The sequence below is a fragment of the Hyaena hyaena genome, unplaced genomic scaffold (genome assembly GCF_003009895.1).
Source record: "Hyaena hyaena isolate Hyena2069 unplaced genomic scaffold, ASM300989v1 scaffold_1365, whole genome shotgun sequence".
In the NCBI taxonomy this organism is placed as follows: domain Eukaryota; kingdom Metazoa; phylum Chordata; class Mammalia; order Carnivora; family Hyaenidae; genus Hyaena; species Hyaena hyaena.
In genome coordinates this window covers 239,288-311,376 of record NW_024081994.1, presented here as the reverse complement: position 1 = coordinate 311,376, position 72,089 = coordinate 239,288, and the positions used below count along the sequence as shown (strand labels likewise).

Here is a 72,089-nt window from a genome sequence, read left to right as displayed (position 1 = left end):
AAAATACATGGGTGTGTGAAGTTGGGGACTTATTTGGATAAGCACAATCAAGCCAAGATTACCCAAGGCAGTTACTAAGTAAATCAGTAAGAGTACACAAAAGAGAATGGCCTGAAGCTCTGGATTGTCTGTGAGGCCCAAGAGGATAAACTCAGTGACTTCTGACTGATTGCCTTTTGCCATGAAAGAGATGAATAATAAACAGCAAACAATGAATCTACAATAAACTCTTCTCAAGCACAGACTCTGAATAATCTTTACCTTTAAGGTTTAATCAGTTCCATAGTGAGAAGAGTGACCTGGCTCATCAGGGTGTTATGTTAAATTCAGCCAAAGAAGAATACTGATAAGCACTCTGAATTATGTGTGGATTTCACTTATGCTTTCAGTGTGAAAGGATTTGGTCTAGGCAAAAATTCTGTGATACAAAAATCCAAGAGGGAGCTGTATAAGTAGAAAGAGAACATTTCAATTAAAATGTTATAATCAATATAATGGCAAAATCTGTGTGGTGCTTTTCTTTATATATAAAGAATACAAAGGAACATTAAGAATGTAAGTGGCTTAGGGCACCTGGGTGACTCAGTCGATTAAGTGTCTGACTTCAGCTCAGGTCATGGTCTCTCAGTTCATGAGTTCAAACCCTGCGTCACCTGGAGCCTGCTTCAGATTCTGTGTCTCCCTCTCTCTCTACCCATCTCCCACTCACGTCCTGTCTCTCACAAAAATAAACATTAAAAAAAAGAATGTAAGTCGCTTTGGCAGCATTTATCAAAATGATTTCTTAAGTTGTAAGTTCATCTCATAAAATTATTATAATTTCATCGTTTCATAATAATATTAAAGATTACCAAAGTCAAATGCAGAAAATATAAAAGTCAGAAACAAAATATTAATACTATTTATTTATATGTATCCTGTTTGGTATAATTTAAAATTTTTCTTCTCTTTACTTATCTCCATTTTCTTTCTTTCTTTCTTTCTTTCTTTCTTTCTTTCTTTCTTTCTTTCTTTCTTTCTTTCTTTCTTTCTCTCTCTCTCTCTCTCTCTCTCTCTCTCCCTCCCTCCCTCCCTCCCTCCCTTCCTTCCTTCCTTCCTTCCTTCCTCCCTTCCTTCCTTCCTTCCTTCCTTCCTTCCTTCCTTCCAATGTACACATAATATTGATATTAAGGAAAAACAAGACTGTGATTTTTCTGGCTTTGTCTTTTTGCAAAATGCACCCCAGAGAATAATTTTCCAAATTGCAAAATAGTTTTCAATGATTAGAAGACATTATCTTACCTTTCCTTCAAGTATCCAAAGTGACTAGAACTGAAACAGCTTTTAAAACAGCTAAATGTTACAGAACACTTCCATAAACCCAGACCGGACTCTGAATGCATGAAAGCTAGCAGAATCGGAATCATCCCCTTACCTTTCTCAAGCATAGCATGGGGTAAGTTAACTTGATTTTCCTTTATCACCACACTGTCTCTGGTTACTTCACATGCACATGATGGTCCAGACAGGCAAAATATAGTAACATATAAAAAGCACTTCCTCCCCTTAAATTCTGATTAACAATTCTTTTGAAACTTTATCTTGGTTACTATTTTATTTTTTTCTCTCCTCTATCGCACTTTTCAACCAAATACCTTAGAACAAAAGCATGTACCCTAATTTCTCAATCATATTTATGACTTAACCAAATATAACCTACCCTCCTTTTCCATTAAACCAAGAAATCTCCTCACCGAGTTTACTATCAACCTCCCTATTCCAAAATCTAATAAAGCTCGTTTTTCCTTGGGAACTTTGTAACATTGACCCCTATTAAATACACCTTTGGTTTCTTGAACAAAACAGACTCTGTGTTTATTATTCGTCCATTCTGATTTTCTACCTTGGAGGCTTTGCTTCTATTTAGACAACATGGTCTTCATGCTCTCACCAAAGCCTCCACTCTTTCCCCTTTACACTTCTTGTTTAGTGATTTTATCCAATCCTATATCCTCAATAGACACCTATACATTGTGTAAGCACAAATATGTATTTCTATCCGTCATTTATTTTCTATGTTCTGTATACATCTAAATGCCACCCAGAAATTCCCACTTATATATTCTAGATGATCATCAAGAGTATCACGTACAGAAAATAACGTGGCATCTCTGCAAATCAGTCCTAATGCTCAGACCTGAAGTATATATTTTACATCTTTAACTAAAGTGCCATTATTCACTAAAATCAGACCAATTACCTTTTATTTTGCTTTCCTATTCCCCATGCCAACATTCAATTTGTCCCTGATAACTATTTCATACTTTACACACGTTTCATATATTTTCACTTATATTGTTTCCTTGATCCAACCACGATGACTTCTTACTTTATTTTGTTTTGTTGCAACTGACCCTTAATTTTTATTTTGCCTCCAATATTTCCTGCGTCTCTCTGTTCCTCACATTTTAGCTTATGTAAACTTTTATAGACATGAAATTCATTTTTATGTTCTCCTGGTGTAATTCTTCGATGTCTTCCTATTCTTCTCAAGACAAAATCCTAACTTCTTCAACATGGCTGACATAACTCTTGAACATCTAGTTTCTGCATCTCAGATCAGACTGATCTCTTGTGGTTCTCTTTGTACCATGTTTATGTTACAGGTATTCCAAACCACCATTGCTATTTGAATGTAAGCCATAATTTTATATACTTAAAAAAAATCTATTTATTTTTGAGAGTGAGAGAGAGGCAGAGAGACACACACAGAATCTAAAGCAGGCTCCAGGTTCTGAGCTGTCAACACAAAATCCAACATGGGGCTAGAACCCACAAGCCAGCATGAGATCATGACCTGAGCTGAAGTCAGACGCTTACTCAACTGAGCCAACCAGGCGCCCCAATTTTATATACGTTTATAATCTCTTCCCAGAACACTCCCCTTTTGCCATCATTCCCTTTGCCTGACTTTCCTCCCACTAAACTTCCAGTATCTTGTTGTGCTGCTTTTTCTTGGAGGCTTTCCTGACTTTTCAGGGCAGATTAAGTGTCCCCCATATATACATTTTTCATCCATTGATTTGTTCTTTGTAGCACTTGCCATACTATATGGTAACCAACTATTAACATGTCTATAACACATTCTAAACTTAAAACTGTTATGTTTAAGCACTAATATTTTTATTCTGCACCCAACTGAATCACCTACCTTTTATAGAATCTAATACAAAGAAGATGGTCAATAACTCTCTATTCAATGATTAAGTGAATAAAAGTTATGGATATATAAGTCCAAAGGCTTTCTCACTAAGGTATAACATATTTTTCTTATGATCTGACATTTTTCAATATTCAGTACACTGTCATTCAGTTCAACCACAAACCCTTAAGTGGTCCAGTCTGGTGCACCTTAAAGAAATCTTTGTGAAGCCAGTAAAATTTAAAATTACCTGGGTATTATGAGACAACGTTGTATTGTCTATGCATGGTCCCCCAGGAAACTTCTTTTGGGTCTCAAATTTATTTTTAACAAACACTGAAAAACAATATAATTATATATATGAAGAGCATGCAATTATTTTATAATTTAGGTTTTAGGGACAAGGTTATTTCCCTTGACATGGTCGATCACCTTCTAGGCTATTAGTTAATGAAAGAATCTAGGGTAGAAGAATATTTTAATTATCTCTTTTGGGAAAACAGTTTGATTAATTGCTATCTCTGCTTTAATTTTTGTCACATTGGTTTCATATTAAAGTTGTAGTTTCTTAAAAATAAACATTCAATTCATGGTCTTTGTCTTTAGTATCAGCCTTTGAAAACCATTAGACAAAAATGAATTTCCCAGTTAGTAACATGGAAACCTTTCTTCTGAGATGAATGTCTCAAATTGTTGTTATGACATTTCGGTACAACTGCAAAGATTAATTTAAAAGAATGTTCACTTTCCTCTTTAGTCTCTAGGAGACCAAATGCATCCAAATCATAGGTCAGTTGATACTTTGTTGTAGTCACTCCACAGAAATGGATGAGCCTCTCCAACTAAATTTGCCTTAGTTGAAAACCAGTTGTGTCCACAGGGCCGCCATGTCTGTTCAGAAAACATGAACAGAAAACAGATGAGAGTACTGTATTCAGTAAGTAGAGCTCAAGATAATAGTTCTGGATAATGCTCTTGATGAACCTTGGTGTACATATTACATATTTGATTCTTGGACTATTGGCAAGTGGCCTAACTGGTCTGCTACTTAGAAAACTGCCTGCCGGCAAATTAAAGACATCTTATTTTGTGGCCATAAATAGTGGAAACAAATAGTGATTGCTGATAAATTTGCCTTAGACTTTATCCAAGGGATTAAGATGGAGTCCAAGCAATTAGTAATATATCCTGCTGTACATGAATTAATACTGTGGGACAAGGGGACACATCATTGCAGAATCATCAGGAAAAAGGTACCTGCTTCTCTCAAAATACCACTATTTGCCGGAGAATGAAACTGCACGAGTTATCCCTGACGGCAAGGCCTAGGGAAAGACCTGTGGGAAAGGACTGCAAGGCAGTAAGAACCCCCTGAAGAATTCCTTCTCTCTGTTTAGTCTGTGTTTTTACTATCATTTCTGCTGTTAGTCTATTTTGGCATTAATATGAAACCAGAATTGCCCAAAGTTCCCCTCTTCCTCCAAAATGGAATGTACCTAAATATCATGCCCATCCTCTCAATAGGATGTCGTCTTATGCTTATTGTAGTAACTGGCAAAATTGGGGACAGTCTGATATGCATGTGGTCTATAAGAGACATGGAACTCATTTTCCTTGTATGGGTCTAATTGCCAATAGAATACATATTATGCCCTAAGCAGAGACAAAATAAGACTTATTAGTTTTGAAGGACTTTCCTGAAAAAGTGTTAGAGAAATATTTGCCTGCTGCCCCTGGCCTCAAGCCTGTGAGGCAATTTGTGGATTGTTCTGGTCAAAGAATGAGACCTGTAAATGTAGAGACCAAATTCTAGTTGATCCATGTAAAACATTTCCACACGTCCTCTATGATAAATGTTGACGTTGTTTTTTCTTAGTAAGGGGTTGTGAAAGTTTATCACCTATAACTGCAGGTGCAAGTATATCTTGTTCTTGCATGCCCGCTGAACTTAAACAATTAAAGGGCACTTTGATCTCATGTATTCTGGCTATATGCTCCACTTATTTTTAAATATCCTGCCATACATAATAAAGAATATGTAGAACTTTGTTATGACTATCTAGTTAAATATTATTAGTTTAAGTAGAATTCTTGTACCGTAAAATCACTGTTGCCAAAAACATTTAGAAATGTTAAATCCCATAACTGCTTTCTAAAAATGTAAATTGTTTACACATGATTGTTTAGATTTGCTACAAAAACGCTAAACTGAAAAATAAATTTAAGCAGTCCACCTGAAGAGGCTGGCTCCATGCCTTCTTCGCCGACTCCAACCCTCACCCTACGGGTCAACCCTGGCTTGCAAAGGCTGGACCCCTGCAACTATTTATGGGAGTTGAACTGTTTAGCTGCCTGGGCCTGGGGTTCTGATAAGTATGGTTGCGACTAGTACCACAGGTTGACCTTATCCTGTTTCTTGGAGTCCTGTTGATCATTATCCTAATTAAACTGTATTGGAAAACTTGAACATTTTTGGTTTCAACCTCTGTCTGATTGTCTACAAAATGGCATATTCTTGGGTAAATTCTCCAGAAGCCAAGCCCATGTAGAAATGAGGGGTAGATGTAGACAGACAAGTCTTAATGTGTTCCTTATGTTTCTATCTTGTACTTATTTTTATTTTTTTAATGTTTATTTATTTTTGAGAGAGAGAGAGATAAAGACAGAGTGCAAGTAGGGAGGGCAGAGAGAGAGGGAGACAGAATCCAAAGCATGTCCAGGCCCTAAGCTGTCAGCACAGAGCCTGATACAGGACTCGAACTCACAAACAATGAGTCTCCCCTTTCTCTGCCCTTCTCTTACTCATGCTCTTTCTCTCTCTCTCAAAAATAAAACAAACATTAAAATAGTATTCTCAGGGCGCCTGGGTGGCTCAGTCAGTTAAGTGTCCGACTTCAGCTCAGGTCATGATCTCACAGTTTGTGGGTTCGAGCCCCATGTCAGGCTCTGTGCTGACAGCTAGCTCAGAGCCTGGAGCCTGTTGCAGATTCTGCGTCTCACTCTCTCTCTGACCTTCCCCTACTCATACTGTCTCTCTCCCTCTTAGAAATAAGTAAAACATTTAAAAAATTAAAATAAAAAAGAATATTCTGAGCAACATTACTTCTGAAGTTTATTTCATGAAAAAGGAAGTATGAAATAAATTCACAAACATGAAATTTGCTTGTCTTCCTCAAAGTACTGTACATGACAAAATTTTGCAATGGCTTGTTGCAGACTGATTAAAAGTGACAGCTGTGTATAACTTTAATGTGTAATTTTTCTCTTGGCCAGAATAAAGTCTACAAATCTATGTAACAAAGTTTTCTCTTCACACTATTAAAATTAATGAACTTTCATCAAAATGTTTGTATTATTTATACAAAGTTAGAATTTTATAAGATTTACAAAGAATTTGAAACTGAAACGTCACAATGAAAAATGTGCCAAAAGATATCAATCAACTAAAAGACTAAAATAAAATAATAAATACTGAAGGTCTTATTTTTATTTTCGATTTTTATTTTGGCATAATTTCAGAGTTACAGAAAAGATGCTTATGTTTTACAAAAATTTCCTGTACACCCTTCACCCAGATTTCCCCAAACATTAACATTTTGCCACATTTTTTAATCCTGAGCTGTTTAATAATCAGTTGAAGACATAATGTCTCCTTATTCTTGTATACTTATCTGTGTATATTTACTAAAAGCAGGGGTATTCTTAAATGACCACAGCCCTATTATAAAAATTAGCAAATTAACATTGACACAGAATTACTATTTAATCCACAGACCCTATTCTGCTCTGAAGGACTTGTGTCATTTGGAAAAATTCAAGTTTGCTCTTTTAGTCTTTTTGTTAGATGTTCTACCAGCATTGACACCATTGTCCCTGTGAGGTCATCAGAAGCAACAGTTTTTTCAGATGCATCTTACTGGGAATGTGTGTGTGTGTGTGTTTCATAGACAATGTTAGTAACTTTAATTGTTTTAGTGATCTGAACTAGATGTGGTTTTTACCAATGCCATGAGTTGGAGTGTTCAAGTTAAAACTTTTCTATGGAAAATAAAATTATTTTAAATAATCTATGGAACAAAATTTAACTTACTATTTGCAATTGAATTTATTTTATTTTCATATACTTCAATAATTTCAGCAGTCATAATTTTCATAATAATAAAAAATAAAATCAGAAAATTACTGTTCACTGTATATTTATACAAAATCATGTTACTAATAGTATGCTAATGTAGAAAACTTAATAACTGTTTTTTTAACGTTGTTTCTTTTGTTTTTGTTTTTATTTTGCATCTCAATTCTGAGGCCTTTCAGTTAGACTACCAGTCTTTTATTTTATAGTAGAAAACACCTTTTCTATAATTCTCTTCAAAGCATTTTTGACTTCCGGGTTTCTCATGCTGTATATTAAAGGATTTAGCCTGGGGGGGTACCACAATATAGAAAACAGAAGCTATTTTGTCAGTATTCAGAGAATGCCTTGTTTTTGGCTGCATATACATGAAGATGATGATACCATAAAATACGGTGATGGAAGTCAGGTGGGAGGCACAAGTAGAAAATGCCTTTTGTCTGCCTTCAGCCGAATTAATCCTCAGAATGGCAAATACAATGAATATGTAGGAGATGAGGATGATAAAAAGAGAGAAAAGGGTTTTGAAACAAGCTAGTGTGAACAATATCAGTTCTTTGATATCTTTATAATGGGTTTTATGGCAGGCCAGACCAACCAGGGGAATATCATCACAGAAGTGATTTATTATATTGGAATTACAGAAAGATAAGTGGAATGTAAGCATTGTCTGTAGGAGTCCCACAGAAAAGCCATACAAATATGTACTAACCACCATTTAAATACAGACCCTTCTGTTCATGAATAATGGTATAGAGTAAAGGGTTGGAAATGGCTGCATACCTATCATTAGTCATGACTGAGAGCATATACACTTCGCAAACCACAAATATGATAAAGCAACACAACTGAGTAGCACAAGCAGGTAAGGCTATTCTCTTAACTTCTTGGAGAAAGTTCACCAGGGTGTTAGGGGTGACAGAGGAGGTGTAGCACAAATCACCAAGAGCTGGGTTGCTGAGGAAAAAATACATGGACGTGTGAAGAGAAATGATATAAATGATATCATTTATGATATATATAAATTGATATAATTATGATAAATGATATAAATTAGTATAATTAACCCAAGATTACCTATGACGTTAATTAAGTAGATCACTAGAAAGATCCCTAAAAGAAGGGCTTGAAGCTCTGGACTTTGTATGAGTCCCAAGAGGATGAATTGAGTTGCTTCCGAATTATTCCCTTCCACCATGGAATACGTGTAGAAGCATTTCATATTCTAATCTCTGCAACGTTCATGCTGGATAATCATCCACTTCTTGCATTAAGAACTTAACTCATACTTATTTTACGGTGACCGTATTGGAAAGATAATCCTCACTGGTCCTATGGGTCATTCTCAGGTTTCAATACTGCCTGGTTGTGACTTGAACAGATTTGCTCCAGGCAGAAACTCCAACATGCTCAGTGACCTAGGGAATTGTTGAAGAAGAATGTCTTGAAGTAAAATGTGGAATCGCTTATACAATGAAAACCCAGGATTATAGGTATAACAAAAAAATATTTCAATGATAAAAGAGATGGGGGCACATTTCAGAGTAATATATTAAGATTAAATACTAAACATTTCAACTCAACTGAGAATTAAAACAATCATAATTCTGACTAAACATTATTCTTAGTGTGCTAGCCAATGCAATAAAGGAAGGGGTAAAACTATTACTTATAATATATATAATGTTGTATCTGTGGAAAGATATATTTGTTACAATTGTGGAAAAGTCTTCTGTTATAAATATAGTGAAAATGATGCTATAATAAAAATGTAACTTCAAATAAATGTGAAAATATAGTTTTTAAGGTTCCATTTTAAATAATAAACAAATTTAAAGCCTAGGGTTTAATATTTAACTTAGCACAAAGCTGGCCTTATATGTTCCTGTTTATCTTTGAGCTCAATAAATTCATAGTTCCACATTATTTCTTAGTTGAATAAAATTTAGGAAAGAAGAAAATTCTTACAAGTTAATTCAGATATGTCATGCATAGTGGGTAACCCATAAACCTACTAAATAAACCTGTGAGAACAGTCTGGACATTTCTTATGTATTACTTGTTTGTTTACTTGTTTGTTTGTTTTTAGATGGAGTGTGAGCAGGGGAGGGACAGAGAGAGAGAGAATCCCAAGCAGGCTCTGTACCACCAGTGTAGAGCCCAATTGTGGGGCTGAAACTCACTAACCATGAGACCATGACCTGAGCCAAAATCAAGAGTCAGATGCTTATTTGTATTTTTCCCTAAGAAATTAGCAACTAAGGAGAAAATATTTATACTATGCATCTTTGCTTTTCATGTGGGATTTTGTTAATATAGCCAGAGAATTCTGAACTGGGAATTTCAGAGAGGTGAAGAGTCTGAACTTTCATCCATATTCTGCCCATAACTAGTTATGTAGCAAATTAGTGGCTTTTTCTTTTATTTGAGAATTGGCAAAATCAGTAATTCCCTGTGGACCAAAACTTAATTATTCTGAATACATTTTCCATTAAAAAATGAGAGAATGGATATAAATTCTTATAGTTATTTTTACATCTGAAAACTCATTTTAAGTGACAATATTTTGAAAATTTCATTATACAGTTAACACATATACAGAAGTTACATATTAAAAATAGGTATTCTGATAGTTTTTTAAGTGGAAAAACCAGACCATGAAGATAAGCCTGTTTATATTTATTCAAGTTACTTCCTTAATTTAATGAACACAAAAGCCTGGTTTCTATTGACAATGACTTTCTTCAGAGCATCTTTCACCTCCTTGTTCCTAAGGCTGTAGATTAAGGGGTTCAACATGGGAATGATCACTGTATAGAAGACTGAGGCCATCTTATCTGTGTCCAGGGAATGGTTTGAGCTTGGCTGTAAGTACATAAAGATAAGTGTTCCATAGAATATGGTGACTGCCAGCATGTGAGAGCCACATGTGGAGAAAGCCTTGCGCCTGCCCTCAGCTGAGTTCATCCTCAAGATGGCAGAAATAATGTACGTGTAGGAGACAAAAACAACCAGAAGGGAAGAAATAAACATGATTCCAGCACAGGCAAAGATCCATAGCTGTTTGGAGTGAGTGTCTGAGCAGGTTAGCCTGAGGAGAGGCATATCATCACAATAGAAATGATTGATGATATTAGAATGGCAGTAGGAGAGGTGAAAGGTGAGGATGGTATGAAATAGTGCAACCAGGAAGCTATAGCTGTAGGGGACAACCACAAGCTGAATGCAGATTCCTGGGGACATTACAACCATGTAGAGGAGAGGGTTACAAATGGCCACGTATCGATCATAGGCCATGGAAGCCAGTAGCAAGCACTCAGTTTTCATGAATGTTAGTAAACAGCCTAACTGAGCAGCACATGCATTGAAAGAGATAACATTTTGTTTGTACAAGAAATTCCCAAGCATTTTGGGTGTAATGACAGAAGAGTAACAAAAGTCAACAAAAGCCAGGTTGCTAAGAAAGAAGTACATCGGTGTGTTGAGTCTTAAGTCTGTTCGAATGACTAGGATCAAACCCAGATTACCTATTACTGTGAAAAGGTAGATAAATAAGAAAACCACAAAAAGGGGCATCTTCAACTCTTGACGATCTGTGAGGCCCATGAGAATAAACTCCGTTACTTGGGTGCAGTTTATCTGGGCCATATACCTTTGGTGACTCTGAATGAAGAGAAGAGAATTAGATCCAGTTTAATAAAATTAATTGTAATGTTTAGCTCCCTCCTGCCTCCAGCCCCCTAAGCTGTCAGAACTCAGTTCTCTTAGGTTTTTGGGGTTTTTTATTCTCTTAGGTTTTTATGAAGACTTCATTACATGATGATGACTGACTTAGTCATTGGCCATTGGCTGATTCAAACTCCAGTCCCTCTCCCCAAGTCCCAAGAGGTCAGAGAAGAGAATAAAAGCTCCAATCCTTTAATCACAGCTTAGTCCACCCTGTGACTAGCCCCCACTCTAGGGTGGGGTCCATAAATTACATTACATCATTAACATAACAAGACACCCATTTCACCTTGATGGCTTTGAAGTATTTTCAGGAACTGTGAATGAAGACCAAATATATCTGAGAAATAAATATTTCTTATAAGTCATTATATCACAGTGTTAACAAAAATATGAAGCTAGAATTTCAATCATGGCAATACAATGTACTAGTAATGGTGTCCCTTTTCAAAGCACTCAAACTTTCTTGGCATGTTCACTGAAATTTAAAGCACATGTAATCTTCTTAAGGGATAAATGCAAAATTACCATTGGAACTCATTCAACTTGTTATATCTCATCATTAAAAAAAGAAAATGCACTCAAGTTTTCAGCCCACTTCACATTTTTATAATGAACAATTGCTCTTTGAATGAGAGGTGACTATTGAAAGATAGCATTTTATTGAGATTGAAGCCAAGAAGGATAGTAGAAAGAAGCCTGATAAAACTGGGGGATCTGTATTTGAATTTGGCTTTGTTAATCTCTAGTCACATAAGCTTTAGGATGGCAAAAATTCAGTTTGTTCCTCAGTTTACTAATGTATAAATGATACTGTTTTATATCTAAAAGGATTGTTAATATTAAAAGAAATTATTTACCCCCAGCCCAGGGGAGATGCAAATGCATTTTAAAATAGAAAATATTATGTTAAAAATTGTTCCCCTGATACATTAAAAGGTAGATGTACCGAGGAGGCAGTGTAATCACTTTGAAAATTCACTGTTACCAGGGTTAACGGTGCTTAAGGGTCAGCCTAAGATACCTCCAGGTCCTGAAACCCAGAGGTTACTTAACAAGAAAAACAGAAAATCCCTAACTATTGAATGCAGATAGCCATAAAATTTTATGTATATGTGTCTTTTAAATTAAAGACAGAGAAGAGTGTCCTAAAATTTTAGATCTTCAAATACAGTCTCAGCAAAGAATAATTAACAAAAGAGAAATACATAGCCTAGTTATATTTTGTTATGTCAGGAAACAGATGACAGAATACATCAGGAGAAGGTAGATGCTCTTCATAAAGCATAAATACAGAAATCAGAAATACATTTTTTAAGTGTGTGTGTGTGTGTGTGTTTCTACTGCTTTCTATGGGACAAAGACAATCTCTTTGACAATATTAGATCATAGCTGCCAATTACCATGATTGCATGAGTAGGTCATTAAGCTTTTAAAAGCCTAACTAGTGATCCCACAAATATATAAATTCCATTCTGAAGTAATTGAGCAACTATGTGATTGGAAATGTTTTCACATCCCAAGATGCTGAGTAAGGCTTCACTGTTTGACAGCTGTGAGAAATTCAGTGCACCAATTCATCTTATCTTGAAGGGAGCATATGTTTATCTATGCAAGTATCTTTGAAGGGATATTATATATGGTCTTTTACTGTCTAACCCATGTTTTTTGTTTTTGTTTTTGAGAGAGAGAAAGGAAGAGAGAGATTGAGTGAGCGAGGTGAGGAGAGAGGCAGAGGAAGAGAGAGAGAAAATCCCAAGCTAAGAGTGGAGCCTGACTTTGGGCTCCATTTCATGATATTGAGATCACGACAGAAGCTGAAATCGAGTCAGACCCTCAACGGACTGAGGCATCCAGGTGCCCCTCACCTATGATATTTTATATTCAAATTCCACTCACATCTCTTCCCTCTGTCCCAGCAAACACACATAGTCCAATTTGAATGCTTTGCGGCTCTCAGTTACAACATGCCTTACGGGCTTCCGTAGTTCCATATGTGCTTTTTTATATGTGCTCCTCTCCACCTGGTGATGGAGAGCTGGAGGGGAAACTCCTATTTATCCTTCAAACTCTTATCAAAATCCCACCTCTCCTGTAAAGACTTCCTTGATTCCTAATTTCCATGCTGCATTACCCACCAGTTTTCTTTTTTGTGCTCCAGAAACATTTTAAACATAACTCATTTACATATTATCTCACATTTGTGGTAGTCATCTGTTTCTATATTTCTTTTCTTAATAGATTGAGATTCCCTTCACTTTCTAATGTAGTCCCTTCTATATGCTTGGTAGTGGGGTATGAAATACGACTTTATCTAATAATATTTTAATATATATTTCCTTTGCTTATAATTTGTGTTATTTTGTTGTATCAGATATATTAAAGAAATATTGATGACTTGATTTTAACGTGCTCATCTCTCATTATGGGTAAATGACTAGCTTTCACAAAAAAGGGAAGGATGGTTTCAATAGATTATAACCTAGTCAATTAAGAGCCTGACTTTTCCAAATGGTTGAATAGACATTATTTTGGAGATCTCATTTTTAAATTTCAAATTAATATGAAATATGTTTTATATAATGGCACATATATATAACTGAAATAAAATTAGAGGAAGCACTCTTTACCTTTATTTCAAAACATGCCACCTGAAGTCTTTTTATTCTAAAATCAATGCCAGTCTAGTCTACTTCATTTTAAAAATACTCATTTTGATCTTAATTTTAAAGACAGTCTTCAAAACTACCTGGTGAGAGAATATTCCTATTTCTTCTCCAGGTGAGTTTGGATGGCAACAAACAGCAGGGTTTTGTCAGTGACTCTATCCCAAGGGATCTTACATAGACATGTGATGCAAGTATATCATCAGAAGAATTACAGTCCATACCCCATAGGGATCCCAAGGATCAGGTCAATTAACAAGATTCTCTAGTTTAATGGTATTATGGATCTAGAGCTTTTTTTTTAAATTTTAAATGTTTATTTCTTTTTGATACAGAGAGAGAGACAGAGCATGAGTTGGGGAGGAGCAGAGAGAGAGGGAGACACCGAATCTGAACCAGGCTCCAGGCTCTGAGAGGTAACACAGAGCCCCTTGCTGGGGTTCGAACTAATGCATCATGAGATCATGACCTGAGCTGATGCTTAATCAACTGAGCCACCCAAGTGCCCCAATAGCTCTTTCTTTAGTATGACATTATTTCCCTAATATTCCCTAATTTTTGAAATACTATTATTTCCTTATTACTGTATTGTGTTCATGTTGTTGTTGCCCAGTAATAAGATTTGAATTTACCTTTGAAAGGAAAATAAGAATTATTTTGTGACCCTTCTTACAACATATCTTTCAAAGAACTAATTAGGCAACTCTCTCAAGAACCTATTCCTGAACATTTTAACACATAATAGTTTTTCTTTGGGTTACTGTTTGTAATGTTCATGAAGCATATTGTCTTCTTTTTCAGGCTGCCTTTATGAACTATTACTTCATTTCCTTGATGACTTGGTCTAAGGATCACTCACATTCTTTAGTTAGTCCATGTAAGGCCATGTGAGAGTGTGCAGGAAGAACAAATTTTCATTCATTAGGGGAAAACACATCTGCTATGGACTGAATTGTATCCCTCCTTTCCATTCCTACTTTGAAGATCTAACAAAAAATCTTTGGTACTTGGAGATGGGGCCTTTGAAAGGTAATTAGTGTTAGATAAGATCATGAAGGTGGGGCTTTCATGATGGAATTCATGCCCTTGTAAGAAGCTTTACCAGAGTACTTCCTCCTCCCCACTCCCACATGCTATAAAAGAAGAGATTATGCAAACAAGCACTGACATAGTGGCCCCCTACAAGCCAAAAGGAGAGCTTCCACCAGGAATCAAATTGCCCAGAAGATTGATCTTAGACTTTCCAGCCTCTAGAACTATGAAAAATAAATTTCTGATGGGTAAGCCACCCAGTTTATGAATTTTGTTATGGGAGCTTGAGATTGCAAAAGCAATGTCTTTGTGGTGGAAACAAAATAATCCTCTACATTGCAAAAGGTTTCTTTGGCAGGGGGTAGGGGAATTATGAAATTATTTCTTTCTTACCAATATGGCGAACTTTCTGTTGTCTTCTTAGTAATTTAGGGAGACCAGTATTTAATTGAGGATGTGCCAGAAAACCCAGATGTATCTTTTAGAAAGATTGAATAGATAGGAGGTGAAACATACAACTGAAACTATACATGATAACCTTAAAAGATGTAAGTGAGAAGGTAGTAAGGCATTTGGTACAAATGTCTAGGGTCCAAAGCAAGGAGTTTATATCACTAGCAACTATAACTTTGGGCTTCAATATAATAATGATGGTGTTGGAAGGATATCTAACATTGGTTGTGAATGATGCATTAATACATCTGGTTCACTGAAGACAAAAAAGAAGCATTTTCATACAAATACAGCCTGGCATTATCACATTGTGTTAGTGTTAATTAGAACATATGTATAGATATGAATGATGTATGAAATATTAAATAATTATTCTATGAATATATAGTACTTAATTTTGTTTTAAGATGGCAAACATACTTAATACAAATGACAAAATGCACTATTCTTGTTTATGTCTCTTTATAAATTTCATGACTTGGTCTAGGATATTAGAGCAAAACCTAAGACATCTTCTATTTAAATTCATACATATAATTAAATTAGATTGAATTCAAATTAATGAAGTGTAGTTATTTACCATAATTTGTTAAAACTGTGTTTTTATGTTGCTATTTCGATACTAGTTTTATATGTGTTATCAAAGGCTCTTCCCAGTGAATGTTTCATCTTCCTTTTTTTTGTTTTCTGTAGTTTTTTTTTGCATTTTTTCTTATATATTCAAATTCATTGTGGATAGTAAACACTAAGTGATAAACAGAACAAAACAAAAACATTCTTTCCATTTTTAAATCTTTAAGTAGAAGAGTTCAGCTTAGTTGACCAAATTTGGGGGGAGGAAATACTGAGTAGGGGACACATCGGGAAACTTCCAGAGTGAAGACTGTGTTCTGCATGTTACTGAGGGTTGGTTACTTGACTCTATGCATTTGCATTATTTGTCACAGATACATAAAACCATGCACCCCAAAGTAAATTTTATATCTAAACAAATAAAAAATTAATGAGGTTTTTGGCAAATACCTGGAAGAAATGCGTACTCTGACAAATGTATCCAGCTCTGTTGTAAATTTATGATATAACCACACTGAAATGTGGGATGAACTGACCAAGGCAACTTTGGACACCAGTGTTTTGATTAGGAACTATGAAGTCATAGACAAAAGGGACTACATATAAACTCTGTATTCGAGTTTACAAATTTGTTTCTTATGGGTGTTCTAGTTAACAATTCTGAAATCAGCCTACAGGGATATTGGAGCTGAACAAACAACTAACTGGTTTTTAAGTGGAAGGATCTAGGTTTCTCACTGTTGAAGTGGACTTTACAGTGAAACATGAACTTAAGTCTGGAATGAATCTTGGAGTACCGGATTAGAGTAGAAGATGTCAGAATGAACTCATGTTTAGCTTCATATATATGCACACAGAGCTCTCTCCAGTCCTCCATTGGCAAATTTTCTTCAACATTGTGTAGAGTGTTAGGGAGTTTCCTTTTTCTTTTTCTCTCTCCATCCTCATGTGAAAGCTCAGGAGAACTTGAAAGGTTTCATGGCATCTCTCATGAGAAAGTACCATTGGGACTCATTTATCCCATCTTCTTTTTCAATTTGTAATAAGAGTGTTCTGAGACAACTTGGGTTGAGCCCTTTAAAAATAAATATGTTAAGGGGAGCCTGGGTGGCTCAGTCGGTTCAGTGTCCAACTTTGGCTCAGGTCATGATCTCACTGTTCATGAGTTCAAGCCCCGCGTTGGGCTCTGTGCTAAAGGCTCAGAGCCTGGAGCCTGCTTCAGTTTCTGTCTCTCTCTCTCTGTCCCTCCCCTGCTTGCACTTTCTCTCTCTCAAAAATAAATAAACATTAAAATTTTTTAAAAATAAATGTTAATATAATTATTATGAAACTTCCTCTTGTGGAACAAATCATAACAAATTATGATAATGATGACAATGGGAACCTTGGATCTCCAAATATGTTATTAAAATTAAATTCATTTCAATAGCACGTAGGATCAAATTTTAAATCAGACCCACATAGCATGTTCCCAATTTCATATTTCCCCTAGCAGTATTATTGAAAAAAATTATACTTGTGAACATTTGAAAAGGACAACGATTTTCCAAATCATGTTAGTCATTCAGATCTCAAAATTTCCTTTTCAATCTTTGATTCTACAGTTACAATGCAATAGAAGCCTTAGTGAACTGCAGGTTCGCACAAGTGCAACTATAGTTAATTACCCTGTTTACGTTGGAGGTACAAGTGGACACGTTTGTTATAAGGAATGTGGGAGCTACAGGCAAGGGTCTGGTGCACTATTGGTGAAGAGACTTTCATCAGCAAAGTCAAAGTCCTACGAAGCCTGTGAGAAAGTGAAAAATCAGAGAATTATAGGCTGCAAGGGACGATAGACTAATGTGACAGTCAAGGGGCCCCTGGGTGGCTCAGATCAGTTGAGCATCCAACTTTGGCTCAGGTCATGATCTCATGCCTTGTGGGTTCGAGCCCTGCATCGGGCTCTGTGCTGACACCTAGCTCAGAGCCTGGAGCCTGTTTCGGATTCTGTGTCTCCTTCTCTCTCTGATCCTCCCCTGCTCATGCTGTCTCTCTCTCTCAGAAATAAATAAAACATTAAAAGAAATAAAAAATAAATAAATGAGACAGTCAAATGTTGCTGAGTGACCGAAAGGAAGATATCTACAAAATGTGTTAAGAACAACAGGGCCAATCTTAGTGCCTGCTGTCTCATTCAACCACAGTTGCTGGAATTATTATTATTAAGAATTCATTTGTGATAAGAGGTACTGGGCATACTCAAGTAAAACTCAGCATGCTGAGAAAAGTTAATGAATGCCATACAATTTTAATGTTTCAAGATATATTTATCTTCAGTGGCATTACTTTCTGTTAAATTATACAAATAATGTAATATACAGAAGTTACAATACTATCTTAAATTGAGTTTTCCCAAAAGGAGACACTGTGCCAGTGATTTGTATAAATGTAATTTATTAGGAGTTGCTCCCAAGAACAGTTATTGAGTTGAGTAGGAAATGCGGCAAAGGAAACAGGCCAAGCATGGGTGTATCACCAAAGTCCCATGATAGGAACTTTGATTAGATTCCATGAGAGAGTTTTGGAGACAGAGTAGGTCAAACTTTGGGACTGCTCTAATGAATAGGCAAAAAAGCTTGAGTATTTATCTCCATTGCACATAGCAGTCTTTGGCTAAGGGCTATCTTCTGTGGGATGTAAATCTCCAATAACTTCTTGGTCACCTGGCATGTAGGTAAAACATCTTCACAAAGCCTGATATCATTTTCCAACAAAGAGATGTAGGTGCTGGTTCTTGAGAAGGAAAATACTCCATACAAATAAGGTAAAGGGATCACAGAAAGCAGTGGTTATTAAACTGTGGTCCTGGACAAACCTGGTTCAGTTGGTTAAGTATCCAACTTTTGATTTTGGCTCACGTCATGAGCTCACAGTCATGAGATTGAACACCATGTTGGGCTCTGCATTTAGTGTGGAGTCTGCTTAAAATTTTCCCTCCCTCTCCCTCTGCTCACCTCCCCCTTCTTCTCTTATAATAAATAAATATTTAATAAAAGAAGATTTCATTTTTGAAAAAAGTGTAGTCCTGGACAAAGAGCATCAAGACAACTCGGGAACTTGTTGGAAACGCAAATTCTTTGGCTCCATGCTAGAATTACTGAGTCAGAAGCTCTGGGGCTTGACCCAGTGATCTGTGTTTTAACAAGACTTCCAAAATGCGTACTAAAGTTTGAGAACAAACCAAAGATGGTTCAAAGACAGAGCCTTGATGCAATCCATTGCAAATACTATTTCACTAAAGAAATAATTTTAAAACAAAAATTATAGTGATATTAAATCCTAAATAACAACTGTCTTCAACTAGGTACGTCTTTTAAAATGGAAGGTCCTTTTATGTGCTGATCACTTTGACGGATTAGGTATATATGTTTGAGAGCAGAAGATTGAGGGAACTTGGCTACCTTGTATAAATTTGAAAGAATTTTGAGCTGTCTGGCTCAATATGGATTGCTTATATTAAAGTTAAAAACAATAGGCTTTAAGACAAGAAAAACTGCCAGAAAGAAAGAGGAGCATTTAATAATGATAAAAGGGGAAAAAAATCAGTAAATTTATGACTTCATGTATAGCTGACAGATGCACCCCAAAATGTATGAAAAAAAGAGCAGAGAAGAAAGGTAAAAACATAATTTAACTGAGAATTTAATAGCTTTCAATAATTCTGCAAATAACGAGAAAGTTATTGAAGCTATAGAAGACTTGAACAGTAGTATCAACCAACTTGATCCAAATAAAATCTCTACAACAACTGTTTAGGAAAAAGTTTTAAGGGCAGGCTTTCTCAGCCTTGATACTATTACTATTTTGGATTGGATCTTTTTTTTTCTTTTTTTCTTTTTTTTTTTCTGTGAGGGACTTTCTTGTGCATTGTAGGTAATGCAGCATCCTCTGACTTAACCTTCAAGGTACCAATGGTCTTCTTTTATGCCACGTTGTCATGGTCAAAATCAGTGATATTTCCAGACATTGCTAATGAAGATCACTCCCAGTTGAAACCAGTGGTTTATAGTTTCCTCTTGGCATTTAATTTGGAATATATTATTGATGGACTCATTAATATATTATTATTAAAGCACTTTTATGATCCTAAACTAAATGTTCAAGGTGTCTTCCCATTTGTCAGTTCTTGGCCAGTACCTAGTTTTGTGGCTATCAGATGAGAAACAAACAAACAAACAATAAATCCCCACCTTTTCATATTCATATTCACACACACATATTTGTTTTTTCATTTGAGAAATAACATGATGTAGATTCTGCTGGTATGTATAATAATTCTACATATAAACTTTAAATTGAAATCAAATTTGTTTATGAAGAATTCAGAGGATGCATTTAATTTACAGTGAATGTTTATTGACCACCAACTAAGATCAAGTCACCCTAGTTGCTTTATTAATCAAGGAAAAAATCAGGTCATGAAGGAAAGTCCACTTTTGTTTATTCAACTCTTTTTTTTTAAACTTCATAAACATAAGTTCTGGTTTCCACTGACAATGACCTTTTTCAAGGCATCTTTCACGTCCTTATTCCTGAGGCTATAGATCAAAGGTTTCAACATGGGAATGATCACTGTGTAGAAAACTGAGGCCATCTTATCTGTGTCAAGGGAATGGTTTGAACTTGGCTGTAAGTACATAAAGATAAGAGTCCCATAAAATATGGTGACCGCCAGCATGTGAGAGCTACATGTCGAGAAGACTTTGCGTCTTCCCTCAGTTGAGCGCATCCTCAGGATGGCAGAAATAATGTACGTGTAGGAGACAAAGACAATCAAAACAGAGGAAATGAACGTGATCCCAGCACAGGCAAAGATCCATAGCTGCTTGGAGTGAGTGTCTGAGCAGGTTAGCCTGAGGAGAGGCATATCATCACAATAGAAATGATTGATGATATTGGAATGGCAGTAGGAGAGGCGAAAGGTGAAGGTGGTATGAAATAGTGCCATCAGGAAGCTATAGCTGTAGGGGACAACCACAAGCTGAATGCAGATTCCTGGGGACATTACAACCATGTAGAGGAGAGGGTTACAAATGGCCACGTACCGATCATAGGCCATGGAAGCCAGTAGCAAGCACTCAGTTTTCATGAATGTTAGTAAACAGCCTAACTGAGCAGCACAAGCATTGAAAGAGATAACATTTTGTTTGTACAAGAAATTCCCAAGCATTTTGGGTGTAATGACAGAAGAGTAACAAAAGTCAACAAAAGCCAGGTTGCTAAGAAAGAAGTACATCGGTGTGTGGAGTCTTGAGTCTGTTCTAATGACTAGGATCAAGCCGAGGTTACCAACTACTGTGAAGAGGTAGATGGATAAGAAAACCACAAAGAAGGGCATCTTTAATTCCTTTTGATCTGTGAGGCCCACAAGAATAAACTCCTTAACTTGGGTGCAATTTATCTGAGCCATATCTTTCCAAGGCATCTGCATAGGAAAGCAGAGAAAAGAGTTAAATTCAAGTTGCTTTTCCTATGAGTAGTATTTTACACTTGACTGTCTTGTAAAGAAGTTTAGTTGCTAAGACAGTGATTGTTAGCATATTGTGATTACGGGAATCAAATGGAAAATGGAAAGAGTTATGTGTGGGAAAGGCAGATATCTCTTTTCTCAAATCCGTTGTCTACAGAAAGATGGGACCCATGGAATAGTTCACATTGTCCTGGTTTCTATTCAAAGGTCTTGTGAGTTAAGCTATTTAAAACTATATTGTGACTTGTGAAAATACTTAAATCTTTGTTTTTATTGAAAAACATGTTAACATAATAACATAAAGGAAAATATATCTTCAGTGGTATCACCCTGATGAGTCTGTCATTGTACCTGTGCAGACACAAATCCACATTGTCCCAAAGCTGACAGAAACATATTTTCTATTTTCTATTTAATTTTTAAGTTTGTCACTCAGAATCCCTTCTAGGTGGCAGACTAATCTTCATAGTTATGTTAAATATTCAAATACTAAAAATGGGTAGATAGGGAAAGTACAATGAGATGTTTATTGGTCTCCTTTGATCTTGCTAAACCTTTATATCAAAATCATATTTTTATGCCCACTTTACAGACAAGAAAGGGGAAATTGAAATAGTAACACCTGAAACAAAATCAAATGACTGGGCTGAGTATAGGTAGTTTGGTTTTACACTCATAAGTTTTTGACTCAAGAGACCATTTCTCATCACTATTTTCAAAGTTTGCTTTCTAGCTACTGCATGCACATTGTTATCTCTGAAACATGAACCTATGTGGCCCAAGGGAATGAACGCTGACAAACTTTATGATGTATTACAAAAGAAAATAAATTGATATTTGCTTTCCAGGAGATTTGGAAATTTATGTCTCTTTATAAATCATTTTATGTTTCTTTCATTTTTTTACCTTTTATTAAGGAAACATAGATTTAAATTATGTTTTTGTATTAATTCTCATTTTCTTACTTTAGGTTGGATATTTATTTTTCTTATTCATTTTGACTGACTTTCCTAATTGAACTGTTGAACATCTAAATATTTAATTTATGTAAATGTATTTTAGGAAAGCGTAAAAATTATAGAACTGTGTTCTTACTATTAATGTTAATGTTAAATGTCATCTCTCTCCTCCTCCTCCTTTTCTTTTTTCTTTTACTCTCCCTCTCTCCCTGGCTGTCTCTCTCCCTCTCTCTCTCTCCCTCTTTCTCTCTCCTTCTATTTCTCTTATCTTTATACCTGAGAAATGCTAACAAATCTTTCTTGGATAAGCTCATACAAACTGCTTTATACACTCTGGAAATTAAACTGGGAATAAATATACAAAACAATTAAAACTTATGTTTCTTCAAACTTGTTTCAGAATTTACTACTAGCTGTTTTGTAGCTCTTACAACTATTATTAACTTTATCAAAAATGAATTTTAGTTATTTTTGTTTTGTTTCAATCAGTATGTTTATTGAGAAACACTGTGTGGTAAGAAACACTTGCAAGGATTACTTTTTGATTTTAATTTTATCTTAAATAAATTGTACATTTCTTCCTAAAACTTTAATATTAATGGAGTTTTAATGTCTATTATAGCAGCAGGGAAAATGAGGTAAATAAGAATTAGCAATATATTGATTCCAAATATCTAATTTGCATATTAAAATTGAAAGCCATTCTGAAACAAAATGTTTTTTAAAAGAAGAAAGGAAAGAGAAAAGGGGAAATAATGGGGTGCCTGGAGGCTTAGTCAAATGAACTTCCAATTCTTTATTTTGGCTCAAGTCAGGATCCCAGTGTTGTAGACTGAGCTTGGAATTGGGCTCTATCCTCAGGGCTTAAGATTCCCTTCTCTTCCCAAACTCTAAAAAGGGGGGGGGGGGGAGGCATAACATAAAATTTTATTTATTGGTCTTCTCAAAGGCACTTCTGTAGGCTACTCGTTTTCAGATTCAACCTTTTGTGCTACAAACCACAGAAATAAATACTTATTACACAATGGCAATGAAACTAATAAATATATGCAGAAAAATACTCTCATTACCCAGCATGCATTTACCTTGCACGTTCTTTTATGTTCAAATAGAATCTGTTCTATTCTAATTAATTGAAATACTACGGTTAAGATTCTAAAAATTGAATCATGGTCTTCTTACTCGTAGATACAAACAGTTCCAAAAGCTACACTGTAGCACGACACACACCATCACCAAATTCACTAAACTGAATAGAGGAGCAACTTACTTATAAATGGATCTAAGTAACACCTTCTGCCCTGGTCTATAAGCAAGAATGTGCAGATTCTATTCTTGTTGTGATTATGTCCAACCATTACTTCCTTAGGAGCCTGTCAATTCACCTACTTACTCTTTCAACAATATATATTGAGAACCATTAATTTCCAAGCACTACTGTCTGAAAACAGAGCAGCTAAACAACAGGCAGTAGACCAGACTGGGAAGAAAGCTTTACCTCAATTTCCTTTATTTTTCTGGCCTCGTTTCTTTTCAATTGTTTCGTTCCACTTCAAAACACGAAACTCTGACATTTGTACATATAAACCACTTTACTTTGTATTAAAAGTGAAGCATGAATTATATTTAAAGTGTATGTAACCTTTTACAATCTCATCCCTTAATATTTTTATAATCCCAAGTTCATTCAATTCTCTACCATCAGGAGACATCCTTTGGTCCAATTAATCAAACTGGTCTCCTACTGTCACTTGTCAATAACAACATGTCCTTCCTTGCTTCACTACTTTGATCTTGCAGTTCCTAGCACAGGAAAACCTTGGTTTGCAAGCATTATTCATTTCAGAAACATGCTTGTAATCCAAAGCACTTGTTTATCAAAGTGAATTTCCCCATAAGAAATAATGGAAACTCAGATGATTCATTGTAAAACCCCAAATATTCATATAAGAAATGAATTACAATACTGTAATATACTACAAAATAATAAAGAAAATACAAAATATGAAGACAAATAAACAATTAACCTGCACTTACCTTTGAAAATATTCATGGCTGATGTGAAGGAGATGAGAGGAGGTTTATTGTGTAGGACAACTTTCACTATCACTAACAGAACCACTGCAATCTTATTGGCTCAATGGAATCTTTTTATTTTTATTTTTTTTTTGCAACTTTAACAAAGAACTTATCCAATGATCTAGAATGAAGCAAAGCATTACTCTTGTATGGAAAAGCAAAGCACCGTCCATAGGTGCTTTAAAATGACAAAAAATACACTAGTGCCAGTTATGGGCTCCAGCCAGCATTCTGAAAAATCACTGATTTCTCCTGAACATCAAGGCCTGAGACAGCATCTGAGCATGGGAGATGATCACCTGCAGTGAGAGAGAGAGAGACCGAAAAACCTTTGGTTTATTTGTGGTCATGTGCCATACAGCATCACATACTACTTGCATTGCAAGACATCACTCATTTACCAAGTTAAAATTATTAGAAATGTTTGCTTATCTTGTGGAACACTCACAGAACAAGTCACTTGCAATCCAAGGTTTTACTGTACTCTTCTTTACAAGAAAAATGGATGATGAAAGGAAAATTCATTTATCCTTAATGCCTGCTGAAACATCATCCATTCCATGAAGAGCTGCTTCCCATATTAACATATTTCATATTTTTTTCTAGAATCAATTGAGACATAATTCATTCATTTATAGTTCTTGCCACATGTATAACAACCATCTGTATCCATACCTCTTCCCTTGTTAGATGTTAGTTAGACATTTTAAGATCAAGAGCCATGCTGGTTTTTTGTCATTTCCTAATGCAATTTCTTCTAAATGTCAGATAATAAAGAATTAAATATTAGCATTGGGTTAACTATTTTGAGATTAATATCATAATAATTATATTTGAATATTTCTTCCCCCTATTCTTAGTCTATAGTCATTGCTTTGGAAAATATTTCTAAAGAAAAACTGGTGACCTTTGTCCAATATACTCCGCGCTAATCCTCTTAGTGAATTCTAGAGTGAATTCTCTAGCTACAATAAATGCAAAAACACAATTTTGGCATAGATTATAATCTGGTAAATCATGGGCCTGAGTTTTCCAAAGTTCCTCATAGATTCTAAACTGGAAATTTTAATTTCTTTAATCTGAAAAGAAATTATATATGAAATAAAATACACATAAAATATATATAATCTAAAAAGAAAACCATGTATGCATAAACATATTTTTAAATCTAAAAAGAAACACACACATTAGTTATATATATGTAACTAATGTAAAATTAGAGAAAACTTTATTATTTTTATTTTACAAAATGCACTAGTCCATCATGTCATACTCTATTTAATTAAAACTTTTTAAAACATTTACTTGTTTGAGAGAGAAAGAGTCTGAATGGGTTAGGGGCAGAAAGAGACGGAGACACAGAATCTGAACCAGGCTCCAGGCTCCTAGCTGTCAGCACAGAGCCCAATGCTGAGCTTGAACTCAAGGACCATGAGATCATGATTTGTGCCGAGGTCGGATGCTTAATCGACTGAGCCACCCAGGGGCCCCTACTCAATTTATTTTTAAAATTCTTACCTTGAGCTGCTATCGGGATATTGTCACATGTCTATAAGTCAAAGCGCACCATTTTGAAATATATTCTTTTTACCTACACAGGTGGAAGGTGCTCCTATTTCTCCTCATAATGGGTATGAATAGCAGCTAACTGCGTGTATTTATCAGTGTCTTTGTCCCAAAAGACCTTGCCTCAGATCAGGATGTAAGCGAGATTATCGGAAAAATTACAGTCCCTGCTCAGTTGGTATCTCAAGGCAGCTTTGAAGATTTATTGATGTGACTGCCTGTTTTTGAAGAATTGCATATCTATATCTCTGCCTTAGTATAATATTATTGTTCTAAGTTTCCCCTAACTCTTAAATTATTATGTTAGTTAATTAAAAATATATTTTTGTGGTAGTAGATTATTAGTGTCAATCTTTGAAAATCATTTTAAAGGGGAGGTATGAATTACCTTTTAAAAATTCCCATAACTTCCTATGAAATGAGTATGTAATTCTTCTAAGGACCTACCCCTTAATACTGTATGCACAGGACATTGAGTAAAAGCTCTGGGCTTTAGTTTCCATCCTAGTCACTTTGACCAAGACAATTAATAAGAAATTTGTTGTCAATTTAGTATGTGGGGAAAGAATTTTGGATGAGTTTTATATACTGGTTATGAATTAAAATTTGCACCTTAGTTTTCTTTGAGCAAATATTTTACACAGAGTTGCAATATAATGAAGACAGGGATGGAATCTTTTTTTTTTTAATTAATGTTTATTCATTTATTTTTATTTATTTTTTTTTTTATGTGTTATTTATTTCTAGGGGGGAGAGAGAGAGAGAGACAGCACGGGCAGGGGAGGGTCAGAGAGAGAGGGAGTCACAGACTGAAACAGGCTCCAGGCTCCGGGCTGGCAGTCAGCACAGAGCCCGACGCGGGGCTCGAACCCACAAACCGCGAGATCATGACCTAAGCGAAAGTCGGACTCTTAACCGACTAAGCCATCCAGGCGCCCCAATGTTTATTCATTTTTGAGGGAAAAAAAGACAGAGCGTGATTTGGGGAGGGACAGATTGAGAGAGGGAGACACAGAATCCAAGGCAGCTTCCAGGCTCTGAGTTGTCAGCACAGAGCCCAGCATGGGGCTTTAACCCACGAACTACAAGATCATGACCTGATCCAAAGTCTGATGCTTAACCTACGGAGCCACCCAAGCACCCCAAGAAAAGGATGGAATCTTACATTTCTTTTCCATGATGTATTAAAAGGACACTTTGAAGGATAAAATATAGCAAATCCTTAAAAATCATGTCCTGCTTACATTGTATTAAAGATGATCATGCTAGGGAAAGATTCAGTTAGGGATCGAGATAGGAAATTGTATATGTTTGAACTCTGTGTTCCATATATTAAATAATTATTTGAATATATAGTGACTTTTTTTTCCTCCTCCCCATTGGGGAACACATCTGGCACAATTGGATAAATACTGCATCTCTGCTTGTGTCTTGTTATAAAATGGCATGACTTGGGGTTTGGTATTGAGATATTTGTCCATTATGTACAGTACAACACTTAAAACAAAAACAAACAAAATCCTGAGGACCACAGTAGTGATTCTGAACAAGGCATTCAAAGCTAAATGTAATTAAAATATTATATTTTACTAATGAATCAAAAATATTTATTTACTTTTTTAAATGTTTATTTTTGAAAGAGAGAGAGACAGAATGTGCATGGGGTAGGGGCAGAGAGAGAGAGAGGGAGAAACAGAATCCTAAGCAGGCTCCAGGCCCTGAGCTGTCAGCACAGAGCCTGACACGGGGCTTGAACTCACCAGCTGTGACATCATGACTTGAGCTGAAGTCGGACACTTAACCAACTGAGCCACCCAGGTGCCCCTGATTGAAATTATTTTAATGCAATGAATATAATTAATATAACTTTCCAGTGAAAGACCCAGAGTACAGTCATTGATATTTTCATGTTGATTCATAAATGTACTGGATTCTGTAAGATTTTCCCTTTTTTCTTCTCTAAATATCAGTCTTCTTTATTGTGTGTAATATATGTGCTGTATTGTTATATAATTAGACATCCCAGGATCTCCCTCTCCCTCTTTCTCTCTCTCTCTCTCAAAACTAAATAAATAGCAAAAAAGGGGGGGGCACCTGTGTGGCTCAGTCGGGTAAGCGTCCGACTTCGGCTCAGGCCATGATGTCAAGGTTCGAGGGTTCGAGCCCCGCGTCGGGTTCTGTGCTGACAGCTAGCTCAGAGCCTGGAGCCTGGCTTCGGATTCTGTGTCTCCCTCTCTCTCTGTCCCCCCTCCCCCCAATCATGCTCTCTATCTCTCTCAAAAATAAACAAAACACTTAAAAAATAAATAAACAAATAAATTGTAAAAAAAAAATAAACTAAAATTATATTGATCATATTTTGGTTAGTGTTCAGAATGTAAATTCATCAGTAGTATATGTTTTTCTTCAATAAGACAATATTAAGGAGTTTTATTTTATTTTATTTTCAGTTAATGAAAATGTTTTATTATTTTTTTTTTACAAATAGTTTATTGTCAAATTGGTTTCCATATAACACCCAGTGCTCATCCCCACAAGTGCCCTCCTCCATGCCCATCTCCCCCCTCCCCCCCTCATCCATCAGTCCTCAGTTTGTTTCTCAGCATTCAAGAGTCTCTCATGGTTTGCCTCTCTCCCTTTCCCCCACCATTTCCCCCCTTCTTCTCCCCCTCGTTCCTCAGTTAAGTTCCTCCTAAGCCTCCTATACGTGCAAACATATGATATTTGTCCTTCTCTGCCTGACTTATTTCGCTCAGTATAACACCCTCTAGTTCCATCCATGTTGCTACACATGGCCAGATTTCATTGTTTCTCATTGCCATGTAGTATTCCATGGTATAGATAAACCACATCTTCTTGATCCATTCGTCCGTTGATGGACACTTAGGCTCTTTCCATGTTTTGGCTATTGTTGAGAGTGCTGCTATGAACATTGGGGTACATGTGCTCCTATGCATTCAGCATTTCTGTATCCCTTGGGTAAATTCCTAGCAGTGCTATTGCGGGGTCATAGAGGAGTTCTATTGTTAGTTTCCTGAGGAACCTCCGCACTGTTTTCCAGACGGGCTTCACCAGTTTGCATTCCCATCAACAGTGTAGGAGGGTGCCCATTTCTCCACATCCTTGCCAGCATCTAGAGTTCTCTGATTTGCTCATTTTAGCCACTCTGACTAAGAAGTTTTATTTTAAATATGTTTTTCAGTTTAACTTTACTAAATTGCCTGTGAAGAGGCTATTAGCTATCTGGATTATAGTTTTCCAAGATACAGTGATCCACTATACCTCAACGTACTCAGGCACAAAGCAAAAAACAAAAAAACAAAAAACAAAACAAAACAAAGGATAAGAAAGATCAATTTATTTCTCTTTGCCATATTTTATTACTTTGTTCAAGTTTAAATTTTTAAACTTCTATCTTTCCCGATTCCTGGAAATATTTCTTTCAAAATTGGGTATGAATTTAATGAATAATTCTTGTTTCTGTATCAACCTCATATTTCCAAAAACACCAGTTTACTTTTTAATTCAATGCTTTCCAAATCCTAGCTCCTTTTACTTCCCAAGATTAATTGCAAATTTACAAGTCAGCCACCTAATGTTTGCTTTCTCAGACATATGGTAACCTATCTTAACCATCTCTTCATTTACCTATAGAGCTCTAAAATTACATTAATTTAAAAGAGTAGCATGAATTTGTTAGAAATCTCTGTAAAGCAGCCTTCACGTCCTTATTCCGCAAGCTGTAGATCATGGGATTCAACATAGGGATCACCAGTGTATAAAACACGGAAGCAATTTTATCGGTATCCAATGAGTAGTTAGTTTGAGGCTGCAAATACATGAAGAGAAGGGTCCCATAGAACACCGTGACAGCCATCATATGTGAAGCACATGTGGAAAAGGCTTTTTTCCTTCCTTCTGATGAACGCATCCTTAGAATGGACAAAACAATGTTGAAATAAGATACTACAACTATAATCAAGGATAAGACCAAATTTGTAGCTGCGGATATAAATACTATTGTCTCTGGAAGGTAAGTATCAGAGCAGGACAATGTTAACAGAGGGACAATATCACAGAAGAAATGATTGATTACATTGGAAGAGCAATAAGACAGAGAAAAGATACAATATGAAACCACAATCCCTGTGGAAAAGCCATAGAGGTATGTGAGGGATACCAGCAGAAGGCAGATCTGTGGAGACACCACCACCATGTAGAGCAGGGGGTTACAAATGGCCACGTAGCGGTCATAAGCCATCACAGCTAACGTGAGCACCTCGGCCACAATGAAAAACAAGAACCCTCCCAGTTGTGTGGCACATTCATAGTAAGAGATGGTTTTCTTCTTTACTAAAAAATTAATCAGCATTTTCGGGGCAATGACAGTAGAATCACCAAGATTGATGACAGCCAAATGGCGCAGGAAGAAGTACATGGGGGTTTGAAGCTGAGTGTCAACACTGGTGAGGGTGATGATGCCCAAGTTCCCGGCCACGGTCAACCCGTAGATCAGCAGGAAAACAAAGAAGAGTGGAATCTGGAGCTCTGGGCGGTCTGAGACTCCTGTGAGAATAAAATCAGTGACCTGGGTGAAATTTCCAGGAGCCATATAAGGGTTTGGAAACTCATCTGTTTGGAGAAGAAAAGGAGAAGAGGGTACAAACTTTAAAGATTCATTTTTAGGATGTTCATTATACAGTAAGGGTAATTCCTTAGGTGAGATTTCCTGGAATCATTTGTTAATCTAACCCAGTTATTAAAATAGAGGGGGTAGGAGGAGTAAATAAACTGCAATCATTTGGAGGAGAGAAAAAGCAAGTATAGTAAATTAAACAGATGGCCCAGCATCATTCATTATTTGAGGATTTAATTCCTCACAATCTTATTCAATTATGAATATCTTATTAGCTTGTCAAGATTTGAAGCTGTGATTCCTATCTTATATATCTCTTTAGTGTGAAAAAGCCTTGAGAAATTATATGCCTTTAAATAATCTGGTTTCTCCTTGTCATTTCCTAATCTGGGACTTGTTGCTTTATCTGAAGATTTTATTATTCTGGTCACTATTCTGTCCCATTTTCTTTATCCTATCTTTCTATAACTTCTATTTGATGGACATTGAATTTGCAATTTTTACCATCCATGTGTTAACTGTTTTTCCTCATTTTCCATTTTATTAACCCAGGCAAAAATACCAGGATATATTTTTTAAGTGTGTTTGTTTTTTTGTTTATTTATTTATTTATTTATTTATTTGAGAAAGAGAGAGAGAGTGCATGCACAAGCAGGGTAGGGGCAAAGGGAGAGGGAGAGAGAGAATCCCAAGCAGGCTCCACTCTGTCTTCCCAGAGTTCAATGTAGGGCTCAACTCATGAACTGTGAGATCATGACCTGAGCCAAAATCAAGAGTTGGATGCTTCACCAACTAAGCCACCCAGGTGCCCTGTAAATACGTCTTTCATTTTTTTAGATGACTGATTTTCTCTTCAGCTTTCAGAAGATAAGATCTGTAGGGGCGCCTGGGTGGATTAGTCAGTTAAGCGTCCAACTTTCGCTTAGGTCATGATCTTGCGGTTCGTGAGTTCAAGCCCCGCCTGATGCTCTGTGCTGACAGCTCAGAGCCTGGAGCCTGCTTTGGATTCTGTATCTCCCTATCTCTCTGACCTCCCCTGCTCGCGCTGTCTCTCTCTCTCTCTCTCCTAGAAATAAATAAAATATTAAAAAAAAATCTGTAAAAACTACAAATATTTGTAAAACTACCCATTATGCTTTATTGGATACTATTTCCTTTTCCTTTACTCATAACTTTTCCCTCTTGCCTCACAAGTTATAAAGTTACATTATGTTTATGTTTAAGAGTATTTTTAATTTACAGAATATTAGAACATTATTTTTTAAATGTGTAATATATCTGGCCTTCGTTTTTAGGTGATCTTTCTCTTGACCTATTTTCCTAGTTTTCTTATATTTCACTACTGCAATGATGATAAACATCCTTACATTATAGACCCTTTATGATAATTTATTTGCATATTTGCCAAAAGATGAGCATGCTATTATAATATGACTCAATATTTTCCTAAAGTTGTTTATTTCAAGGATGGTCATCTGTTCCTAACTAAGCCAATTAGAATCCCTTCCCAATTTCAACTGATAGCTCCAGTGGTGGGCACCTGTCCAAATGAGTACTATATGGACCTTGAACTCATGGCTGAGATCATGACCTGAGCCGAAGTCAGTCAACCAACTGACCCACCTAGGTGCCCCTAACCATCTTCTTATTTATTTATTTACCAAGTATTTGTTGATTTTCTACTTGTGCAAGAGAATGTTTAACATCCAGATAAATTACTGTCCCTCAACTCATGAGTCTTCTATTCCAATAATAAAGAAGACACAAAAGGCTGATAATGGAACTTATAAATGACATAATTGCAGGTTATAATAAGCACAATAAGTAAATTGAATGAAAAAATGCATTAGGATTATCTGGGATAATGATATTACATAGAATATTAGGAGGAAGCCTTTCTGAGATGGTAGCATTTGAACTGGAACCTAAAGCATTGGACAGAGCCAATTAATTCATAATCACAGGAAGAACATTCCAGGATTTCAGGCGAGCATGTATTTCTTAAAGATACTGCTCAGGAATAGAAAAGAACTTAGTTTTACTTTGTTTGTTTTTAATTTTTTAAAGTATATTTAGAAGAGAGGTTGAGAGAGCGTGAGTCAGGGAGAGGGACAGATGGAGAAAGAGAGAATCCCAAGCAGGTTCTGTGCTAAGCGTGGAGCCCATGTGGGGCTTGAACCGATGCCCCTGGATTCATGATCTGAGCTAAAACCAAGAGTCAGATGCTCAACAGACTGAGCCACCCAAGTGCCCTAGTTTTTTGTTCATTTTTAAAAGGGAACTTGGGGGGTACCTGGGTAGCTCACTTAGTTAAGTGTCTGATTTAGGCTCTGGTCATGATCTCATGGTTCGTTAGTACGAGCGCCCTTTTGGGCTTTGTGCTGACAGATCGGAGTCTCTCTCTCTGCCCCTTCCCTGCTCATGGTCTCTCTCTCTCTCTCTCTCTCTCTCTCAAAAATAAATGAACATTTAAAAAATAAAAATAAAATATAAAAGTGAACTTGCGCACCTGGGTGCCACAGTATGTTAAGTGTCCAATTCTTGACTTCAGCTCAGGTCATGATCATGCACTGCATGGGGCTCTGAGCTGACAGCACAGAGTCTACTTGGGATTCTCTCTCCCTCTCACCTCTCCCCCTCAATAAATAAATAAATATTTAAGAAATGAAAAGAAAAGAAGGCTTAAGGTAGGTGAATAATATGATCAACTTTAAATTTTAAAATGAGAAATCCTACTGACATGAAGATAACAGGTTATAGGATCGGTAAGGGATACACAATAATAGAAATTTAGAAAAAGATTCAAACAGTTGTTGTAAGGCTCCTGGGGACAATACTTTTGACTTGGATTCAAGTGGAGAAGCTAGAGGTAGAGGGAACGAGATACATTTAACAGCTGGAAGCAGAAACGAGATGGTATCTTCAACATATTCATATTACATATTCAACATATTTATATAGCAATAATTCATATTATATGAGAGAGATCTGAGAGAATAACAGATGGGGCCAGATCAAGAAAGACTTTGTGATTTTTAAAATATTTTTTTGCTATTGGATCAATAGCCATGCCATTTTTGAATATTAAGGAATGTGGTTTAACATGGAAAGATTACAGTGGTATTTTGAACATAGTAAGCTTTAGATACTTATGAGACATTTAAACAATAATTTATGGAAGTCTAGAGCAGAGTAGCATGGTTGGTCTTATAGATACTTAAGATAACATTTTTTCATCTAATTCAAAAATTTTTTTTAAAAATTATAACAAACAAAACTCTGATTTCTAATGTGTTCCTCAATTTTCATTCATCCTTTTCCACTCAGGGACACCCTTCTGTTTTGAGATTCTAGCTTTCCTTTTATCCCCAAACACTATGCTACAGGATATTGCTTCTGTGTACCCACCTTCATGCCTCCTTCTGACCTTGTCTTCTCTGTTTACAACTTTTAATCGTTTGTTCACAGATTTCTGGCTCTCCATTGTCTCCCTTGGAAAACACATCAACTCTAAGCAAAATAGAATGTTTCTAAATTATACCAACTCTTCTATTTCTGCTGGAATCTGATGGGTGGCTGGTTATATGCTTTACACTAAAGAGCAATAATATACTTTAAAAAGTAACCATTTTGGGGCACCTGGGTGGCTTAGTCAGTTAAGCGTCTTACTTCAGCTCAGGTCATGATCTCATGGTTCATGGGTTTGAGCCCTGCATTGGGCTCTGTGCTCACAGCTGGCTCATAGCCTGTAGCCTGTTTCAGATTCTGTGTCTCCCTCTCTCTCTGACCTTCCCCTGTTCACGCTGTGTCTCTCAGAAATAAATAAAACATTTTAAAACTTTTTTTAAAAATTAAAAAAAAATATAAAGCAAACATTTTAAATGACAAGCATCCTAGTCATCCTCCAATGTTTTGTATTATTGGCCAATTTCTATAAATACTTACCCATCCTAAGCATTCTCCTCTTCTACTTCCTTAGGTCAAGCTTTCATAATTACTGGCATTGACTATTGCATCCTTCCTGTTTTCCATATCATAATTCTCTCAGGTTAGCTGGTAGAAAAAATGGCAGGCATTAAAGCTTTTTGAGTAATTAAGGTATGTAACCTGAGCTTTAAAAAAATAATTGAAAGATGCTTTAAGTTCATTTCCAGTGCGTTCCGTAACCAGGGCCATACCAACTTTCTGGACACACTATCCTATCAGACACACTGTGAACATAATTTTCATCTCTGGCTGTCTGTGTCCTTTGGTTGAGTCTCCTGAGATACCCCCATTCTTTGTGTATGAGATGTGACATGTTATCTGAAGTAAGTTTGTTCATCTTTTGTATCAGGGGGCCCCATGTGATCAGAAAGTAGAAATGAAAGTAGTGTGAAATGAAGCTAACAAGTGTGAATTTTGCAGTATTTAAGAATGTCATTTCTGATCATACTCTACGCATTTTCAATCTTCCTTTGAATACTAATGAGTAACACGGAGGGTAAAAAGTGAGTTGTTATTCGGTTAATGCCAATGTTTTATGGCTAGCGAGTAATAATAGTAACCTTAAAGAGTATATATGGAAATAATTTCCATGTACTTAGAATCTTCTTTTACTGTAAAATTATGAGGCTGAATATTTTAAGAAGTAAATTTATTTTTGAACGTCTTTTTTTTTGGGTCATGTGAACTAAGGGCAACCCCGCAAGTGAACATTTTCTTCCTTGTTATAGAGGTTTTGTCCTATAAAACCAGGGATCTTGGAGTTTGTAGCTTACTAAAGTCTCACTTCTACTTATGCAGTGTCTCTCAAATAGAAATTTTTCTTTATGAGATATTCTCAACTAAAATATTGGCAGATTTATTTTACTATAAGATAGTATATCTGTATATTACCATATTCAATGGAAATTTTCTCCAGAAAATTTGTGATTTATATTCTCAAAAAGGAACACCATTTGGAATTGTTTTCTCACAGATTGTCAGGTGAAACATGCGGTTTTCATTTTAGCTAATACTGAATAAATAAAACTATAATATAAATAAAATCAATGAGCAAAACTCATTGTTTCAGTAATGATATAATTTATTTAAGTACATAAGACGTAACAACTCCAATCCTGATTTGGAAACATAAATAGCTGGATGATATTTAACAACATGTATTCTCCCAAAGGCTAAAATCCTGGAAACAGGTTCCTTTAAGTATTTAAAATTGTTTTAAGGTTTTATTTATTTCTGAGAGAGAGAGGCTATGTGAACAGGGGATGGTCAGAGAGAGGGAGAGACAAAGTATCTGAAACAGGCTCCAGGCTCTGAGCTAGCTGTCAGCACAAAGCCCGACGTGGGGCTTAAACCCACAAATCATGAGATCATGACCTGAGCTGAAGTCCGATGCTTAACCAATGGAGCCACCTAGGGGCCCCCAGATTCCTTTAAGTATTACCTTATTGGATTTTTCATAGTGTTAAGTGCCTTCCAAAGTGAAAGAGAAGCAGTTCAGTTTGAGGTATAGTTTTGCATCTTTCAAAAGCCATTATACAAAAATAAGATAAATATTTTCTACCCACCTCTAATGGAGACTGCTTCAGGCTCTTATGACAGTCTCCAAGTGGGGTCCAATAAAATACCTAACTCTGAAGCACAGGTGATTGTAGAATCCACAAATTGCCTTTCATATCCTTGGGAAGAAGCCATGCGGGAATGACGCATTAACAAGATCTCCTCATGGGAATTCAACCAGACATCTCTTGAGTGTTATTAGTGGCACTATGAACCTATATTAATGAAGTGAGTTCAGCTCCCTGACATTTAAGGGGCACAGTGATTAAAGAATATGTGTCAAAGTAACTGATTTGCACTCAGAGATTCATTATTGCAAATATGCAATATTAAATAGGTAGAAACCAATGGCCCAGCAGTAAAGTTAGAACAAACTTTATGTATAAATAGTATATTTATTATGCCACTTTTTCTTTTTTCCCTTCACTTTTGCTTTAAATAATACAATTAATCATTATTTCTGGGAATGGGGTGAAGTAGATGTTAAAAGGAGAATGAGTCCTCTAAAAACATCCCTCAGGCAGTAAGATTATCATTTTATCTTTTCTTAACCCACTGAGCCACCCAGGCGCCCCCTCATTTTATCTTTTCTTGATTGCATTTCCAGTGAAGAAAGGTAGAACATAACTGCTAGGGAAGAGTCAAACACAGTATTTGAAAAGGAAGCCTCTTGGTCATATCCATAAATTTCCTGTCACCTATATAAATGTTTTAAACAGTGAATATTATATATGTAATATCATAGATGTAATAATTATACATACATATTCATACATGCAATGACTAATAGGATTATGTAGAAAGGAAACTGTCCTGTAAAAACCAGATTCACATTAAATACATCAGGAAGGTTACCTGCTGGTAGTGGTAGAGGGAACTGAATAAGGAAATAAAGGTGAAAGATGTAGTTTGCTACGGCTGCCCAACAAAATACCACAGACTTGGTGTCTTAACCAACAGCAATATACCGTCTCAGTTGTGGAGCCTAGATGGCCAAGATCACATGCTTGACAGATTTGGTTTCTTCTGAGGAGTCTCTTGGCTTTTAAATGGCCACCTCCTTGCTCTGTCTTCACATGGTCGCTGTTGGTTCTAGGTACATGGCTAGTGTCTCTCTGGGTGTCCTACTCTCCTCTTCTTATAAGGACACTAGTCCTTATAAGTCATTTTTAAGATGCCATTTTTAACTAAATTACCTCTTTAAAGATTCTACCTCCAAATACAGTCACATTGTGAAATATTGAGGGGTAAGGCTTCAACATATGATTTTGGTATAACACAATTCAGCTCATAACAAATTGGAATGAAAACTAAACTAAGAAAAAAGAGGGCCCAGGGATGATAAAGTGTCATGTACTAAGGAATATAATCATTCTAAACATCTTGCCTTAGGTCCAAAAACCGTTGAAAACATACGTATGTTCAGTAGGTAGAAAACTTGCTTCTGGAAATCTGCTTTGCAAAATAATACAAGTTATTGAAATATATAAAAGTTTTCATGAGCATATTATTAGTATGGCAAAATAGTGGAAAATAAGAAGTTTGGAAACTTATTAAGTAAATTATATACATACATATTTAATACAATTTTATATATTCCTTAAAACTTTGTATTTATTATATTGAAAAACTTCTTTATACATTCATCAGGTGATTGACATTTGGGCTCTTTGCCTAATTTTGTTATTGTTGATAAAGCTTCTACAAACACTGGGATTCTTGTGTCCCTTAGAATCAGTATTTTTGTACCCTTTCTGTAAATACTTAGAAGTGTAATTGATGGATCATAGGGTAGTCTGTTTTTTTTTTAAGTTTATTTATTTTGAGAAAGAGAGAGAGTGTGAGTAGAGAGGGGTGGGGGGTGGGGGTGGGAGAAAGAATCCCAAGCAGGCTCTATTCTCATAGAAGAGCCCGATGCAGGGTTTGATCTTATGACACTAAGATCATGACCTGAGATGAAATTGCTGAAATCAAGAGTTGGAGGCTAACCAACTGAGCCACACAGGTGCCTATCTCTAGTTCTATTTGTAACTTTTTTTTTTAATGTTTTATTTATTTCTAGGAGAGAGAGAGAGAGACAGCGTGAACAGGGGAGGGTCAGAGAGAGAGGGAGTCATAGACTGAAACAGGCTCCAGGCTCTGAGCTGGCAGTCAGCACAGAGCCCGACGCGGGGCTCGAACCCACGAACCGCGAGATCATGACCTAAGCGAAAGTCGGACGCTTAACCGACTAAGCCACCCAGGCGTCCCTATTTGTAACTTTTTGAGGAAACTCCATACTGTTTCCCAGAGTGGCTGCACCAGTTTGCATCCCACCAACAATGCAAGAGAGTTCCCCTTTCTTCACACCCTCGTCAATCCCTATTGCTTCTTATGTTGTTAATTTTAGGCATTATGACAGGTGTGAGGTGATATGTCATTGTGGTTTTGATTTGTATTTCCTTGATGATGAGTGATATTGAGCATTTTTTCATGCGTCTGTTAGCCATCTGTATATCTTCTTTGGAAAAATGTCTATTCATGTTTTCTGACCACGTCTTAATTGTATTATTTGCTTTGGGAGTGTTGAGTTTGACAGTTCTTTATAGATTTTGGATACTAACCGTTTATGATATATGTAATATGCAAGTATCTTCTCCCATTTTTTAGCTTGCCTTTTAGGTTTTTTTTTTTTTAATGTTTTATTTATTTGTAGGAGAGAGAGAGAGAGAGAGCGCGAGCAGGGGAGGGCCAGAGAGAGAGGGAGTCATAGACTGAAACAGGCTCCATGCTCTGAGCTGGCAGTCAGCACAGAGCCCGACGTGGGGCTCGAACCCATGAACCGCGAGATCATGACCTAAGCGAAAGTTGGACGCTTAACCGACTAAGCCACCCAGGCGCCCCTTAGGGTTTTTTTTGTTTTTTTTTTTTTATTGTTTTTTTCATTCTGCGGAAGGTTTTAATCTTGATGAAGGCTCAATAGTTCATTTTTGCCTTGCCTTTGGAGAAATGTCAAGCAAGAAGGTGTTACAGCCTATGTCAAAGAAATTGCTGCCTGTGTTTTTCTCTAGGACTTTTATGGTTTCTTCTCTCACATTTAGGTCTTTCATCCAATTTGGATGTATTTTTGTATGCTACAAGACAATTTCTTTTTTTTTTGCATGTTGCTCTCCATTTTCCCAACACCGTTTATTGAAGAAGTTGTCTTTTTTCTAATGGATATTCTTTCCCCTTTTGTTGAAGATTAGTTGACCATATAGTGTGGGTCCATTTCTGGGTTTTCCATTCTGTTCCACTGATCTATGTGTCTGTTTTCGTGCTAGTACCATGCTGTTCTGGTGACTACAGACTTGTAAAATAACTTGAAGTCCTGAAGTCCAGAATTGTGTTGTCTCCAGCTTTTCTTTTCTTTTTTAAGATTGTTTTGGCTATTCAGGATCTTTTGTGGTTCTATACACATTTTAAGATTTTTCTAGCTCTGTGAAAAATATTGATGGTAGTTTTAAAGGGATTGAATTAATTGTATGGATTTCTCTGGGCAGTAGACATTTTAACAATAAAGAAGTTGTGATGTATATACACAATGCAACATGAATCACCTGTCCACAAGACTGAAATTTTGCCATTTGCAATGATGTGGATGGACCTAGAATGTATTATGCTAATCAAAATAAATTAGTCAGAGAAAGACAAATACCATACCATTCCACTCATATGTGGAATTTAAGAAGTGACATAGATGAACACAAAGGGAAAAAGAGAAAGAAAGGCAAACCATAAAACAGACTCAATATAGAGTATCAACAAAGTTGCTGGAGGAGGAGGTGGGCAGGGGGAATGGGTTAAATAAGTGATGGGTATTAAGGAGAGCACTTGTTGTGATGAACACTGGGTGTTGTATGTAAGTGATGAATCACTCAAACAAGTGTTACATTATATGTCAACTAACTGGAAAAATAAAAACTTGAAAGAAGGTGTAAGAACAACTTTTGTTTTCCATTTTTCTCCTGGTTTTTATTCCTCTATTTTTAGTTTGTTGTCTAATTTTGGACTATAGAAATGTTTTTAGAATTTTTAAATATTCCATTTATATATATTTATTGGTTGCTCTAGGGATTCCAGTGTATATCACTAATTTTTCACATTTTATTTAGTGTTAATATTGCATTACTTTAAAATGCAGAAACTTTGCAACTGTACAGGCCTATTTAGTACTTCCCACTATACATACGTAAAATATGTGTATAATTTTTGCCTTATACTGCTCACTTGTTAAAGCAGGAAAAAATCAATGCAAGGTCACTTTGAAAATTCTTAATTTTGTTTAAAGGACTAAAATGGAAACTAAGAAGAAATTATGAATGGAATAATATAAATAAAATAAGAATTACAACTTAAAAAACCAAAACAAACCAAAAGCTTCTGAGAAACAAACTAAAAATAATATTTAAAAGGCAATATTAAAGCCATATGGAGGTTCCTCAAAATGTTAAAAATAGAATTATCCTATAATCCAGCAACTGCACAATTAGGCATTCGCATAAAGGATACAGAAATAATAATTCAAAGCGACACATTCACACTGATGTTTATAGCAGCGTTATCAACAATAGTCAAATTATGGAAAGAACCCAAATGTCCATCAACTGATGAATGACTAAAAAAGATGTAGTATATATATATACATCTTAACATACTTTATATATATTCCATATATAATGGAATATTACTTAGACATCAAAAGAATGAAATTTTGCTATTTGCAGTCATGTGGATAGAGCTAGAGAATATTATGCTAAGCAAAATAAGTCAGAGAAAAACAAGTATCATGATTTCACTCATGTGTGGAATTTAAGAAATAAAACAAATGAATATGGGGGGAGGTAGAGAGAGGCAATCCAAGAAACAGACTTTTAACTATACAGAGCAAACTAATGGTCGCTGGAGGGGAGGTGGGTGAAGAGATGGGTGGAATAGGTGATGGGGATTAAGGAGAGCACTTGTGATGGGTACCAAGTGTGGTATAGAAGTGTTGAATCACTATATGACACATCTGAAACTAATATTATGCTGTATGTTAATTAACTGGAATTTAAATTAAAACTTGGAAAAAGAGAATAAATGACCATATTATACCGGTTTCTTTTAAAACAATATATTTTTAAAATGAAATAAAAATACAGATAAAACAATATATTTTTAAGGTATAACTTAGGTAAAATAAAATACCAATTGTGCATGGAGAGCACTTGAAAAGAACATGTCCAGTGTTACTACCGCTCCCAATTAGAGAGTTTTCATCACCTTAAAATGTGTGTCTTTGCAGAAACTTGTCCAACGCTATATCCTAAGCCACAATTACTATGATTTCTATTGTGATGGATTAATTTTATCTGTTTTGGAACTTGATGTAAATGGAATAATGTTTATGTCTGGTTTCTTTTGTTTAATTTAATGCTACTGAAATTCATACACTCTGTTAAATGCATGGACAGGTATTCCATTTTACTATTGAGTTGTATTTCAGTCTATGTATATACTACAATTCATTTGAAATATTCCCATTTTGTACTGTCATGAGTAAAGTTATCAACAGCATTAATATACACATGTTTTGCTGGAGATCTTGTTATTCCTCTTATGTATGTATCCAGGAAAAAAATTCCTGGGACAGATGGTAGTAAAATGTTTAAATTTACATAAAATTGCCAGTCTGTTTTCCAAAGTGAAATATCTTTGTATCCTCCAATCACCAATGTATGCTAATTTCAGGAGCTGAACATAGCAACTGATAGGATTCTTTGTACTTGGCAATCTAATATTTTAAATTTTATCCACACTAGTGGGTGACAAGTGCTAGCTCATAGTTATTTAATTTCATTTCCCTGGTGACTATGGATGTTAAACCTTTTATATGTGTGTATTAGCCTTTTATATCTTTTTGTCCCAGTTTTTGCATAATGTCTTTTGTTACTGATAATGTGGAGCATATCTTGGATCCTATTAAGTTACTTTGGTTTCTTAGCTGATAATTGAACATATATGTGCACATGTCTGGGGCTCTCTATTCTTTTGATTAGTCTAGGCTTATAGTTGTTCTTTCAATCAATATTGTAAGTTCTTCAACTTTGTTCTTTTTTAAAAACAGTTTTAGCTATTTTGGATCTTTTGTGTGCCATATTAGAAGCAGACTTAAAGCCAGATATGCAAGACCTAGTTTGTGTGCCATGAGGTTAGGTTTAAAACATTCTTCTCTGCAAAGGGTCACATTTGGGAGAAGTCATTTAAATTATTTTCATATCAAAATTTGATCCCCGACTTAACATTAAGCCTTGTTAAAAGTTGTACCTTTGTCTCAGCCCTTTGATGTTAAGGGATAAACCACTTGGAGACTTAGAATAACATAGTAAAAGAGATCATTCTTTTATTTTGAGCCAACTTCTTGAAGCCAGAATGGCTTTCTGTTCCACGTGGGAAATTTTAAGTATTTGCAAAAGCCCCTTCAAGAAAGAGTATATCTTGCTAATTTAAAAAAGAACAAAAAACAGAGCTAATAGGAAAGGAATCAAGAAATCAATGTACAGTCCATGTAGGAAATCAATCTCAAGGACTTTTAGAAATAATCGGAGAGTGAGATTTGCAACTGAGACACAAGGGCCTTGTAACCAATTTAATAATTGATACAAATATATTCCAATTTTCAAACTAAAAGCTTGGATGCATGAAGCCATTAATTAGATATAGGGTGAAAATACATCAAGGAAAACTAAAGCTCCTAACTTTGGGAAAAAGTTTGAAAGTGTACAAATACCAAAGGATTTTCATATAGGTTGGTAGCATTCTGTATGTATGTATGTATGTATGTATGTATGTATGTATTTAAAGCATGAGCAGTAGAGGGGCAGAGGGAGTGGGAGAGGGAAGATGCCAAGCTGGCTCCAGTCAGAGCAAAGCTCACTGTGGGGCTCAAACTCACGAACCCTGAGATCATGATCTGAACTGAAATAAAAAGTCAGATGTTTACCCATCTGAACCCCCATGTGCCCCGGTAGTATAATTTCTAAACTATTTATCATTATAATTATGAGGAGAATCTGCACCTCATGGCAATTAGGGACAATAGCCCTTTCTAATGAAGTCAGGAATATGATAAATTTCCTATAGAAAAGAAGGTAATGTTCTAGAGCCATTCTTGATGTATCTACAATATCTAAGAACTCGCAAATCCTCATGTGATGATAATAATCATCTATTAGTCACATTTTGCAATTCTATCATCATGCATTCATACAATGAAAATGATATGTCAGTAAATGTTCATAACTCTTAAGAAATAATAAAATAAAAATACTTCTGGAAAAATCACAATACATAGCACTTTTCTTCTGTATCTTTTATTTCAAATTAGGCATATTTATAAACTGTTTACCCAGCATATCATTAGAATATGAAAGAACCCTAAATATTTGCTTTGAAATGAGAAGCAATAGTAATATCATGCCCTAAGTACAAGGTGAATTTTTAGTTTTTTTTTAAATAATGGTGAAATAAATAAAAAAGCTTCAAATAATCAGATATTCATCAGTCAAAGAATGGCAAAGACAAAGTGATTGATGCATATTCCACAGTATGCTGATATTAAAAATATTTTTTAATAATTATTGAGTAAGAAAGATGCTAATGATGAATTCTCAAATAAGGAAAGTAAGTTGCAGGGGTATGGCAACTTAAGATTTTTTTTAAAAAACCTTTTTTATAATGGTTGATATTAGAGAATACTATTAATATTATTTGAATTTACCTTTTGTTTTGTGTATAGCAATGGAAATGATAGAATTTGGGAAAGAAAAATAAATACGACCAAAAAGTCTTGTGTAGTGTTAATATATAATGTTATTCTAGAAAATAAAATACTGGGGTGCCTGGGTGGCTCAATTGGTTGAGTGTCCGACTTCTGCTCAGGTCATGATCTTGGAAGTTTGTGAGTTGGAGCCCCGCGGGCATCCGGCTATGTGCTGACAGCTCAGAGCCTGGAGCATGCCTCTCTCTATACCCCTTCCCTGCTCACACTCTGTGTCTCTCTCTCTCTCAAAAATAAATAAACACTAAAAAAAAAAAAAAGAAAATGTATTCATTACAAGAAATATGCTGAGGGATAAGACCTAAAGCCAACATGGTAAACAAAATTGATATGATCAGAGAACACAACTGTGTATTCATTTTATTGTATTGAATTTACATTTTATTTTAGTCAGTTTATTTTATTAAATAATTAAAAAGTCTAGCTTTATTGAGATTATAATTGATAAATAAAATTGTATAAAACTAAAGTATAAAACAGTAGTTTGATATATGTAATATATCATGAATGATCACTACAATCAGGCTAATTGACATATCCATCGCCTCACATAGTTAGGTTTTCCATTTGTGGTGAAAAAATTTAACATCAACTCTCTTAATAAAGTAAACTCCAATACATTAAAGGAGGGGAAAATAAGCAAAATGCATGGATTTAGGACAAGGAGGGCATGGTTCATATACTGATTTAATTTCCCACAACTTTAACTTTGAATACTAGGGCAGATTTATACAAATACTAGTGGGGTAGTGTGTATATTTTAAAAATTAAGAAAAACCATTAAGTAACAAAGATAATGCTAAAATATAGAGTCTATTCATTTGTTGAGTGAGTGCACAGTGTGAATGAAGCCTCTTGTTAGCATTGTCCAGGCAAATAGTCACTATATATATAGGCTGAGGAAGGAGACAAAATAGACAGGAATGTCTCAGAGGCCGCTGGCTGGCTCAGTCAGTTAAGCATCTTACTCTTGATTTCAGCTTAGGTCATAACCTCATGATTTGTGTGTTTAAACCCTACCGGCATCAAGAGACTGCTTGGCTCTTTCTCCCTCTCTCTCTGCCCCAACCTCACTTATGCTCTTGTTCTCTCTCTCAAATATAAAAAAATGAACTTAAAAAAATAGTCCCATTTATCTTTAATCTTTGGTATAATGACTACTGATTTTTCAAAATGTTAATCTCTTTTTAATAGATGACCAGATAACTCCTTTATCTTAAATTTGTTGATTCTAAATCAGCTTATCAGGAGCCTATGGTAAATATAAGGTTACTTATATTGTATGAGATTTGTCAAGGGGGACCCAGAATCAGCCAATATTTTTCTCATGTTCTTAATGAAAGAATCTTCCCAAAAGACCAGTGTATATTTGAAATAGAAAATAGGATCTCAATCCAAGTGAAAATATCTTTCAGAGGTGGTATGCTTTATTTCTTATTTAGCTTGGATTCTTGAAACAATTTGATTATGTATTATAATCACACAGTTTCTTACTTTCTTGCCCCCTGTCTAGCATATGCAATCTTACTTATTATTAATATAAAGTACTATAAAAACACATTACTAATTATCTGATAGGTTTTATTCCATTTTGACTAAGATTTTTTTTTAACCTCTACAAACCTAAGTTCAGTATGATTCGTCTATCACCTCCAATATGACCTTGAACATAACTTGGGACTTAAATTATCTGCCTATAATACTTATTTATTTATTTATTTATTTATTTATTTATTCACTCATTCATTCATTCATTCATTCTATTGGAATGAAGAAGAATATAGGAAGATATAGGAGAATTTTATCCATAAAAAAAGGAAAACAATTAGGCAAAGCATTTCTAGTTTTTGATGCTATAATCAGATTGGCAGAGCATTAAACAAAGATTTTTGGACCCACCTCTGCAACTGAATTGTATGATATTAAGTGGGGATTTTGCATCGATTGGTTAAAGTTCTCTTCAGGGCATCTTTTACTTCTTTGTTCCTTAAGCTGTAGATTAATGGATTCAGCATAGGGATCACCAGGGTGTAAAATACAGAGGCCATTTTATCAATATTGAAAGTATGGCTGGACTTGGGCTGCAGGTAAATAAACAGTAATGTCCCATAGAACACGACCACCACTGTCAGATGGGAGCTACAGGTTGAGAAGGCTTTGTATCTTCCTTTGGTTGAGTTCATTCTGAGAATGGCCACTAGAATAAACATGTAGGATATAAGAACAATCAAGAGGGAAGATAGCAAATTACAACCTGAAAAAATTAAAATGATTAACTCTAATTCATGCGTGTCAGAACAGAGCATAGATATGAGAGGAAGGCAGTCACAGTAAAAATAACTGATAATGTTAGAGCCACAGAAGGACGATTTAAATAATTTGATCGTGAGAAAGAGTGACACAAATGTGCTGTAGAAATAAGGAATAAGGACCAGGGCCCAACGCACCTTCTCAGACATGATGACCATGTAGAGGAGAGGTTTGCAGATGGCTACATAGCGATCATAGGCCATTGCTGAAAGAATAAACAGTTCGGTAATGATGAAAATCTCAAAGACTGCCAGCTGGGTGGCACACCAATGGTAAGAAATAGTATTTTTGTGCACTGCAAAGTTTACCATCATTTTTGGGCCAATGACAGTGGAGTAACCAAGATCAGTAATTGACAGATGTCTAAGGAAAAAGTACATGGGAGTATTTAGCTTGGAGTCCAAATGAGTCAAGATAATTATGCCCAGATTGCCTGTCACTGTGATCAGATATATGATGAGGAAGATTGCAAGGAGAGGTGCTTGCAGCCCAGGGTTGCTGGTGATCCCCAGGAGGATAAATTCAGTCATTTCAGTCACTGCAGAATGATTCTGTTTCTCCATATAATTCATCGTGGAAACCTGCGTAAGGCACAAAATCACTATGTAGTACATCTGAGATACTATCTTTTAAAAGACTATGCATGAGATACAGATATACTCTCTTTATCATGATACATAAAGGAAGACTCCTCTTCCCCACAAGCCCAAACTAGACACACCCACACTCACACTGTAGTGAAAGTGCTTAACAATTAGCTTTTTAAACTGTAATGTATTCTAATGTAAATCTATGAGATGAAGCTTTTGATTGCCAAGGCATCAATTAAAAAAAATCCGTCTCAGATAAGCACATTGCCAGCTACACAACTAGGTAAAGATCCAGACCCCCTCACCCACGAAGTCCCCCTTTTGGAAGGCCCTGGGTGATCTAGAGGGCTGACTGCTGGAGGGACCCTGCATTTCCCTTCTCAAGCTTTAATTCCTACCTCCTGTGTTTCAAATTCACCAATGAAGAGCAAACCCACAAAATTCCAGACATCTCATCCTTGACCCCAATAAAGTCAGAACTCCAGGGCCTTTCCTCTCTGAGACAAAGAGTAGCATGGGTCCCCAGGCAATCCTAGCTGATTGCATCACTATGATAGACTGAGACCCACACACAAAACACAGTGATGGAAACTTTGGTAAAGTATACTTTAAAGGGTCAAAATACTTTGAAGTGATTGCTTTGATACAGTGACCTATATTTTTGGCCCAAAGCTGTTTTAAGTATGTCAAAACACCTATTATCTATCAGCTTTTTTATTTTTAATGTTTATTTAATTTATTAATTTTTAAAAATATTTTTAAATGTTCATTTGTCCAGAGACAGAGCATGAGAGGAGAGGAGCAGATAGAGGGAGACACAGAATCTGAAGCAGGCTCCAGGATCTGAGCTCTCAGCACAGAGCCTGCCCTGGGGTTCAAACTTATGAATCCTGAGATCATGACCTGATCTAAGATCAGATATTCAACTGACTGAGCCACCGGGTGCCTCAATATTTATTTATTTTATTTATTTATGCATCTAAAGAGGCACAGACAGAGCATGAGTGGACGAAGGGCAGAGAGAGAGAGAGAGATTGAGAAAGGAAGAAACAGAATCTGAAACAGGATCCAGGCTCTGAGCTGTCAGCACAGAGCCCAACTTGCAGACCGAACTCAGGAATGGTGAGATCATGACCTGAGCTGAAGTCGGACACTTAATCAACTGAGCCTCCTGGGAATCCCTAAATGTCAACTTTTTAAAATTTTGAAGCAAAGAAAGCAAATATCTATAGCTAAACCATAAACCTTACCTTGTTGACAATAATCATATCTGTTTAAAGTAAGAGGACATAAAAAAGAAATCTTTCTAAATGGTTGATGCAATAGGTGGTGTTCAGGAAACCTTTGATATTAAATATATGTCTCAATATTCTCACATTACTGCTCAATTATTTATCCTGTACAGAATCTAATGCTGTACTGTGTTAATTTCAGAATATTGTTATTTATATCATGTTCACACTTGTCTCATCTGGTGTTTCTGCCTAGTAAATCACTTATTCAATGATTCAATTATACATTCCTTTTGCACTAACATGGATCTGGCCATTGTAATTATTTATGAATTCTTAATGGAGATGCATCTAAAGAGGTCCAGTGAAAGAAGAATACAAATGGATATCAAGCACGGATAGAGAACTCATTATGTGCTGGACACTTTTCTTAGCACTTTACTTATATTAACTCATATGATGCATACAGTAATTTTAGGAAGTAGATAGTAGGTCCATATCCATTTGGACATCAAGGAAATGACTTAACTAAGGCCACTCAGATAATAAGTGATGGAGTCAAAATTCAAAAACGTGATTCTGCCTTCAGAATATATTCTCATAAACACAATAGCAGTCTTTCTATTAAGGTCACCCTGAGTCAATAGGAAATGACAAGTTAGACAGGAGTAACAGCAGGTAAATAAGGATACAGGAAGATTCTTGTTAAAATAAATGACAGAAGCAGTTAAGTTATTTGACCACAAAGGCGGGCACCTGAGAGTACTGCAGAGGATACAGCAGATCACCCCCACACATTAATCCTCTTAATGGCAGAAAAGTATCTTGCAAAAGAAAAAGCAATTTTGCAGAGCATAATGCCCTTGAAGATTTTGGTGATGACCCAGTTTAAGTTGTACGTCCTTACAGTTTCAAGGACCAATGTTTTCTACTCACCTTGCTGGAGAAAGAACTGTGACTTTTTTTGTTTTAATTCTCACTGGTTACTGCAGAATGTATTTAAATATTTTCCTGGCCCCTTGAGACTCATTTTGTTAAAGTTTTAATCTGACTCCAGAATTTAAAAAAAACAATTGCATGTAATTACTTGAGGGACAGTACCATGTGTCTTTGAAATTATTCCTGGAACATCCCATTGGGAAAGATCAAAAGTGTTTTGTACAGGTGTCTCACTGAATGAATAAATTATACAATATCACTAAACACTGGAAATCGTAAATAGGTTTTGGTCAGCATTTCAGTTCATGCACATATTAGGTGTATCACACACATTTGCACACACACACGCTATGCAAGAGTAAATGAAAGAATGTCTTCCTAGAAAAAGATAATGCAATATTGGATACTACAACATCCATTATCCAAAGATATTTTTACTAGATATATAATTATGGGTTAACATAAGGCAGTGTTTCATGACTTGTATTGTTCCTGACAATGTATCCGTGGTAAATCTTTTCTTCATCTGTTCATAAAGGGTCTTTCATCTCTGTTTTTAATGATTTCTCTTTATCATTGGTTTTTGGAAATTTGATTGTGATGCTGATGTACTTTCCTTTCTGTTTACCCTGCTTAGAATAATTTTAGCTTCTTAAATCTTTGGGATTATAGTTTTTAATTTTTTTAATGCTTATTTATTTTTGAGAGAGAGAGACAGAGTGTGAGTAGGGAAGGGGCAGAGAGAGAGAGAGGGAACAGAGAATCTGAAGCTCAGAGCCTAGAGCCTGAAGCAGATGAAGCAGGTTCCAGGCTCTGAGCTGTCAGCATGGAGTCCAACGCGGGGCTCGAACCCATGAACAGCAATATCATGACCTGAGCCGAAGTAGGATGCTTAGCAAACTGAGCCACGCATGTGCCCTGAGACTTGTTTTCAAACTATATGAACAGGAGTCTAAAGTAGCTTTTACCTCTGAGATCTCTACTGGATGCCTAGCTATTTAACAATGATTCTACACTCTGGCTTTCTCAAATTCTCAAGTCTTCCTGCCCTATGTGATTCTGGAATTCTTCAGCTCACAATTCCATGCTCATTCTTTTAACCCACCTGTGGACTTTCACTATAGGCATGCCCAAGTTAGTGTTGAACCATAAACTCAAGAAGACCTTGTGATGTAAATTTATTAAATTCTCCAAAGGTAGGGATTGGCAGAATGGATTTTTATAAATCATGATCCAACCCTATTATCTACAAAAGATTTGCTTTGCTTATAGTTTGTTGCGCATTCAGAAAGTACAGTGAAAACAAGATTCAGAAGATACCTATCCCCCCTCCCCCCAAAAAAAACCTTGAAAGAAGCAAATACACACTTAGTTTACTGATGCAGCATTTAATAAGAGTTTCCATTGGGAATAATGTGAAGTTCTATGGGATAACTAAAAGAAACTTTGAATCAAAAGCAAGGAATGTTTTGGGTGAGTGCATTCAATTAGGATCAAAAGCATAAACTGAACAGATATAAGTATATTGGCTAAATATAAGAGAAATAATTTCTTTGAGCATTATAATTAGTCTTCGCTCTGTAGCCAAAAAGAATGTAATTATATCTATTAGATAGATTATCAAGTGGCATTTGCTTTTATTGTTGTTTCTGAGAACAATATTCCATATTGAATATTAGACACAAAGTTTGTGCTGATTCTTAAAGACCCTGTGGAAGGCATTTTTTACCTCTTTGTTTCTTAAGCTGTAGATCAAGGGGTTAAGCATGGGGATCACTAATGTGTAAAACACAGAAGCGGTTTTATCAGTATTAAAGGAGTGGGCAGAATTGGGCTGCATGTACATAAATAGTAGAGACCCATAGAACACAACCACCACTGTCAAATGAGACCCGCATGTGGAGAAGGATTTTTTCCTTCCCTCTGAAGAATGCATTCGAAATATGGATATCAGAATTAGTATGTAGGACACGAGGACTACCAGCAAGGAAGAGATCAAATTAAATGCTGAAAATAGTATGATCAATAATTCTATTTCTTGTGCATTTGAGCAAAGCATAAGTAACAAGGGAATGTCATCACAATAGAAATGACTGATGACGTTAGAACCACAGAAGGTCAATGTAAAAATCTTAATAGTGAACATTAGAGCCTGAAAGGTACTGTAGAGGTATGGAATGCCCACTAGTAGGTGGCAAAGTCTCTGGGACATGATAACATTGTAGAGCAGAGGGTTACAGATGGCCAAGTAGCGGTCATAGGCCATGGCCGACAAGATGAAAAATTCACTGATAATGAACATAAGGAAGAAAGCCAACTGTGTGGCACATGCATAATAAGAAATGACATTTTTATCTACAACAAAATTTACCAGCATCTTGGGACAAATAACAGTAGAATTACCAAGGTCAATGAAAGCCAGGTGTTTGATAAAAAAATACATAGGTGTATGTAGGCGGGAGTCCACCTGGGTCAAGATGATCATACCCAGGTTGCCCACCACTGTGATCACATAGATGATTAGGAAGACCCCAAAAAGGGGAACCTGAAGCTCAGGCTGCCTTGTGATTCCCATCAGAATGAACTCTGTAAGTGATGTTAGGTTCCGTTGGCCCATTTAGCCACTTTGGCCCAGTTAGCTCTTCTGGGAAGAAACAGAGAGGTTGCTATTAGATTTAATGTAGTTCATTTAAACAAATTATAATATTTGTAGACAGAACGTAAATAAATATTTCTTTGTAATGGGGATAGAAAAATAATTCCCACATCAGGTCTTGAAACTAAAATAAATGATAGAATCTTCTACTCCTCAACCAGAGAGATGCATATGAAATGCATATACTGTGATGGCCAATTAAACTTCAAATAGGGAATACATCCATTGATTTTTAAAAAGCTATATAAGTATTAATATAGATATATTAGACTTCATTTCATCTACACAATGGTATCACGGATTTCCTTTAGTACACTTCCATTTTTATGTGAGATTTCCAGTGAAATTTTGATATTCTTAAAGAAAGAAGCAGAAGTAATCTGGAGGTAATGCAGTTTAAGATTTAGTCTCCTCATTTGCATTTTCAAGGTCCCGAATGAGGCCTTAGCAATGAACTAACAAAGTAATATATCTTTGTAAAATTTGCAAATGTAAAATATTTTAACCTTGTTTAGTTAAGCCTACTTTCTCTCTCCATTCCAACTTCTGCTCCATCATACTTCAGCTAATATCAAGATACTTTCCCATGTATGAAGACATTTGTGGGATCCAGTTACTGAGAGACTGAGTAAATAATACTTTATCTGATGGTTACTGAGTATATCCATAGGGTTCAAAATCAATGATATTTATCACTGAATAGTGCTATCCATTTTGTTGTAAGAACAGCTTTTAAGAATACTCCTACCACCCAATATGCTGAAATATATGTAGAATTTCATTAATAAGAATATATTTATAGGTTATATGACTTTTTTTTGAAAGAGAGAGAGAGAGAGAGAGAGAGAGAGAGAGTGAGTCTAACCAGGCTTTGCATTGTCAGCACAGAGTCCTATTGGGGGCTCAAATCACAAACTGTGAGATCATGACCTGAGCCAAAATCATAAGTCAGATGCTTAAATGACTGATCCAGTCAGACACCCCAAGATTTTATGATGCTTTTGAATTTGTTTATGTCTGAACTTTAAGATTATGTTTTCATTGTAAATAAATATTCACATTTACATCTCAACTTACATGCATAGTTTTATTTCTTTAAAAAATGTTTAACATTTATTTATTTTTGAGAGAGAGAGAGAAGAGAGACAGTATGAGTAAGGGAGGGACAGAGGGAGGGTGACAGAGGATTCAAAGCAGGCTTCAAGCTGTCAGACAGAGCCCAATGTGGTACTCAAACTCACAAACTGTGAGGTCATGACCTGAGCTAAAATCAAGAGTTCGCCGCTTAACCTACTGAGCCACCCAGGTGCCCCTATTTAAAAAAAAAAAAGAAAGAAAGAAAAAGACAAGGCTTTCAAATTAGTATAAGCCTCAAAATGCACAAGATTTGGATCCATTCTTTTTAAAATATACAGTTTATATAAATATTTGGGAATTTCATTGAATATTGAATTTTATATGCTATATTTCCTCTGGTATATTTATTTATTTGCATAAATTGATTCTTCCACTGTAGATATGAGAAGGTCTATAAAGCATTTAACATATTTATTTGAGCACTTATTATGTCAATTTATTTCTCAAACTGCACAATGGGATATAGAGAGAGTACAACACTGATTTGCAAATATTACAGTGCTAAGTGTTCCCTTCACTCATAGAATTTACATTGGAAGTCAGTGAAACAGTGATTGAAGATAGTGAAACTGACTTAGCTCAATCCACCTGGATTCTCTTCCTTTCACTCTGTTTATCAGTGAACATTTGGAACTCCATAGGCATGATCTTCAACTGGAGAAGTAATTGGAGTTGAATGTATTCAGTCAGATAAAATGCAGAATAGAATTACTTTAATCTAACAAGATGTGTAGCTTTAGCCAGTGCAACTACCTGTTAAGGTGGATCAAGCTAGAAACTTCTCTCAGATGAAACTCCTGGGAGCCCTGGGAGCCTAACACAAGGTCAGCTGGAATCTGAAGCTACCTATTGGCAGCTGGCAGATTTCTAAAAATCTGTTAATTTTTAGTGTTGATTTAGCCAGTTTGATCCCAGGAGTAGGGATGGAGGAGAGAGGCAGTACTGGAGACACTATATCATTTTCCTGGATGATACTGTGTATTGTTTCTCCATTGGGTCCCTCTCTGCTTTCAGGGCCCCTCCTCTTGTACAAATAAGCACTAAGCGTTGCAGGATCTGCTGTCATGAGTTTTCCCACAGAATGGAAAATGCACTGGGTTATCAAAGGGATTCAGAATTCTGGTACCAGTCCCACCACTTTGAAGTCTTCAATGTGTTACGAAGAACTATTCTAGTGTTTATTGAGTTTCTCTCCGTTTTCCGGCAGTTATAACCTCTCTATGAAGATATCTGGATTCTTTTACCCTGATCTTCTTTTCTATTTTAATTTTCATTTTACTATAAAAATACTTGACATGAGGGGCGCCTGGGTGGCTTAGTCGGTTAAGCATCCGACTTTCGCTTGGGTCATGATCTCGCGGTTCGTGGGTTCGAGCCCCGCGTCGGGCTCTCTGCTGACTGCCAGCTCAGAGCCTGGAGCCTGTTTCATTCTGTGACTCCCTCTCTCTCTAATCCTCCCCTGCTCACGCTGTCTCTCTCTCTCTCTCTCTTAGAAATAAATAAAAAACATTAAAAAAAAAAAGAACTTCATTCTTAAAAAAAAAATACTTGACATGAGATCTACATGGTTAAAAGATTTTTAATTGAACAATATAGCATTGTTAACTATAGACACAATGTTGTATGACACATCTCTAGAGCTTATTCATCTCACATAAGTGAAACTTTTGCCTGTTGATTAGCAATTCCCCATATGATGTAGGAATCCTGCTTCTGAGTACTTATCAAGAAGAATTGCTATCAAGATCTTAAAGAGATATTAATACCCTATCCATTCTTCTTATTTTGAAAAGAATATCTTATCAGTTTTGGACATCCTGATGTATACATTTTAAATACTTCATTTAGGGCTAACCATTAGAACTGACAGAATATTAAAAAATGACGTTAAAAATGACATTTCAATCTTTAGATATGGTGAGATTAGTTAGGAATTATTTGGGGGTTCAGGGTTTTCTTCATAACTCTTAAAAGTCATTCTGTTTTTTTGCCAGACTTCAAAATCAGTTTGTAAACTCCATTCTGAACAAATAAATCAAGTAGCAAGCAACTCATTTGGGAAAAAAAAATTAACAACTAGAATATTTACAAGCTCATGCCTGGGAGTCCTTATATTAAAATTATTTGTAGTTTATAAAATATTGCAAGGGTAATAATATAGCTTAAATATTCTTTTTCAAATATTTCATTGGATATATTCACGTTAAAGAATATCATTAAACATTAAATAAGACATATACTAAAAATTATTTGTTGTTAGTATGAAATTCATATCTAACTGGGCTTTCTGCATTTTATCTAGAACTTCTAACCTTAGCAGTTTCTAACTGGTGAGACCAATATTGATTTTTTTTCAGGTATTTTTGACTTCCTTTTCACTTGTAATATCCAAATTCCACTATTAACTCTCACAGATCAAATGGATCTATAATATCGAGTCAATTCATAGGATTTAGTGTCCTAAAAAGACCATTCTACCCCAGGGAACCCCAGTTAACAAAAAACATAATGAATTTTTGTGGTGAATTAGAAAGAATCTGCTGTCAGTGACCATGAGAGCATCCATGGTTGGAAGCCAGGAATCATAAGAAATTACCAAGATCCAGGCGATAATCAAAATTAACAAGTCCTACCCACTCACCTTTAATGAATTGGATTTTCTTCTCCTAAATTGCTCTTACTTTTCTTTGGGGAGGGAGAATTTATGTTTCTCTTCTTCTTTGCAATGTTCCCTGAGGAAGTCACATGTAATTCATTCAGATGCTGTGCCCAAATCATCTGAGAGATTTTTTTTTAATTGCTTTGTGGTACCTACTAGTTGTCCAGGACACCCTACATATTCTCTAGTGAAAAAATATAAGGGACAATTAAAGGAAAGGAACAAAACAACATAGATGATAATGTAAAGGTCCACAGAGACCGACATGGTATAAATGCACTCATTCACAGAGTCCGTGATTAAAGTAACAATGGAAAATACTTTGACATCACTAAAACTGGAACAGCTCCAAAAATCATGGATAGATTTGAAACTGACATCATAATGGAACAGGATTTTTTCTTTGAATTTATTATTAAAATACAAAAATATCAGTAGGCCCTGGGTTAAAATACATCATTTAACCTCAATAAGATCGATATTATTATTTCCATATTCAGAGGACACCGAGCTCAGATAACTTGCCCAAAGTCACATGGTTGACAACCAGAAGATTTGAAATTAAAGCCTCATCTTTAATGACTGATATACATGCCTTGACCTTTCATATGGCAAACCTGTAATGATTATCATAATGTAATGTGTTGCCATAATGATTGCCTCAAGCACAATGTTTCCTGAGCTGAGATCCCACCAATATTTGATGTTCCCATCAACTTTACTCATTAATAGTAAAATCTTTTGTCTTTTTTTCAAATTCACTAATTGCTTTTTATGCAGTATCTAGTTTCCTGTTAAAAAAAAATAAACAATAGAGGATGTCAGGATGGCTCAGTCGGTTATGCACCCAAAGGTTGATTTCAGCTCAGGTCATGATCTCAGGGTTCACAAGATTGAGCCCTGTGTTGGGTTCTGCACTGACAGTACAGAGCCTGCTTGTGGTTCTCTCTCTCTTGCTTGAGATTCTTTCTCTCCCTCTCTCTCTGCCCCTCCCTTGCTTGTGGTCTCTCTCTTTCCCTCTCTCAAAATAAATAAACAAACTTAAAAAAAAAAACAATAAAATGCTCATGTCTGACATTACCTCCTGCCTCTAGTAACTAATTCAGGTTCTCTAACATAACTCCTGTTTCTCTTTATAATATCCATGTTTGCCTTTAAATTCTTCAACTATTTGTAATTGTTTTAAATTTCTTAGCTACTATTTCTATCATCTCTGTTATTTCTAGGTCTAGTACTGATGATTTATTTTTCCTGGGGTTATGGATAGCATTTTCCTGCTTATTCAACCTGCAGAGAAACATAACTTTGGATGCTACACATTGCAAACATTCTGCAGTTGAGTAGGGAATTTTTACATCTTTCTTTAAACAGTGTTGAGCTTTCTTTTGGTAAGGAGTTTGTTTGCTTTTATTTACTTGTCATTCTACCTAATCCTTTTGAAAGTTAATTTGAGCTATGTTAGAATAGAGTATAGTGATTTTTTTTCCTCTGGGGTGAGTTATTTTCTCTTTTGCTATCTCCACTGGAAGCCCTAGAGACTCAATACATTTTCTCAATAAGACTTGACAGAATGTAAATGTATCTAATACATCTGGTGTGAACTGGCAGTTTTCATCATACAGATCCCTGATGATTTCTTTTTCCCTGGTAGTTGTTCCTGATCTAGACTTATATGTACACTTTCGAAGTCATCCAAAGTCTCAAACATCATGCCAACATCTTAATCACTTTGGTTAGGTCTTTCTACTCCAGGACTCAGCTCCCACATTACAGGCATCTCAGCGCTTCCTGATCTGATTTTGTGTTTTCATTTCAACTTGACTATTGTATTCTCCATGTGTTCCCAACCACCACCCCGTGTCAGGAACCAGTAAATGTGCCCCTTCTCTCATAGATCACAGTCTTGTGCTAATCATCAAATATCTGAAAACAATTGCTATGTGTGTGTTCTCCAATTTTCCAGTAGTTTTCTGCAGCAGAGTTATTAAAAATCAGATTCCAGTCACAGCAACAGACAAAAGCCCTCAGAAAAGGCATGCCACCAATTTTCCCTTATCAGTCTGATTTTTAGCATCCTCCTATTTCCCCTCATGATTATTATCTACTTTTTTTGAACAGATATCTAGGTATTCTGATGTAACTGTCTTTGGGATGTTTATTCTCCAATCTTTCTTAAAATAAATATTCCATTATTTTTGATAACCCCTCATCTCTAGTGTGTAACATAATGCCTAGAGTATACCATCCATCAGTAACTATTAGTTTGGTGAGTGTAAGCATTGACTCAAAGCTTGATTTCTAGCAGGATTTCCTCCAACTCATTCTGCATGTTAAACCAAGTTTAGAGATGGGTGTCGTAACCATCCGAATTTGCTTTTTACTGCGTGTGCATACATTGCTTTTAAAGTAGTAACATTCATCAGTGTCCTTATCTTGAACATCTGCATAAAGACAAAGTTTGGTGGCACCTGGGTGGCTCAGTTGGTTGAGTGACCAACTCTTGATTTCTGCCCAGTTCACAATCTCACGGGTCACGAGATGGAGCTCTGGGTCAAGTTTTGCCCTGATAGTGGAGAACCTGCTTGGGATTTCTCTCTCTCTCTCCCCACTTCAAAATAAATAAATAATAAATAAATAAATTTCAAAATAAATAAATAAAATTTAAAAAAAAAGACAAAGCTTGTAACAAGCCTAGAAACTTCTAACTATATATCATTTAGGTAATTCACTTTCCTTTTGAACTGATTTATTTTCAATTATTGTTCCTATTATATGCTACTGAATTTCAAAAATCTCCCCATCTTTTGTTTGATATTTTCTTACATTCTTAAAAGCATTTTAGTTAATTATACACTTTAGGGAGATATAGAAATCTTGGGAAAATGTAAAGTCCCTTGAGAGACAGTGTTTCCTAAGTTACTGTATAACATTGAAGCTGTCATAGATCTCCTTAGAGGCCAATGTCAAGTGTGTGTGTGTGTCTATATATATATATACATATATATATATAGATGTACCTTCTATTCAAACTTGTCCTCTTAGAGGAAAAATATTAAATATGTTAAAACTGTGTTTATTAATTTGTTATTCTGCTCCTTGTGTCTTAATATGTAAGATTTGCTTCAACTATTTTACCTGGAGTTATGTTTAGATACATACTATTAATATAATAACTTGATATATCACATAATTATTAACTGAAACTTTTATCACCAATTAAAGCATGGAAAAGTACACAGAGTGTCTAAAGATGAAAGATTGAAATATTTTTTGGTAAGTTCAATTAGTTTTGTAAGTTTTTTTCTTCTTCTTTGAGTTTCCTCATATTTAGTAGATTAGTTAGAAAATTTGTTTTAAGTCTGATGAAATCATATGAGTGTTAAGAATATTAGGTTATGTTTTCTAACTCCACACCTTATCATTCAGTTTTGTTTCAATCATCTTAAATTCTGCAGAGGATGGGCATCTCTGAATAAGCACTATAATTGAATTTCTAAATTCCATTTTGAAGTGCCATTTCTTTAATTATGCTTACAATGAAAACTGTTTACAATAGGTGATCTTTCCTTGAGAAAATGCTTTTTAGTTAGTGTTCTGAAAAGAGGAGTCAGGCAGTTCCATGAAAATTCTAATCAGTACATCTTTCTACAGTGATGGAAATGTCTATAATTTGTGTTGTTCAGTATAATGACTACTAGTCATATATGGGCATTGAGCACTTGAATGAGTACTAGTTCATAGAATTGAAATTTAATTCAGTTTCACTTTCTATTTAAGTATTCACATGAATGCACATTGCATAGGATACTTCGGATGTGATAGACTAATGTGATAGACTATAGTTATATATGAAAAGTCTGGGCTTAACGTCATTTGTTGAAAACACTCATGCATTGTGACAAATATATTGATAACTTCTGAGCAGCATATAAGAAATTGTGAAAATTTGTGGGCAGTAATTTATCAAAGGAAATGTTAAACCAATCATTTTCATTTACATTTAAATGCCATTTTAAATAAAATGAACCAGATATTTTAAATTGGGGAAAGGTAAATTGGTTGACTCAAGTATTTTTTTTAATCATGGTCTATATTTGTCCACATCTTCCCTTAAAACAACACATAGCATTTGCCTATCAATATATTGCCTATCTACCTACATGTCTATCATCTATTATCTATCTATCTATATCTATCTATATCTATCTATATCTATCTATCTATCTATCTATCATCATCATCATCATCATCTACAATCTAATCTATATCTATCATCCTTCTGTTATATATATTTTACTATTTTATCTATAATTTGAGTACTTATTATACACTCAAAGCAATATTTAGCATTTTGCTTGCAATATCTCCTATTTTCTTTTCAATAGTCATGTGATGTAGGTGTAATTGTATGCAGTCTGAGAAAAGATATAGGAATTTGCCAAAGTCAGTAAGTGAGTGGTCATAGTTGATTTTCTGGGTCTCAGAGTAAGTGATTTCACTGGGGATGTCCTTCCAAAAGGCTTGTCAGAAGGCAGCAGAAGAGGCCAGAGAGCCAGGCACTTTAAAGAGTATCATGACATCATTTTGAAGGTCAACCCTTGCCCTAGATCTTCTTGTAATTTATTTCTTTTGTATCTAAAAATAAAGAGTTGAGATCACAGCTTAAACTTAACTTTGCATTCTTTTCACTTGCCACTAAGGTCCCTCATTCTGGTATCATCTTTCTATTGAGGTGGGCACTATAGAAACAGACTAAAAATTTTGAAGGTCTAAATGCTTTTTCAGTGTTTCCTTATGGGATAGAATCATAAGTAGCCTTGAGAAAAAAATTAAGAAACAATTTAATCAAGCTCCTGCAATTATAAACAAAGAGACTTAGATTCAGCAAAATAATGATTCACTTAAAGATACAACTCTATACATGTTTCTATTTGTTTTTACTAAATACCGGGTTGTCCTGTCCATTCTAATTCCCTTATTTTTTTTTTTCATCTCAGATTTCAAGATAAAGAATTAACAAATGGCCAAAGAGAATTTCACAGCTGTTACTGAATTTATTCTTTTGGGATTGACAGATAATACTGATCTGAAAATTATCCTTTTTGTGTTGTTCGTGGTGATTTATGCCATTACCTTGGTGGGGAATATGGGCATGGTTTTCTTAATCCAAATCACTCCCAAGCTCCACACACCCATGTACTTTTTCCTCAGCTGCCTTTCATTTGTAGATGCCTGCTATTCATCTGTTATTGCCCCAAAAATGCTGATCAACTTTTTGGTGGTGAGGGAAACCATCTCATTCTCTGCCTGTATAGTGCAGCATTTGTTTTTTGGGGTGTTTATCACCACAGAAGGCTTCTTGTTGTCAGTGATGGCCTATGACCGTTATGTGGCCATTGTGAATCCTTTGCTTTACAGTGTAGCCATGTCTAAGAGGAAGTGTGTGGGGCTGGTCATTGGGTCATTCATAGGTGGAATGATCAACTCATTGACACACACAATAAGCTTGGGAAGACTGTCCTTTTGTGGGTCCAATGTTGTCAGCCACTTCTTCTGTGACGTTCCCCCACTGCTAAAGCTGTCGTGTTCTGATACTTCCATGAATGAATTGTTGCTCTTAACTTTCTCTGGAGTCATTGCCATGGCTACTTTTTTGATTGTGGTCATTTCCTACATGTTCATTGCTATCACTATCCTGAGGATCCGTTCAGCGGCAGGCAGACAGAAAGCCTTCTCCACCTGTGCCTCTCACCTGGCTGCTGTGACCATATTCTATGGGACCTTAAGCTTTAGTTACATTCAGCCCAGTTCCCAGTATTCTGTGGAACAGGAGAAGGTAGTTTCTGTGTTCTATACACTAATGATTCCCATGTTAAACCCACTGATTTACAGTCTGATAAACAAAGAGGTGAAGGATGCTATGAAAAGGGTCATAGAGATGAAACATTTCCTCTGTTAATTTCAAGTCCCTGTGAATTGTACATCAGTCCACCAGTCCATTCTTTACTTACTAACGATCACATGAATTAAATTAACTATAGTTTCTAAGTATGGTACAAACCATTTTATTCTATATACTCATGTTCACATGAGAAAACAAAAGTGGAAAGTGGAAGTGATTTAATTCATAACCATGTTTTAGAACAAGTAACAAAACTTAGCTTACGTGAGATACATATCTGCGTCAAGTGTAATAAAACTAATTCAATAAAATTTATTTTATCATTTCATAGAATTGTGAATTTTCTGATGTTTGGAAAAGTGAAAGAAAAAATGTACATATACTTTTGGAGATATAAAGGATCAGGAGTTTTCCTAAGATACTTAAAAAATTATTCTCTCAGAAATTTAAGATAATTGTATACATTTTTCTTTAATTTTTATTTTTTTTATTACTGAGAGAGAGAGAAAGAGACAGTGTGAGCAGGGGAGGGTCAGAGAGAGAGGAAGACACAGAATCTGAACCAGGCTCCAGGCTCTGTGCTGACAGTGTGGGACTCGAACCCACAAACTGTGAGATCATGACCTGAGCCGAAGTCGGATGCTTAACTGACTGAGCTACCCAGGCGCCCTTTTCTTCTATTTTTAAAACTTGCATTAAATTATTCAATCAATTTATTTGAGAGAGAGAGAGAACATGAGCAGGGGAGGAGCAGAGAATGAGGAAGACAGAAGATCTGAAGTGGGCTCTCTGCTGTCAGCAGCAAGTACAATCCTAGGCTTGAACTCACAAACCACGAGATCACAACCCAGGTGGAAGTCAGACAGTCAACCAACTGAGCCACCTACGCACCCCAAAACTTGCATTAAATTTTAAATATTGGAAAATCTCTATGGTCACTAAAAAGACAGGTATTATTCCAAATGACATTTTTCAACTAGTAACTACTTGTCGACCGTTCTTAGATATGAGTGACCTCATTTTGAGAAAATGATAGTTACAATCTTCAGCTTGTAATAATGTGCTTTCTTTAAATAATTAATTTATTTTAGTTTTTGCATTTATTCATGTATATTTTATCATATGTATACACTAATTCAAATATCTGAAACTGTTATTGACCTAAATCCATATATATGCATATATATGGATATATTTATTCATACTCATGAAGGCTTACTTCTATGCTTAGTTGATATTCATGCAAGTACATTCCCTAAAATTCTGAAAATCCTAGGGTCTTTGGTTTAATTTTTTAAGAATTATAAGTTTGCTTCTACTAAGTGACAGAAATATTCCTGTTTGTCCTGGATTCTCCAGACCAACTCTGTCAGACATATCTTCCATTGCCATACTGATTTTTTTAATGTTCATTTATTCTTAAGAGAGAAATAGAGACAGAGCATGAGTGGGGGAGGGGCAGAGAGAGAGAGGGAGACACAGGATCCGAAGCAGGTTCCAGGCTTTGAACTGTCAGTAAAGAGCCACACATGAGGCTCGAACCCACAAACTGTGAGATCATGACCTGAGCTGAACTTGGACACTTAACCCACTGAGCCACCCAGGCGCCCCAGACCCCTACTGATTTTGATTTTATTCCTATGGCTTAAGAATCTTTACTCCATTTGGGGTGCCTGTGTGGCTCAGTCAGTTAGATATCCGACTTTAGCTCAGGTCATGATATCACGGTTCTTGGGTTTGAGCCCTGCATCAGGCTCTGTGCTGACAGCTCAGAGCCTGGATCCTGCTTCGGATTCTGTGTCTCCCTCTCTATCTGTCCCTCCCCTGCTCACGCTCTGTTTCTCTTTCTCAAAAATAAATAAACATTAAAAAAAAGTTAAGAATTATTGCTCCCTGAAATCTATGGTTTATCCAGGATGCAGTTACATTGTGACAAGAGCATCATTTTGGAAATCTTGACCAGCATACAGTTAGAAGGGTAAATCTTTCTACATGTTACCAACATTCTCTTCTGATCGTTTTAAGGATTTAAAATTTCTAAGTTGTGGGGTACCTGGGTGGCTTAGTTGGTTAAGCACCCAGCTCTTGATTTTGTCTCAGGTCTTGATTTCCTGGTTTGTGGGTTCGAACCCTGCATTGAGCTGCACACTGACAGCACAGAGCCTGCTTGAGTTTCTCAGTCTCCTTTCTCTCTCTCTCTCTCTCTCTCTCTCTCTGCCTCTACTGCACTCACACGCTCTCCCCCCTCTCTCTCTCCAAATAAATAAACTTTAAATCCCTGATTTTTTTCCTGTCATTATTTCAAGATTTTTCTTTTTCTTTCCTTTTTCTGTTAGAGGAAGTAGCATTAGAAAGTTACTCTTTTTAGATGCCTAGTTATTTCCCCTGTTAAACATATACTCCTCTGGAGAATTCTTTCCCTTGAGACACCATCTTTGTCTTAGAGAAAGAGGGTCAAGTACATAACTCAATTAGGTGTCTTAGGAAAAGAAAGGTCTTCCTCATGGCAAGAGAACCCCAGTTGTCATTTAACATCCCTTCCATAATGACATCCATCTGATTGCACTGAACGGCCCCTGCAAAACAAAACAAAACAAAAACATACACACAACATCCTTTTTAAACTTTTTCCACTACATTAAATTTTTTTTTTAGTCCTCAAGGTTCATGATAGGACAGAAAGGAGTATGTATGACCAAGGAAAAATTTTATCAAGAGGTAAGTTTTAAAAATGCCAAAAACTTCAGGTATGCCTGGGTAGCTCAGTTGGTTAAACATCTGACTCTTGATTTGGGATCAGGTCATGAGCTTATGGTTCATGAGTTTGTGTCTCACATTGTGCTCTGTGCTGACAGTGCAGAATCTACCGGAGATTCTCTCTCTCTGCTTCTTCTCTGCTTGTGCTCTCTCTCAAAATAAATAAATAAACTTTAAATAATAATAATTAATAATTATAATAAGGTCTCTCAAAATAAATTTAAAAACTTTAAATAATAATAATAATAATAATAATAAATTAAAAATGCCAAAACTTTCTACAACAGAATAAACTCTGAAATTTTACTTTGTCTACTCTATGGTTGACTGATTTCTATTACACTGAGCTATGAAGTATATGAATAGGCAGATACCTCTGACCATATGTTTTGCTATTATTTCATTTCATGTGCTATTTCTGGTAAGTTTGTTGAGATTTAAAGAATATCATACAAATTAATCCTTATCATCAAAGAGACAATCGAGGTAAGATTGAGTGTAAATATAATATGAACTTCTGCTGAAATATGACACAGTAAGGGATAGGAATGCACACCCTTCATGCTTTCCAGGATGTCACTCACACACACGAGAAATCAGAATAGAGCTCCTCCTGTAATATGACTTCTGAATCTTCTCTACCTCATAGCAGTCCTATTCAGCTCTCCAAGTGGTTCCTCTTTCTCCAGGGAATTCTGAAATATACATAGTACCAGTTGCCATTCCCCATATCCTACTTCTTTCCCAGTGGTGCCTTTCTCTAATTACAAAATCATATGCAGATGCAATTTAACACCTGGGAATATTATGGTTATTGTAGGCCATTAAGTATTTAATGAATCTCAGATCATTCCTTATTCTAAATATAATAACATTTAACTTTCATACTCAAGATTCTCAATTAGTTATCTCTCTCCCTTTTCCTCCCTCTCTCTTTCTTATATTTTCACGAGCTCTTTTGATGACAAACTGTGTAGGTTGACTAATAATTTTTTTTCATGAGGTTGATAAAGTTATAGCTTGTTCTTTTTATCTGTGTAATCACTGTAGTGAGCAGCCTTTGGGTAGTAACATGAATCAGGACAATATTCAATATATTGTACTTCAATGGAGAGGTGTTTTTCACATCTTACTCTATATGAAAGGCACACTCTAAAACAAAATGGTGCCCAACCTTCACAACTGCATATAATGCTCTGCCTTTCTCCATTATATCCTTTAGAAAGGCTTTTTTCCATGCACTAACTAGGTCTCTCAACAGATAGTGGTTCAAGAAAGAGGGTCATGTTTTTCATTAAAAAAAAAAAAAAAAGTGATGGACTGTTGAGCTTCACGGCTTTTACTAGCTCCACTGCACAATGTCAGAGTCAACATATTCCCTTGTCCTTAAGTTATTTTCCAAATGGGTGAAACTTGGATAAAATATCAGCAAAGCCTAAGGAGCAGAAGATGATGGAGAATAAACATCCTCCTTACAGGCCTCTCTCTCTCTCTCTCTCTCTCTTTTAAAGAATATCTATCCCTTCTATTGTCCCTTGGAGAATTCCTACTACAAATCATTAACAATAGACATATTTTTTTTGTTTTTTGTTTTTTTTTTGTAATTCTGCTTCTCCTTACCTTTATTTCTCAAAGGGAGCCAAACTTTGACATATATCATTTCTTAAAATATAAACCTACGTGTTTATTTCTTTTCAAGATGTTTCTGATAGCTCAATACTAATTATTGCCCCTCCTCCAATTTATTACACATTTACTCAGGCTTTGTCTTGCATTCACTTTGTTATGGCTTTATATTTGAGCAAATTCACCCATACAAAATGCCTGAGTAGGGGCAACTGGGTGGCTAAGTCGGTTAAACACCCAGCTCTTGATTTTGGCTCAGGTCATGATCTCATGGTTTATGACACTGACTCCTGCGAAGAATGAATGTCTCTCATACAGTCCCCAAAGATGAGATATTATTATGTAGTAGTCTTTATGACCTTCACAAAGATTCTTAATTACATCAACAGTTTGATAAAATTTATACTCACATGACATTGTGTTGTGCAATATATATTTTTTTCTATTTTGAGACTTTATTTTTTTAAGAGAAGTTTTAAGTTTAGTGTAAACTTAAGAGGGTACAGAGATTTCCCACATATTTCCTGCCCCAACAAATGCATAGCTTCTCCATGCCCTGTAATCCACATTCTCCACTAGCCTACAGTTGTTACATTTGATGAACCTACTCTGATAAAGCATTTTCACTGAAACTTTATCATTTATATTACTAATCATCTTTGGGGTTGTATTTTCGATTGCTTTGGACAAATATATAATGTCTCATAGCCACCATTATACTTCCACACAAAGTGTTTTTACTGTCCTAAAACTTTCCTCTGTTCCTCTATTCATTCCTTCCTCTTCCCTAACTCCTGGAAATCACTGATCTTTGTACTGAGTGTCGTTTTCAGATTGTTGTGTAGATGGAATCATACTGTATGTGGTGTTTTCAGATTGGCTTTTTTCACTTAGCAACTGTCATTTACAGTTATACCATACCTTTTCATGGCTTTATAGTTCATTTCTTTTGAGGGATGAATAATAGTCCATTGTCTGCATGTGTCATAGTTTACTTACCCATACACATTTGGGAGGGAAACTTGATTACTTTGAATTATGTAATTTTTTTTACTTTTTCAAAATTTTTTGTTTTAAGTTTTTATTAAAATTCTAGATGCTTAATATATAGTGTAATATTGGTTTCAGTAGTAGAATTTGGTGATACATCACTTACATACAACACCCAATGCTCATCACAACAAATGCCCTCATCATGCACTTTTTAATTTTTATTCCAATGAATTATTTTATTCAATGTCCATTGGGTGAACAGAGAATTTATTGCATCATGCTGACCAAAGCAAATATCATAAACTAGTAACATCAATAAAATCCCAGAAACACTAAGAAAATTAAAGGTAAACAAAAGGGAAATTAAAAATAAGCACATGGGAAAGTGGAATGACATAGTGTAATTATACATGAGAGGCAAAATCGGCATGTCCTTGCCATTGCATCCATCCTCATTTGCCTTAGAAATATGACAGACTGCAAATAACAGGATTGTTTATTTCCCTTTGCTTCTCTCATGTAGGACAATCAATTGATGCAGGTAAATGGTAATAGTACATCAAAATATAGTGCATAAAAGTATTGATAAATATTGCAAAACATCAATCCAAGAAAAGAAAAGCAATGCAACTAATTCATTATAGAATAATCCTGTTACCCAAGGATACAGAAACAAGTGAAACATATTTTTTAAACATGGATAATTACTTTTCTTAAAAATATAAGGGAATACTATAATATTCTAAACCAACAAGCCAGATTATTGAGAACAACCAGTTGAGGGAAAAAGCACAAACCACGGAGTGCTCAAAACGTTTCTTAATTTGGAAGTCCTCTGATATCAACCACATGGCCCAAGGGCCACTCAGATTGCTGAATTACAAAGTATGTTCATCCAATAGACTCATATATTGATGAGAAAAAAGGTGAATCTCAATGCTTGTAATAAGGGTGTTTGAACACACTAGTATGACTGAATACTTCAAATCATGAAGTATCACAAAAACAACCAGTATTACAATCATTCCAAAACATACCGGGGAAGAGTATGATGGCTAACACAGGAGGAAAGGACTTATACACATGCAGACACACACACACACACACACACACACACACACGCACGCACAAATGCATGGGCACTGCAATTTTATAATATACAGGTAAGAAAACACAAGAAATCCTTGACAGCTTTATGTGTATGTGTCTCTCTGTGTGTATATCCATCTAACACATTCTACTGTACTATACTATTCACTTGATTTACATACAAAATCCACCTATTTCTTGTAAGGAAGGCAATTTTTTATTTTACTATCTTGTTCACAAATCAATTTATGGCAGTTGGACATGTCTAGCTTACATAAGACAATATATAAACATATAACATATGTTGAACTCATTTGTGTTTCCTATTTTCTTTGGAGACACGTAGAGAAAAATTTTAAATCCATGACCTCGTTTATGGTAATCCTATTAAACAGTGCATTTTAAGAAAAAAATATTACATATTTTTTTCCACATCCTTTGTCCTGCATATTTTACATCCTTGTTCCTCAAGCTATAGATCAAGGGATTCAGCATGGGGATAACGAGGGTGTAAAATATGGATGCCACTTTATCAGTGTCAAAAGAATGACTGGATTCAGGTTGCACGTACATAAATATCAGAGTCCCATAGAACACTGTGGCCACTATCAGGTGGGACCCGCAGGTAGAAAAAGCCTTGTGTCTCCCCTCAGCAGAGTTCATCCTGATAATGGCTATAAGGATCATCAGGTAAGACAGAAGAACTATCACAAGGGATGAAATCAAATCAAAACCAGCTAAAATCAGAATAATCATTTCAGTTTCATGTGTATTTGAGCACAGCAAAGATAACAAGGGGAGACTGTCACAATAGAAATGGCTGACAACATTGTAGCCACAGAAGGATAAACTAAAAATCTTTACGGTGACGATCAGAGACACAAATGTGCTGTAGAGATATGGAATTCCCACCAGCACCCGACACACTCTCTGTGACATGATGATGGGATAGAGCAGAGGGTTACAGATGGCCACATAGCGGTCGTAGGACATTGCTGACAGAATAAAAAGTTCACTAACAATGAATACAAGAAAGAAAGCTAGCTGGATAGCACAAAAATAATAGGATATTGTATTTTGATCCACAACAAAATTTACTAACATTTTGGGTCCTACGGTTGTTGAATAACCCAGATCAGTGAGAGCCAGGTGTCTGAGGAAGAAGTACATGGGTGTTTGCAGTCTGGAGTCCACCTTGGTAAGGATGATCATGCCCAGGTTGCCCACCACTGAGACTATGTAGATGATGAGGAAGAGCCCAAATAAAGGAGCCTGCAGCTCAGGACGGTCTGTGATTCCCATGAGAATGAATTCATTGACAATTGTTAGATTTTGTGTTTCCATGCAGACTTATCAGTAAACCTCTTCTGGATAGAGACATCAGCATGGTCAATAGATTTCATGCATTGCCACCTGGGTGATTTTTATTATGCAAAACTCGTATGAATAAAATACATCCAAACTTTTCAATTTCATATATTTGAAAATGCACCCATCTCCCTCAAGACTAGTATAACATAAACACAGATAGTCAGTAGTTTTCAACTAGAGGCAATTTTTACTATAACCAAATGTCATTTTATCTATGTCTAGAAGACATTTTGGTTGTCACAACTTGAAGGTGGGGCTCTATGGGCTTGTGATGATTAGAAGTTTGTTTCTAAACATCCTGCAGTACTGAAAATCCAGTCAGAAATACCAATGGTGCCAAGTTTGAGAAACCAGAATGGTATTGATAGATAGATAGATAGATAGATAGATAGATAAAGAAATAGATACATAGGTAGATACAGACACATATACATATAGAGATAGATATGGACATAGATATGTATAGGAAAATTTTTAAAAATGAAATCTATGTTTAAATTTGAATATAACACATCTAAACCATATTGCACTCTATTTTATAAAGTCAATTAATCACTTATATAATTGCAATTGCACAATGACATTTAAACATTGTAATTCATAATATGACTTAATATATGTCAATATATAATAAATTATGCAATTACATAATAATTACAATAAAAATTTTAAATCACAAATTCTAAAAATATACAGAACCCATTACTTCAATACATAGACCTATAAAATCCTTTACACCTACAGGTGACACAGGCTGAAATAGTTGACAAACTTGACAGATATTGGACATGTGTGTAAAAAAAAAAAAAACTACAACAGATTACAGTTGAGAATTGTTTGTCTTTATTGCATAAATAAATGAGATATATTTATGTAATATAGTCTCTGTTATACCTCCATTTGTGACATATATCAAAGTTAATCTGGACCAATTTAGGTAAGTTATACTTAAAACTATTTTTATATACAATACAATACTTCCTTGCGTAGGGCTATTGAGAGGGATAAATGAAAATTGAATTATTCAATTACCTATGCTACTTGGAAATCATGTACATAGTGTTTTTTGTGTTTATTTGTTTTAAGTTTATTTATTTATTTTGAGTGAGAGAGAGCATGCAAGCAGAGAAGTGGCAGGGAGAAGAAGAGACAGAATGCCAAGCAGGCTCCATACTGTCAGACTAGAACTCTGTGTGGGGCTCAAACTCATGAACTGTGAGATAATGACCTGAGCCAAGATCAGGAGTTGGATGCTTAAATGACTGAGCCACTCAGATGCTCTTGTTTTTGATTTTTAAAAATTTTTCCAAAAACTTAGTTCAAAGCAGGCTTTATTACATATTTATATGTAAATTCTTCTGGACTGTGACTTATCTTCTTTGTCCAGGTTATGATTATGAACAGGTGCAGAATTGGTCAAGTAAGATGGAACGCAGCTTAGTGCAGACCCTACGCTTAGCCCCTTCTCCATAACTATATTGGACCATCAGGTACTATTGTTTTAATTACTTGTCTTCCAATTTCCCTAACTATTTTAACAAAATATAAGAATAAGTTTCTTTTCATATAAACTTTCTTAAAACAAAATCATCCCCAAGGAACGTTTTCATGTCAATTAGACATGTACTAACATGCATGTGACAAATCAAATATACTTCATCATACAAGAACCCAATAGAGAATGAGAAAATCTAGGCAAATAGGGAGAATGAGCAGCCATGGGCATTGTTTCCATATTAACAAAGATTCATTGAAAAAAATTCCCTTTGGATAAAGAGATACTGTATTTTAAAATAATTTAAATTATTTTAACCATTAAATCTTAAATTATATCGAGAGGGTCACAAAAAAGAGCCTGAGGTCACTATATAATTAAGAATTTGGAAGGACATCAAAATGAAAGACTCAGCACCTACAGCTTCTTAATTTTGCCAAAATTTAAAAACGAATATCTCTTTAGCCATGCTTCGTTTGATCTCAGTTTTGGTGTGTGTTGGAGATATAATTAATTATATAAAATAAATAGTTTATAAGCTATAGCGTGATGTTGCCTTAAAGATGCTTTTGAATATTTATTTGTCAATCCAGGTGAAAATAGTCAAACAATTAATATGAAGAGAAAAGGATAGGTATCATATTCCTGCTTAGGGGTTATGGAGTAATAGAAAAGAAAAGCAAAACCAAAACAAAACAACAAAATCCTCCCAAAACAAAAACAAAACCAAATACTAAATCATAAATGGCAATTTTTTCCTAGCGCTTTGCTATTGAATTAAATCAGAACTTTGCCTATGTCACTTGATCATTGTTGGTGTTGGGAACATAAGATACCCCATGAAATCCTGTCATTTTACCTGTAATGAAGCCTCTGTCTGGACTCCCTCATGTGTTTCTTACGTGGCATACTGAGAACAATTTATGTTTTTTTTCAGCTTTTGAAGTTCTCCCTGAGGAGATTCTAAGCAACTTGTTGATTATCCCAAAAGTATTTGCGAGCATAACAAAATGTCAAGGTTGTCCTTTAATTATCAGAGAAAATTTGTGTTCACTGTATTTTCTTTCTCTCTTTCTTTTCTTTCTTTCCTTTTGACTTCCTTTCTGAATTCCTTCCTGACTTCCTCTCTTCCTCGCTCCCCTCCTTCCTTCCACCTTCTCTTCCATTCTCTTCCCCTTCCCTCCCTCCTTCCTTCTTTTCTCCCTTTCTTCATTCCTTACCCCTTATTCCCCCTCCTTTCCCCTCTTCCTTCCTTCATTTCCTCCTTCCTTCCTATTTTTTACTCTTGGTTAACTTTCCTGTTGCATATATGGGACTCTTGATTAAAATATCAAATCTATAGGGGATTCCAACAAGAATCTGCATTTCCACAATAGTCTCCTGGAATGAAAAGCACATTGAAGAAGTGTTTAAACACTCTCCTATCACATTATT

General features: G+C 35.6%; 8 protein-coding genes and 1 pseudogene across 8 annotated transcripts in view; 1 reads left to right on the top strand and 8 right to left on the bottom strand.

Moving 5' to 3' along the window:
* LOC120225230 (olfactory receptor 5AL1-like) overlaps positions 1 to 183 on the bottom strand; it is a 940-nt gene extending 757 nt beyond the window's left edge. Inside the window, 1 exon segment of the mRNA XM_039223485.1 lies at positions 1 to 183. This exon segment is cut by the window's left edge and continues 206 nt beyond it. Within this exon segment, the coding sequence (XP_039079416.1) occupies positions 1 to 183 (183 nt within the window).
* A 7,328-nt stretch (positions 184 to 7,511) lies between these two features.
* On the bottom strand, positions 7,512 to 8,511 carry LOC120225232 (annotated as a pseudogene).
* Positions 8,512 to 10,001: 1,490 nt separating this feature from the next.
* Positions 10,002 to 10,961, bottom strand: LOC120225250 (olfactory receptor 1044). The gene has a single exon (XM_039223501.1). The coding sequence runs from the start codon at positions 10,959 to 10,961 to the stop codon at positions 10,002 to 10,004; it is 960 nt and encodes a 319-aa protein (XP_039079432.1).
* A 9,309-nt stretch (positions 10,962 to 20,270) lies between these two features.
* LOC120225240 (olfactory receptor 1044-like) lies at positions 20,271 to 21,215 on the bottom strand. The gene has a single exon (XM_039223494.1). It carries the CDS (start codon positions 21,213 to 21,215, stop codon positions 20,271 to 20,273), a length of 945 nt encoding a protein of 314 aa, XP_039079425.1.
* An 8,328-nt stretch (positions 21,216 to 29,543) lies between these two features.
* LOC120225252 (olfactory receptor 8J3) lies at positions 29,544 to 30,491 on the bottom strand. Its single transcript, XM_039223504.1, has one exon. It carries the CDS (start codon positions 30,489 to 30,491, stop codon positions 29,544 to 29,546), a length of 948 nt encoding a protein of 315 aa, XP_039079435.1.
* A 15,330-nt stretch (positions 30,492 to 45,821) lies between these two features.
* LOC120225251 (olfactory receptor 8K1) lies at positions 45,822 to 46,781 on the bottom strand. The gene has a single exon (XM_039223503.1). It carries the CDS (start codon positions 46,779 to 46,781, stop codon positions 45,822 to 45,824), a length of 960 nt encoding a protein of 319 aa, XP_039079434.1.
* Positions 46,782 to 50,645: 3,864 nt separating this feature from the next.
* LOC120225248 (olfactory receptor 8K5) lies at positions 50,646 to 51,587 on the bottom strand. The gene has a single exon (XM_039223499.1). It carries the CDS (start codon positions 51,585 to 51,587, stop codon positions 50,646 to 50,648), a length of 942 nt encoding a protein of 313 aa, XP_039079430.1.
* Positions 51,588 to 60,436: 8,849 nt separating this feature from the next.
* LOC120225231 (olfactory receptor 1052) lies at positions 60,437 to 61,381 on the top strand. Its single transcript, XM_039223486.1, has one exon. It carries the CDS (start codon positions 60,443 to 60,445, stop codon positions 61,379 to 61,381), a length of 939 nt encoding a protein of 312 aa, XP_039079417.1. The 5' UTR covers positions 60,437 to 60,442.
* Positions 61,382 to 68,176: 6,795 nt separating this feature from the next.
* On the bottom strand, positions 68,177 to 69,133 carry LOC120225239 (olfactory receptor 8K3-like). Its single transcript, XM_039223492.1, has one exon. It carries the CDS (start codon positions 69,131 to 69,133, stop codon positions 68,177 to 68,179), a length of 957 nt encoding a protein of 318 aa, XP_039079423.1.
* Between the last annotated feature and the right edge of the window lie 2,956 nt (positions 69,134 to 72,089).

Coding starts and splice junctions, on each gene's coding strand:
- LOC120225250 (XM_039223501.1), bottom strand. CDS start 10,961: ATGGCCCAGATAAACTGCACCCAAGTAACGGAGTTTATTCTCATGGGC.
- LOC120225240 (XM_039223494.1), bottom strand. CDS start 21,215: ATGGCTCAGATAAATTGCACCCAAGTTAAGGAGTTTATTCTTGTGGGC.
- LOC120225252 (XM_039223504.1), bottom strand. CDS start 30,491: ATGGCTCCTGGAAATTTCACCCAGGTCACTGATTTTATTCTCACAGGA.
- LOC120225251 (XM_039223503.1), bottom strand. CDS start 46,781: ATGAATTATATGGAGAAACAGAATCATTCTGCAGTGACTGAAATGACT.
- LOC120225248 (XM_039223499.1), bottom strand. CDS start 51,587: ATGGGCCAACGGAACCTAACATCACTTACAGAGTTCATTCTGATGGGA.
- LOC120225231 (XM_039223486.1), top strand. CDS start 60,443: ATGGCCAAAGAGAATTTCACAGCTGTTACTGAATTTATTCTTTTGGGA.
- LOC120225239 (XM_039223492.1), bottom strand. CDS start 69,133: ATGGAAACACAAAATCTAACAATTGTCAATGAATTCATTCTCATGGGA.